At 38.8% G+C, this 60,948-nt stretch overlaps 3 protein-coding genes across 3 annotated transcripts; 1 reads left to right on the forward strand and 2 right to left on the reverse strand.

Moving 5' to 3' along the window:
• Positions 1-432: 432 nt before the first annotated feature.
• On the forward strand, positions 433-10,448 carry LOC310649160 (vomeronasal type-2 receptor 26-like; the record flags this gene model as incomplete). Its single annotated transcript, XM_083377468.1, has 5 exons — positions 433-470; positions 1,184-1,475; positions 5,721-6,578; positions 7,434-7,605; positions 9,547-10,448. The coding sequence occupies 5 exons, from the start codon at positions 433-435 to the stop codon at positions 10,446-10,448; spliced, it is 2,262 nt and encodes a 753-aa protein (XP_083233594.1).
• Positions 10,449-29,035: 18,587 nt separating this feature from the next.
• On the reverse strand, positions 29,036-43,330 carry LOC310649161 (vomeronasal type-2 receptor 26-like; the record flags this gene model as incomplete). The annotated part of the gene is made up of 6 exons (XM_083377469.1): positions 29,036-29,787; positions 32,199-32,325; positions 33,029-33,256; positions 36,365-37,228; positions 39,683-39,974; positions 43,188-43,330. 6 exons carry the CDS (start codon positions 43,328-43,330, stop codon positions 29,036-29,038), a joined length of 2,406 nt encoding a protein of 801 aa, XP_083233595.1.
• Positions 43,331-46,878: 3,548 nt separating this feature from the next.
• On the reverse strand, positions 46,879-60,695 carry LOC310649162 (vomeronasal type-2 receptor 26-like; the record flags this gene model as incomplete). The annotated part of the gene is made up of 6 exons (XM_083377470.1): positions 46,879-47,780; positions 49,171-49,297; positions 50,983-51,210; positions 56,526-57,368; positions 58,191-58,482; positions 60,553-60,695. The coding sequence occupies 6 exons, from the start codon at positions 60,693-60,695 to the stop codon at positions 46,879-46,881; spliced, it is 2,535 nt and encodes an 844-aa protein (XP_083233596.1).
• Positions 60,696-60,948: the final 253 nt, after the last annotated feature.

Genomic DNA, 60,948 nt, shown 5'->3' on the forward strand with positions numbered 1-60,948 from the left:
TTATTTATGAAGTTAGGCAAAAGTCATATGTTTGTCAGAGAGATATCTGTTTTTCTTCTTTGTTAACCATAGTCTGGAAATAGCTTTGATTACTCGTTTGCTTCTTTCCCTCTCTCTCTTTGGTTTCTTACAAGATAACAGAATTGCCTGGACTAGTAATACTTCTGCTTCAAAACAGACAAATATTTTAAAATGAAAAAGAAAACCCCATTTGACTAGTTTGACTTTTCTCATTCTGCTGTTGTTCTCTTTTCATACTAGCTTCGTGCTATAGTCACTCAAAAAAATCAGACCTTGACAACCAAGCTTAAGCTTTCTTCCTCACTTGCATCCATTTTGCTCATACCAGAGAAAAACCTCTTTATCCCTTCTAAAGCCACAACCCTCACTCAATTGGAATTCAGCCTAACCAGTGTCATTTTTATGGAATCGATGGCCTCCACAGTAACTCCACAGCCCCAGGGAGTTAGGTGAGCCTTGCAGAAGCTGATCCAAAATCCAGCAGTACATTGCCTTCTTAAGAGCCAGCAAACAAGATTCGCCAAAGCAACAAGACTCAATTGGGCTCCACAACATAAAAGAGTACTTAATTTCACCTTATCACATGGACCTAAAATCAGAAAAATTTTATCCTTTGGTATGATCTGTCCCCAGCTCCAAAACATTGGTTGAGGAAACAAAGGAACACAGACCAGCTGTCTATGTAGTCTTTTTTTAAAAAAAAATCAGAAAACCTTCTCTGTGTGTATTTTTTCTATTTGTGATACTTGGGCAGAAAGTTCTTCCCCTTTAACACATACAGTATACTGTAGTTCCAGCATAATAGGGCTTTTTTGTCATAGAACGCTAAGAACGGAGTTCCGGCACCTTTTTAGGATGGAACCTTGTAAGATAGGCAAGGTGGGTTGTATGACATGTGTGAGTTCCGGCACCTTTTTCTTTTACAAAAAAAGCACTGATAATAACAATGTCTTTTGAAGTTTGCATTTCCCCTCTCACCTTGAAAAATACCTTTCTTATTTATAGAATAGTAAAACATTTTACTGTTTGCTCTATCTGAAATTCTATATATATAATCAATAACTTTATGTACTAAGAATTAGGACAATTTGAAGACAGAAGGCAGCTCCCATTTCTTTAATTGCTAATATTTGGAATTTCTTTCCTTCCTTTTTCTTTACAGAGTTGTTACAAAGAATTATCAGCTTGTGCTAGCCTTGGTATTTGCAGTAACTGAGATCAATGAAAATCAACATTTCTTGCCTAATATCTCCTTGGGTTTCTACATCTCAGAGAGCTATTTCAGTGCCAGGAGATACTATCACATTGCCCTAGATTTTTTCTCAGCAACGTATACACTAATACCAAATTATAAATGCAATAATCAGAGCAGTCTGATTGCAGTTATCGGGGGTCTGGGCACAGATACTTCCCGGCATTTGGCTGCCATTTTGAACATCTATAAGTTATCTCAGGTATAAAGAGAAAGTAGAATGTCAAGTTTTTAGATTTATCGCCATGTTTTTATTTTACTTTCCTGTCAGAGAGTGAACTGAATAAAAGTTTCTTCATAGAAATGTTTAAAAACACTCATATTTAACAACAATAATAATCAGCATCTGTTCTGTGAAAATATATTTTATTTTTAATACTATCAAACATCTGTCTAACCCAAGTCCTTGGGAAGGATTCAGTATGTGGATAAAAATTCCAATCCTATCTAAGCATCTGACTGATTGTGACGAACCATACTAATTTTTGTTAGTTGCGAAGTCGTGTCTGACCCATTGCGACCCTATGGACAATGTTCCTCCAGGCCTTCCTGTCCTCTACCATCTTCTGGAGTCCATTTAAGCTCAAGCCTACTGCTTCAGTGACTCCATCCAGCCACCTCATTCTCTGTCGTCCCCTTCTTCTCTTGCCCTCAATCTTTCCCAGCATTAGGCTCTTCTCCAGTGAGTCCTTCCTTCTCATTAGGTGGCCAAAGTATTTGAGTTTTAGCTTCAGGATCTGGCCTTCTAAAGAGCAGTCAGGGTTGATCTCCTCTAGGACTGACTGGTTTGATCGCCTTGCAGTCCAAGGGACTCGCAGGAGTCTTCTCCAGCACCATAGTTCAAAGGCTTCAATTCTTTGGCGCTCAGCCTTTCTTATGGTCCAGCTTTCACTGCCATACATTGCAACTGGGAAGACTATAACCTTGACTATACGCACTTTTGTTGACAGGGTGATGTCTCTGCTTTTGCACTCTCCTTCTTCACTCGCAACAAGAGGCTCTTTAGTTCCTCTTCACTTTCTGCCATTAGAGTGGTATCATCTGCATATCTTAGGTTGTTGATGTTTCTTCCGGCAATCTTAATTCCAACTTTTGATTCATCTAGCCCTGCCTTTCTCATGATGTGCTCTGCATATAAGTTAAATAGGCAAGGTGACAGTATATAGCCTTGCCGGACTCCTTTCCCAATTTTGAACCAATCAGTGGTTCCATGTCCAGTTCTCACTGTTGCTTCTTGGTCCGCATATAGGTTTCTCAACCATAATAATAGTCCAATTAATTATTATACTTCTTTTCTTTTTTTTTTAGTGGTAAGTTCAAAGCCTGCAGTTGATGTGTCCCTTATCCACCTTCATTATTCAGCTTTTGTGGAATTCAATCTCTTCACCTCTTCATAGGGAAACCATGAATTAAATTACTGAAAAGTTTTCCAATTTAATAAGTTGATAGATAAATTGGATTCAAAAGTGAAAGTAGTAAAGTTTCTGAAAGTTATACTTATATTCTTTCCATTTCCATTGTTGTTTTTGTTTGAAATTGGTTGCCAAGTCTAAAATATATAAGCAACACAAAAATGTAACAGAACCTGATAGATATTTACTCAAAGCAATGTAGTACAAGTACATATTTAAATACTCACAAAGCATACAAATTTAAATACCTATTTAAATAATTTCATACAGTATTTCTTTTTTAAGAAATTTAATTACAGATTACAATTAGAAAAATAAAAACTAATACAAATCAACAAAAATATAAGAATGAAAAGGAAAAATAATTTTTTAATAAAAATTATAAAGAGGTAATTTCCCCTTTCATTACAATAAGTATAAACAATTTTAGTAACTTATCAGTTTCTTAAAATATGACAAATTTTCTCTTTTACCCATATTTCATCTCCTAAGTATAAACAAAAACTTAAAATCTCATCATTCATCCCTAATCAGCAAAGGTTTATTAAAGGCTACAAGAGATAACATCCCATCTATTTTAAACTTGATCAAACAAGCAAACTCTATATTCCTTCTGTATTTTCAACATCTTGGTTTTTATTCCCTTCAAATAATATCCTCAAAGTTTGTTTCTTTTCATTTTTTCTTTGTCTCATCTCAGAAAAACCTTCAAACTTTTAACATATTTCTTTTGTACATTTGATAAAAAAGTTATCCAAATCAGCCATCTAGTTTCTTTTATTTGCATGCCCCTTTTAAATATTAAGATGTGAACCAATTTCATTTACGTATCCAGTATATCATCTTTTTTCATATCAGTCTTGTAATTTGCCATGCTTAAATCCTCATTGAAATCAATTTCATTCTTATCCAATATAGCAGGGCTTTTCAACCTTATCACAGATTGTACCACTTTTAGGACATGACAATATTTGAGTACCACCAGTGCTTAGCAAGGCGTCAAAAACTTGATGACTAAAAAGGGGGGGTTGGGTTTTAGTGATTAGATTCATTTGTTGTTATAGAAATGGCTAATTTATAATATTAAGGAAAAGTAAAAAGTTGAGGTTCAATGTTAATGCTTCCTTCTACTGCAACAGAGGAAGTCTGTTCTTTTCTCTTCTCCCCCTCACTTTCCCCCTCTTTTCCTCCCCACTGTGTCCTACTATTTCCTTATGTATTTTTCTATTTTATTCTATAATCTAATAAAATATTACAAACTGTAGGAAAAAAAGTTTTAAAAGTACCAGTTTTAATTTCTTTGGTGGTTGTTCCTTTGCTGAATCACTTTCCCTTTGCACTGACAAATGTATGATGAATTTATCCATGTTTATTAATATGCACCACTGCCAGTTAGCTCAGGGGTCTTCAAACTTGGCACTTTTAAGACTTGTGGATTTCAACTCCCAGAATTCCTCAGCCATCATGGCTGGATGAGGAATTCTGGGAATTGAAATCCACAGGTCTTAAAGTTGCTAAGTTTATAAACCCCTGAGTTAGCTGGTCGGCCCTTCTTAGCTCTCCTTCCACAGTATAGTAAGAATGCACCCCCACCCATCCTTTCCCTGTACCCTTAAAGACACAGGAATCAAGTGCAAAGCAATAAAGAAACACAAACTCCGTTGTTTTTTTTCTCTTTAAGCTGCCTCAGGTGTCACATGTCACAATGTTGCAATCATAACTGAAAGGCTCCAGCAATTGCGAAAAGCTTTAGCTTTAAATTAAGCCTGTTTACCTTCAAAGAAAACTTTCTAAAAGCCATAGACAGACTCAGTTAAAGAGGGTAAAACTAATTACATTTGTTTAAAGGGATTAAAACTTTCCTGTTGTCTTTTCTTTCCCTCCCCCACCCAAACACCTCCTCTCCCCCCCATTTTCTTCAGTTCACCTCCAGCTCTGAGCTGCTTATGGAAGCACCAATCAGGTGGAACCCTGTTGGCTCCTGGGGCTTCTGCTGAGCCCAGACAGTCCTGCAGCTGCCTCTCCCTCAGGCTTGGCTCACTTCGGCTCATTCCCCTCCCCTGCTACACTTGGCTAGCAGTTGTGTACCACCTGCCATGTGGCAAAGTACTACAGGTGGTACGTGTACCACCAGTTGAAAAGCTGTGCAATATAGCATGTTCCTCTACTGTAACATATTTTGTATATCATTGATCTATGATATTAGATATATTTAAAATTAATTTGAGTCTTTTGTTCACAAATCTCCATAAACATATCCATTATATAGTAGCATGTAATTTTTTCCCATTTAATTGTTATATTTAGGGCTTTTTTGTTCTGATTCCCTCTTATGTCTGACATTCAAAGTCCCATCTTATGTACTTTTCCCCAAAACAAAAACTATCACATTTTCCCAAAAGCAAGGGTTCTTATAATTAATTTCAAATTCTTATTTTAAATGCATCTGGATATCTACTCAGGTTTTGATTTTCCAAAAGCAACACTCTAAATACCATTGTGATGTGAATGTGATAAAAACTACACATTCCAGAGGTTCTTAATATTTCAAAAGAAATAAAAAAAATAATTCCAAAGGTGATTAAGAAATGATGTTCAGCTGAGCTTTTTGTCTATAAAGACCGCATTATTACTGTGAATTTAGACATAATCCTTTGACTTCCAGTCACTTATGGGCAATCTCACAAGCTCTCCTTTTTCCAGAGATTTTGCTGGACATAATCCAGCATCCTAGCTTGCTGTAGCCTCACTAAAATCTCACTATTGTGATTCTCACATTGTAGATATGCTTAATTACTTTTATTATATATTAATTATATGTGTGAGTAAGTCAATTGTGAAAACTTAACAAATGTCTTTCAAAATCTTTTGGGTATTGGAATAAGATCTTAAATTATTTTGCAACTTTTACTCAGAAGGAAACAGAGATAATTTAAAAACAAATCTTAACATTTCAAAATGCAACAATATAGATATATCACCTGACTTTCCAGTTTGTTTGTAGAACAATGATTTCACTTTTTTCCTCAATCCAGTTCAGCTATGGTGATTTTGCTCCCATGATGAGGGATCAGTCCCATTTTGTTTCTCTATACCAGCTGGTGCCTAATGAAATTCATCAGTACAAGGGAATTGTCCAGTTACTTCTGCATTTCAGATGGAAATGGATATGCCTAATGATCTTCAATGATGATGGTGGTGAACTTTTTTTGAAGAACATGCTTCCAATACTTTTTCAAAATGGCATCTGTCCTGCCTTCATTGCAAGAATTTCTGTATTAGTTTTTTTTGAGGATTATGCAAATGCACAGATAAAATGGCACAAAATATTACTAGATGTTATAAAGAGTGAGGCTAATGTTATTTTTGTCCATGGAGAAACTAGGACCATGTTATCATTGATGATCGTGCTGAATTCAAGACATACTGATGATGAGAAATTATTTGGTAAAGTATGGATTATGGCAGCGCAGTTGGATTTTGCAGCACTGGTCTTACATAAGGATTTGGATCTAGAAATCTTCCATGGTGCTTTAGCCTTTACACCTCACACCCATGAGATTCCAGGATTCCAGCCTTTTCTTCGGAGCCTAAATCCCTTTCTAGCTAAGAGAGATGGCTTCATTCAGACATTTTGGGAACAGGCATTTGGTTGTTCCTTTCCAAATGCCAATATTCAGGAGAACATTGACAACAGCTGCACTGGGGAAGAGAGGCTGGAAAACTTACCTGGGCCTTTCTTTGAAATGAGTATGACTGGCCACAGTTACAGTATTTACAATGCAGTCTATGCTTTGGCAAATTCTATACGCATCATTGATTCAAGCATTTCAGCCTTCAGAAGAACATTTGCCAGAAGGGAAATAGAAAATGGAATTCTGCAGCCTTGGCAGGTAATAGCTGTTAAAAAACTATGACAAGGTCTAAATTAAGAAATCATTACAGGTCATTATCAAAAGCCATTACTCAAATGAGTTTTTAAAGATTGCATATTAGTAAAGATATACAGTGTATCCTGTCTTAATATTATGAAGAACATATTGGCATGCAATTCCTCCACAATAATCTTCAGTGTCATTCACAGTTATTTTTATCTTGAACGTTTGTACAAATAATGATATTTTTTATTGCACTTTGAAGCTCTAACTTGAAAAATTAATATGCAGAAGATACATTCAGATGTCCCAAACTTTCCAAACTTCCTTTTTCTAATCATCCAATAGACATGTCCATATTGTCATCAGAACTTGGATTTTTATCTATGTATTATTGGATTGATATTCGTATCTTGTTTTATTTATTTATTTATTTATTTTATTTTATTTGTTTGTTTTTATATACTGCCCTTCTCCCGAAGGACTCGGGGCGGTGTACAGAGCAAGGTAAGTATACAGTAAAACAATAGTAAAAACAAATGAAACCCCAAAATCTATCAGGCCAGGCCGGCTTGCTGGAATAGGTAGGTTTTTAAGTCCCGCCGGAAGGTGCGAAGGTCGGGGGCCATCCGGATTTCGGCAGGCAAGCAGTTCCAGAGGGTTGGTGCACCCACTGAGAATGCCCTCCCCCTGGGCATTTAACTATTTTAACTAGTTTTAACTTTAAATAGTTTTAACTATTATGGAGCAGGGAGGTTTGCAACATTTAAGTAAGCATGCCTAGAATTATGCTGTAACTGAGCCATAACTAAAAAATCAGCTCTCTAAATCGAAATTATTGTTCTAAACTAGTCATGAATTTTGTTCTCCTAGCTCCATCAACAACTAAAGGACTTTTCATTTAACAACACAGTTGGAGAAATCATTCACTTGAATGAGCATGGAGAATTTACTGTTGGGTTTGATATTACAAATGTCATAACTTTTCCTAATAAATCCTTTGCTAGAATAAAAGTTGGAAAAATGAATCCCTGGACAGGTCAAGGTACAGAATTCAGTGTCAATGAGGATTCTATAATCTGGCCTAGAAATTTTAATCAGGTGGGAGTTTCTTACCATTTCTAGGATAAAATATTCATTTATAAAAGATTTTCAACTGCTTCTAAAAGTGACATTATTATTATACAATTCTTTGCATGTTTATCAGCTAACTAATCCTAACTAATGAATGGAACATCATAGGGATGAAATAAAACCTATAGCAGCCATATAAATAATGAATCCATTGGCAATTTAAATTAATCTTGATTATCTAAAAATAACTCACTAAGTGTATTACAAATTACTATGTGTACAGCATCTTGGGTATATAAACTAATGGAAATCACATCAGAATGTCCCCACAGATTCTATTGTTCTGAAATCCAAGAAAAAAAATATTCAGAAAAGTGGTGTGTTCATAGGATGAGAGATCATATTTATTGTCAACGCTGCTAACATCAGATGTTCTTGCTTTGACAACAGATGGAAATGCAGCCATTTTCTCTATTGCCTTTAGAATTAGTTGATGCTGGGAGGGGGAATATGGATGAGAGTCCAGCTAGTCATAACAATAATAACTTAGTCATGGGAACCCAAGGACATTGGGCCCAGAGCTGATGGTGTTATGGCGGGCTGGAGGGCTGGGGAGAAAGCCCACGCTTCAAGCTAATTGGGGAATGTGATTTATGACTCTTTATTGGAGGAAGGAATTGCACTTTGTTACTTTGCATCCAGGGGAGGGGAATTTAGTTTTTGGTTTCAACTACGTAGTGCCGATACTTTGTTTCTCGAATAAAAGTTTCTTTAAGGTAAACAATGCCTCGAAGTTCTTTTGAAGAGTTTCATCTGTTGGAACCATGACATTTATTATATTTGAAACCAAAGATTCTGAAAATGATTTGCTTCTTGGTAGTATTACCCTCATTCTATTCAAACAGGTAACACCTGTTTCTCTCTGCAATTGTATCTGCCCTCCTGGTTATCATAAGAAAAAAAAGGAAGGGAAGCCATTTTGCTGCTATGATTGTGTTCAATGTCCAGAAGGAAAGGCTTCTCCCCAAGCAGGTATAATATTTATAAACCATGGTTTTATTAAGCCTTTTCTGTAGATCAGTTCTAATAAAAGAAATGACATAAAAGTGGCAGTTTCCTTCACCCTTACAATTTCTGTTTATGCTTACATAAGTAAAAATAATACCTGGTCATTCATTAAGAATTATCACATTCTAATGTTCTGAAGATAATTCCCTTCAGTAAATTTTGCTGCGATCTCTTAGAATTCTTATCTTAATCCTTTATTTCCCAGTTAATGGCATCACCAGGTATCTAAGTATTTTTCAGATACTCCCATTCCTCCAAACTCTGTGGGCAAACTACTACTGGGAACAACATTTAGGGGGAAAGCGGGGCAGTAATCTATTTGTTATGAGATTAGCTCACAGGGATAACCATACTAGTTTGGATTCTGATCCTTTAAAGCAGGGGTTTCAAACTGCTCGGCCACAGACTGGTTGCATCATGCAGAGATCACACCCACCCCAGCTCTGGCAATGTGAAAAAAGTCAAGTTACGTCACAAGACATCACGTGACACTGCAAATTTGACACCTATGCTTTAAAGAAGGGCTGCCAAACTGACAGCCCCGTGGGCCGGATGCATCATGGCAAAACTGCGCCCCCTCCCCATTGCCAGCAATGGAAATACATTGTGACATGTCACATGACATTGCAAATTTGACACCCCTGCTTTAAAGAATATCAAGTATATATCTTGGCATACAAAGCTTACTCACATATGGCTTGATAATATCAAAACTGATACAAAGATAACATCCAACAACTGAAAGAAGCTGTGCTTGACAGGGTAGCACTTGCCTATAAGTTGCCAAAAGTCAGACATGATTGAATGGTTAGAACATTTACAGTTCAACTTTTCTTTCCTTTAGACATGGATTCTTGCAACATCTGTCAAGAAGATCATTATCCAAACAAGAAACAAAATCAATGCATTCCTAAAATGTTTTCCTTCTTATCTTATAAGGAACCCTTGGGAATGGGGTTAGCCATTTCTGCATATTTCTTTTTTTTCATCACAGTTTGGATATTATGGATTTTTATAAAGTATCACAACACTCCTATTGTCAAAGCCAACAACAGGAGCCTCACTTACACCCTCCTTGTTTTCCTTCTCCTCTGCTTCCTGTCTTCATCGCTCTTCATTGGCCAACCTCAAAAGTTGACTTGTCTTTTCCGCCAAATGACTTTTGGAATCATTTTTTCGGTGGCTGTTTCATGCGTGCTGGCAAAAAATGTTACTGTGATTGTTGCTTTCCTGGCCACCCAACCAGGATCTGGAATGAGAAAATGGATGGGAAAAAAACTAGCCAATGCTATAATTCTTTTCTGTTCTTCTATCCAAGCAGGTATATGTCTTATTTGGTTGGCTACAACTCCCCCTTTTCCTGATTTGGATATGCATTCAATGGCTGAAAAAATTGTGTTAGAGTGTAATGAAGGCTCAACTGCCATGTTCTATTGTGTCCTAGGGTACATGGGCTTCTTGGCTTTTGTGAGCTTCCTTGTGGCTTTCTTTGCCAGGAAGTTACCTCACAGTTTCAATGAAGCCAAGTTCATCACCTTCAGCATGTTGGCCTTTTGCAGCGTTTGGTTATCCTTTATTCCTACATACTTGAGCACTAAGGGAAAATACATGGTGGTGGTGGAAATCTTCTCTATGTTGGCTTCCACCGCTGGACTGCTGGCTTGCATCTTTTTCCCGAAATGCTACATTATTTTGTTGAGGCCAGAACTAAACAAAAGAGATGAAATAATAAAACGAAAAAGATAAAACAAGCTACTTGTGGGCTTTCCTTAATTATAGGTAAAACATAACTTAAAACATAACACACTGCAACATTGCCTGAGAACATGACCTGGAACGTTGTGGTTACGTCAGATTATTCTATTTTACTCTTTCTCTGCTGGTCCCATGGGCATTTTACCAAGCCAGCAAATATCCTCAGTTGCAATATTTTATTGAATGATTGATTCATCTAACTGACATATGATCTATGTTAGATGAGGTTTATTAGTATAAATTTGATAAATAAATAATATAAGCCAGTCATCTCACCAAAAGTAACTGGGTGACAGACAACAACCAGATAAAACAGCAATGTAAAAAGTACAGATAAAATGGTAAAAACATATTGATAAATATCAATATTTATGTAAGTTTATGTTTATGTAAAATATTATGGTGCACTTAAAAGTAAAAAATAAAGGCTAGAATACAAGCAAAATGAAGTCAGTTTGATATTTCTCAGGAAAATTTAGTGTTGCTATGAGTAATGGATTTGAGAATTTATTTAGATCTAACATTTTGTAATGAAGTAATCTAATTGGGTTTTAAATTGTGTACAGGGTTAATTTAATATTTTTTAATATGGTTTTAACTTTTGTATGTTGGATTTTTTAATTCCCTGTAAACCGCCCTGAGTCCTCAGGGAAAGGGCGGTATACAAATGCAACTAAATAAATAAATAAATAATTTGTCTTTCCCAGCCTAAGATATTGATAATAATCTGTTTATTTGGATGATGTACATCCAAAGAAATTTTATTACAAATGTGGATTGATTGAAATACAATTTTATGCATCCTTTGAAAACACACATTAATGCAGATTAATGGCAAAACAAGAGTCAAGAAATAAACAATACAGTGTTGTAACATAATCTATGGGATGAAAAGGGTATTACTGCTGCAGCTTTTCCCTTGGCAACTGTCCCACTCTGTCCTAACTAAATTGAAAGCACAAAATACCATCTGCTCTGTGAGTGACCTCTCCCAGTTCCCGTAAGAGCCTTGCGGAATGGGGGAGTTTCCGGTGATGTTGCTGCAAGATTGGTGCTGGGAAATGAATCTCCCTTTCCCAAGCCCGATTTCTACCAGCTGGGAAGTCCAAAAGGACTGAAAGTCGCTCTGTAGAGGCTTCCCAGTTGCAATGTATGGCAGTGAAAGTTGGACCATAAGAAAGGCTGAGCGCCAAAGAATTGAGGCCTTTGAACTATGGTGCTGGAGAAGACTCCTGCGAGTCCCTTGGACTGCAAGGCGATCAAACCGGTAAGTCCTAGAGGAGATAAACCCTGACTGCTCTTTAGAAGGCCAGATCCTGAAGCTAAAACTCAAATACTTTGGCCACCTAATGAGAAGGAAGGACTCACTGGAGAAGAGCCTAATGCTGGGAAAGATCGAGGGCAATAGAAGAAGGGGACGACAGAGAATGAGGTGGCTGGATGGAGTCACTGAAGCTGTAGGCGTGAGCTTAAATGGACTCCAGAAGATGGTAGAGGACAGGAAGGCCTGGAGGAACATTGTCCATAGGGTCGCGATGGGTCGGACACGACTTCGCAGCTAACAACAACAACAGAGGCTACTGCCCAAAGGGTGAAACTTTGCAGATCTCGGGCCAGCAGTAGCTGGCCTGTTTGATCCAAAAGGAGCCCTCAAGACCAGCAGGAAGAAAGGCTGACCACACTCATGCAGTCTGCCAGAGTCAGCTGATCATCAGAGACAAGAAATTTCAAAGCAGAAGGCAAACAGCCAATTTGGGTGAGACTACTTTCCTTATCTCTCTACAAGTGAAAATACTGGTTCTAGGAAGCAGCATTTAACAGCATAATCCCTCAGCTTCAGGGAGGGGGGGATTTTTCTTTTTCTTACCCCTACCTCCTGAACGATAAGTGGCAGTTTAAGTTTTGGGAAAATTAAAATTGACTTATAACAACATTGTGAATATGACTGAGGCATAAAAGGATAATTGGGAAGACTTTTGGCTTTATAAATCTTTTTGTTTGTTTGTTTCTTGTTTGGGAGCCATCAGATCTGTAACTTTTTAAACTTTCCCAAAGTATGGTGGGAATGGACACCTAATGACATCTAGTGGCAAAACTGAGAACTACAGCAGTTTTTGCTTTGTCTCTCTTGTTGTTATCTTATTGAGTTGAGTTGGAGTAAAACTTGGCTGTATGCCCACACATTGCTTATAGTTTGGTATCCTTGGATTTTAAAGTCCTGAAGAGTGTGGCTGGAAAAGAAAGACTCTTTTTGGATTGCCCTGTCTTACAGGATGGATTATAATTATAAATAAAAATTGTGTTTGAAGTCATCGGACTTCCCTGAATTACAAATACAGCATGATCTGGAATTTTTACAAGCTGTTTTGAAAGAGTGAATAACAAGAAATCCCTCCAAACAGGATACTTTGGATTATAAACAGATGATCACAGATAACCAACAAAGAATTCAAAAAATAGAAGACAAATCATCTGAGGTTGACCAGAAATTAGAAGCTTTAAAAGATGAAAATCAGAGGTTGATCCAAATGAAGAACTAGAAGACTCAATAGCTGGGATTGAGATGGAAAGATCCTCATACTTTTTAAGATTTCAAAATATAATGGAAGATAAGGAAGAGGATCTCTTAGGCTTTGACAACCGAATTATTGGCAGATGCATTAGGAACTGGGAAACAGCAAATGGAAGGAGAACTAGACCAGATATATCAAGTCAACTCAAATTATGCTAGAAGAAATACCTAAATTCCCTAGGGAAGTACATGTCAGATTTCTTAAAAAGTCTACAAGAGATGAGATTTTGAGAAGAGTAAGAGATGAACCTTTGAAATACAAAGGAAAAGAAATTGTAGTTCTCAAACAAATCCTTAAGAGAATAAGAGTATCCCAAAGTGAATGTATGTGGATTGAGAACTACCAGAAGTACAGGCAGGATTTTGAAGAGGCAGAGGAACTAGAGATCAAATTGCCAACATATGCTGGATCATGGAGAAAGCTAGAGAGTTCCAGAAAAACATCTACTTCTGCTTCATTGACTATGCTAAAGCCTTTGATTGTGTGGATCACAACAAACTGTGGCAAGTTCTTAAAGAGATGGGAGTACCAGACCATCTTATTTGTCTCTTGAGAAACCGGGCCAAGAAGCAACAGTGAGAACTGTACACGGAACCACCGATTGATTAAAAATTGGGAAAGGAGTCCGGCAAGGCTGTATACTGTCGCCCTGCCTATTTAACTTATATGCAGAGCACATCATGAGAAAGGCAGGGCTAGATGAATCAAAAGTTGGAATTAAGATTGCCGGGAGAAATATCAACAACCTAAGATATGCAGATGAAACCACTCTAATGGCAGAAAGTGAAGAAGAACTAAAGAGCCTCTTGTTGCGGGTGAAGAAGGAGAGTGCAAAAGTTGGGTTGAAACTTAACATTAAGAAAACCAAGATCATGGCAACCGGCCCTCTCAATTCCTGACAAATAGATGGGGAAGAAATGGAGGTAGTGACAGATTTTATTTTCCTGGGCTCCACGATCACCGCAGATGGGGACTGTAGCCAAGAAATTAAAAGACCCTTGCTCCTGGGGAGGAAAGCAATGGCAAATCTAGACAGCACACTAAAAAGCAGAGATATCACCCTGTCAACAAAAGTGCTTATAGTCAAGGTTATGGTCTTCCCAGTTGCAATGTATGGGAATGAAAGTTGGACCATAAGAAAGGCTGAGCGCCAAAGAATTGAGGCCTTTGAACTATGGTGCTGGAGAAGACTCCTGCAAGTTCCTTGGACTGCAAGGAGTTCAAACCAGTCAGTCCTAGAGGAGATCAACCCTGACTGCTCTTTAGAAGGCCAGATCATGAAGCTAAAACTCAAATCCTTTGGCCACCTAATGAGAAGGAACGACTCACTGGAGAAGAGCCTAATGCTGGGAAAGATTGAGGGCAACAGAAGAAGGGGACGACAGAGAATGAGGTGGCTGTATGGAGTCACTGAAGCAGTAGGCGTGAGCTTAAATGGACTCCAGAAGATGGTAGAAAACAGGAAGGCCTGGAGGAACATTGTCCATGGGGTCGTGATGGGTCAGACACAACTTAGATTTTTGAGAATCTAAAAATGGGTAAAATATTATTCTCGTCAAGAGGGTCTTTATTTTACTTTATTGTTCAATCATTAAATCATTTCTAACTCTCTCTCTTCCAATGAAACCATTCCACCAGGATTACTGCCAGTATTTTATTTCTCATTTTCTTTAAGATTTTTTGCCTTCAGTTTTTCAAAACCTCAGCCTATTTTTAGTGCCTTCACATAATATATCTAATATATTATAATATATCTAATATAACCAGGGGGATGGGACAGGGATACCGATCCCCACAGTAATTGGGAATGGCAGCAGATGGAGGAGCAGAGGGCCATATCATATTCTGAGATCGCGCCCACGCTATCTTCTTGCTGTGGCGCGCTCTGACCCTCTGGCTCTTGCTTGCTGCCCTGGGGAAGAGGGAGGTCTGACTCCTGAGCTCAGGCTAATCTATTTTAATGCCAGGTCTGTTGTGAATAAAGCTCCCCTCATCCATGACTTGATCGAGGAGGAAGACGCAGACCTGGCATGCATCACGGAAACCTGGCTGGGCCCAGAGGGAGGGGTCCCTCTGACTGATTTATCTCCTCCAGGTTTCCGTGTGCTACATCAACCTCGAGCTCAGGGTAGGGGAGGTGGCATGGCGGTCCTTATCAGAGAGACCCTCCATCCGTGGGAGGCCACTGCCCCTCAGATAGACGGATGTGAATCCCTCCTCTTAAGATGGGGTCCTGGTGGTCAGTTGGGCCTACTTCTGGTATACCTCTCTCCAAGCTGCACAGCAACGGTTCTACCCAAGCTACCTGATGCCATCTCAGGATTGGCGGTCGAATTTCCAAAGCTTATGGTACTGGGAGACTTTATTTATTTATTTATTTAATTTATATACCGCCCTTCTCTCAAGAGACTCAGGGCGGTTAACAGGGCAATACATAAAAATCAGATACAAAAATTAAGATTATTAAAACATGATTAAACAGTGCCCATAAATACAAATTTAAAATTAAAATCATAATAAAAATCCCACCCCATCCCATCAGGCCAGGCCCGCTTCTTTAAAGAGATGGGTTTTAAGGTCGCGCCGGAAGGAGCGGAGATCGGGCGCCATCCGGAGCTCTACCGGAAGATGGTTCCATAAATCCGGTGCACCCACAGAGAACGCTCTCCCCCTGGGGGTCACCAGTCGGCATTCTTTGACCGGCGGCACCCTGAGGAGGCCCTCTCTGTGGGAGCGTACTGGGCGGAGGGAAGTTGACGCCGGCTACAGGTGCTCCCCAAGGTATTCTGGACCCATGCCATGGAGGGCTTTGTAGGTCATTACCAACACCTTGAACCTCACCCGGAAGACAACCGGCAACCAATGCAGCTCACAGAGCAAAGGTGTGACACAGGAGTATCGGGAAACCCCCGATACAACTCTCGCGGCTGCATTCTGTACCAGCTGGAGCCTCCGAGTGGTCTTCAAGGGTAGCCCCATGTAGAGAGCGTTGCAGTAATCAAGACGAGAGGTCACGAGCGCGTGAGTGACCGTGCACAAGGCATCCCGGTCTAGATAGGGCCGCAACTGGCGCACCAGGCGAACCTGGGCGAACGCCCCCCTAGTTACAGCTACAATATGGTCTTCTAAAGAGAGCTGTGAATCTAGGAGGACTCCCAAGTTGCGAGCCCTATCTACAGGAGGTAATGACTCAACCCCCATAATGAGGGGTGGGATATCCTGAATATCCCGAGATGCCGGTACGCACAGCCACTCCGTCTTGTCAGGGTTGAGATGAAGCCTGTTCCTCCCCATCCAGACCCGGACCGCCTCCAGGCACCGGGACATCACGTCGAGGGCATCACTGGGGTGGTTTGGGGTCGAAATGAAAAGTTGGGTATCATCAGCATACTGATGATACCCAACTCCAAAACCACGAATGATCTCACCCAGTGGTTTCATGTAGATGTTGAACAGAAGGGGCGAGAGGACCGACCCATGAGGGACTCCACAAACGAGAGGCCTCGTGGTCGACCTCTGCCCCCCTGCCAACACCGACTGCGAGCGTCCCAGGAGATAGGAGGAGAACCACTGGAGAACTGTGCCTCCCACTCCTAACCCCCTGAGACGTCGCAGCAGGATACCATGGTCGATGGTATCAAAAGCCGCTGAGAGGTCTAATAGGACTAGAACAGAGGAGTATCCTCTGTCCCGAGCCCTCCAGAGATCATTCACCAGCGCGACCAATGCCGTCTCCGTGCTGTACCCGGGCCTGAAGCCCGATTGGTACGGGTCTAGATAATCCGCTTCATCCAGGACCAGAGGGAGCTGGTGCGCCACCACACTCTCAATAACCTTCGCAAGGAAGCCAAGGTTGGAGACCGGACGAAAGTTGTTCAAAACAGCCGGGTCCAAGGCAGGCTTCTTGAGGAGAGGTCTCACCACCGCCTCTTTCAAGGCGGCGGGAAAACTACCCTCGCTCAAAGAAGCAGATATAACCGCCTGGACCCAGCCTCGTGTCCCCTCCCGGGCTGCATAAACCAGCCAGGAAGGGCACGGGTCCAATAAACATGTGGTGGAGCTCAGCTTCCCCGTGATCCTGTCCACTTCCTTCGGAGTCACAGGATCGAACTCCTCCCAGGTGACATTGACAAGATCACTCGTGTCCTGATCGTCCGATACTGCCCAGTCGGAGTCCAAACCGGTCCGAATCCGAGCGATTTTGTCCGACAGATGTTGACTAAATTCCTCGGCACACCCCTGCAAGGGATCCCCACTAACCTCCTGGTTAAGGAGGGAGCGGGTCACCCTAAACAGGGGGGCGGGCGATTATCTGCGGATGCGATGAGGGCAGCGAAGTAGTTAGATCTCGCTACCCTCATCGCAGCGAGATAAGACCTAATATGGGTTCTTAGTCGCAATCGGTCGGATTCAGATCGGCTGGACCTCCAAACGCTCTCTAGGCCCCGTCTCCGACGCTTCATCTCCCGGAGCTCCGCAGAAAACCAAGGAGCCCATTGGGATCTGCCCCGGGTCAGGGGCCGCAAGGGTACAACTCGGTCAAGTGCCTCCGTGGCCGTCCTTTCCCAGGCTTCCACTAAGGCATCCGCCGAGCTGTGAGCTGGGGAGGCAGGTGGGGCCTCCAGCGCTGCCTGAAACATCTCAGGGTCCATTAAGCGCCTGGGGCGGAACCATCTAGTTGGCTCAACAACCCCACGGTGGGGAGTGGCAAAACGGAAGACCAGCCGCAGGAGATGATGATCAGTCCATGACAGGGGCATAACAATTGGAGAGCCCCCACCAAGATCATCTAACCACCGACCAGATAAGAAAACCAAGTCAAGGGTGTGGCCTCCCTCATGAGTCGGTCCATGAATTACCTGCGTCAGGTCCATGGCCGTCATGGAAGCCATGAACTCCCGAGCTAACTCAGATGCTCCTCCCAGGGATGGTAGATTGAAGTCTCCCAAAACCATAAGTTTAGGAAACTCAATCACCAGCCCTGAGAGGATATCGAGAAGCTCAGGCAGGGCTGCTGCTACGCGACTAGGCGAAAGGTACGCGAGCAGCAAGCCCAACTGCGCCCTAGGACCAAACCTCAATAAGAGAGATTCACACCCGACTATCTGAGGAACGGTGGCCTCCTGCAGACATAAGGTCTCCCTCATAACTACAGCCACTCCCCCACCCCTACCCTGAGTCCGAGGCCGGTGTAGCACCCGGAAGCCTGGTGGGCAAAGATCAACCAGGGGGATACCACCCTCTGGGCCCAACCAGGTTTCCTTAATGCAGGCCAGGTCCGCTTGCTCACCCTCGACTAGATCCCGGATGAGGGGAGCCTTATTAGCAACGGACCTGGCATTTAGGTACACCAGTCGGAGCTCAGGTGGCTGCACATCCCCGCTCCCAGAACCTTGGGTCGAAGGCAGAGGGTCGGAGCGCCTCACCGCTTGTAAATAGCGGAGAGGCCCTCCCGGAGGTCGATACGGCCCTCTGATCTTACACCTGCAGCCATTCCCTATCATCGTGGGAATCGGCAATCCCACGACCCGCTCCAGAGCTCCAGAGATGACCGACCCCGGCTCCCCCTCAACGCGATCTATCCTAGGCCTGGTCTGAGCAGCAGTTGGCGGATTACCCCCCCTCTCTGACCAACCACAACCCTCCCCCCTCCCTAACCCTACAAAAAATTTGGCTAAAAAAGTAATCAGGGGCCTCTTGTTAAATTTATATCTTAGGCCCCTGTTTCTGCCCGGCCATCTCTCAGGGTCCCAACAGTCAGACCCGTCATCAAGAGGTGAATTAAAAGGTAAGGCGGGTCGCTCCCAGGATGGGGGGGCACCCCTGAGAGCGAGTAAAAACGTGCTGGAGTACCTCAAGACTATGGTAAATTGGGTAATACAGCAAAACAGACCCAGATCGAATAAATAAAATGGGAGGATCTTAAAAATGGAAGGAAAGCATCCAGACTGCAAACCCAGCTCTTCTGCCACTAGAGCTGGGTAACTCCGGGACAATCCCCGTTCTCTCACAACGGTCAGAACCGGAGAGCAGCCTGAGATATATAGCCGGGGAAAGAGATGCCGCCTAGAGCTCTCACCTCTAAGATGGAGCAGATGGAAACTATTAACTCTTAATCACTCTCTCACAGTGGTTATACACCCGGCGCCTTCCACAGCCCAGGGGGAAAGGAGCAAGGGAGGACCATAGGGGAAACCAGTCAGCGAGATGAATTAGGGTAAAAACCCATAAAGTCACAGAGTGGGGCTCAAGGATATGGTCCAGTGAACTATAATAGTCCATGCCTCCAGATGTCCAGGCATAAGAGTCCATACTCCACCCAGCCATAGTCACCGTGCCAGGACGGTCGCGGCGCTCCAATTCCCTCACCGCCAGCCGTCTCAGACGGCAACCAGGGCCGTCTCCACCACTCCAGCTTAAAACGCTGACGCTGCTCCAAGCCGTAGTTCATAATAGCGGTTGTAACCCAACCAGCATCCGGCTCCTGAGCAACTGGAAAGTTCTCCTTGAAGTCGCCGGCTCCGTCAAGTTATTCCGGGCTCAAACAAACAGCTGATCGACGCCGCGGGGCACAGTCAGCTGGTCGGCGCCAAGAAATCCAGCACAGGGCTCAGTCCAGTCTTCCGGGCCCACACGGTTCTCCCAAACTTCCTCCGAGCAGCCGGGGCCCTCCAAAAAGCCGACAAGCAGCTGGTCGGCACCGCGGAGCACAATCAGCTGGTCGGCGCCGAAAAGCACAGTATGGAACTCAGCCAGGTCTTCCGGGCCTGCACAGCTCTTCCAAAGTCCTCAGAACAGCCGGGACCCTCCGAAAAGACGACAAACAGCCGCGGGGCGCAGTCAGCTGGTCGGCGCCGAGAAATCCAGCACAGGGCTCAGTCAGGTCTTCCGGGCCCACACGGCTCTCCCAAACTTCCTCCGAGCAGCCGGGGCCCTCCGAAAAGCCGACAAACAGCTGGTCAGCGAGTTTAATCTACCTTCCCTGGGCAGTGCATCAGAAGTGGCCCTAGAGTTCATGGCCTCCATGACGGCCATGGACCTTACTCAAATTACTCAGGACCCAACTCACGAGGGAGGAAACATGCCGGATCTAATTTTTGTCTCTGGGCAGTGGCTAAATGGTCTGTGTGGGGTTACTCCAACATCACAACCCCTTTCATGGACAGACCACTACCTCCTGCGGTTGGGCCTCCGTCACGTCACCCCCCGATGTCAGGAGGCGGAACCGACCAGGTGGTTCCGCCCCAGGCGCCTGATTGACCCAGATAAATTCCAGATGGCGCTTGGACCGATTCCCACCTCCCTCTCCCACAACCCGGTCGAGTCCTTAGTTAATGCCTGGAAACAGGCTGCTTCGGAGGCGCTCGACCGCGTTGTCCCTTTGCGGCCTCTGACCCGGCGCAAGTCCCGACTCGCTCCTTGGTTCTCCAAGGACCTGCGGGAGATGAAGCGCCAGAGAAGGGGCCTAGAGAGCATTTGGAGAGCCAGTCGGTCTGAGTCTGACCGAACACAGTTAAGATCCTTTTCTAGATCCTATCTTGTGGCAATGAGGGTGGCAAAGCACGCCTACTTCACCACCCTCATTGCGTCCGCAGATAATCGCCCGGCCGCCCTATTTAGAGTGGTCCGCTCCCTTTTAAGTCAAGAGACGGGAGAGGACCCCCTACATGGACGGGCTGAGGAATTTAGTAAATATCTGGTGGACAAAATTGCTCAGATTCGGACTGGTCTGGACTCTGACTGGGCAGTATCTAACGAGAGGAAAACGATGAAGTTGGCCAAGTACATTTGGGAAGAGTTCGATCCTGTGACTCCGGATGAAGTGGACAAGATCATGGGGAAACTAAGTGCCGCCACATGTTTGTTGGACCCGTGTCCCTCCTGGCTAGTCTATGCTTCTCGGGAGGTTACACGAGGCTGGCTCCTAGCAGTTATCAATGCCTCACTGAGTGAAGGGTACTTCCCTGCTGCCTTGAAAGAGGCGGTGGTAAGGCCCCTCCTCAAGAAACCGGCACTGGACCCAGCTGTTTTAAACAACTTCCGTCCTGTCTCCAACCTTCGCTTCCTTGCGAAGGTCGTTGAGAGCGTGGTGGCACGACAGCTCCCTTTGAACCTGGAGGAAGCTGAATATCTAGATCCGTACCAATCGGGTTTCAGACCAGGGCACAGCACGGAGACGGCATTGGTCGCGCTGGTGAATGATCTCTGGCGGGCCCGAGATAGAGGTTATTCTTCTGTCCTGGTCCTATTAGATCTATCAGCGGCTTTTGATACCATCGACCATGGTATCTTACTGCGTCGTCTTGAGGGGCTGGGAGTGGGAGGCACCGTTCTGCGTTGGTTCTCCTCCTACCTCTCGGATCGTTCGCAGACGGTGTTGGCAGGAGGGCAGAGGTCAAGCCCTAGGCCTCTTAATTGTGGAGTGCCTCAGGGTTCGGTGCTCTCGTCCCTCCTGTTCAACATCTATATGAAGCCGCTGGGAGAGATCATCCGTAGCTTCGGGGTGAAATATCATCAATATGCTGATGATACCCAGCTATTCATCTCCACCCCGAACCAACCCAGTGATGCCCTTGATGTGATGTCCCGTTGTCTGGAAGCGGTACAGATTTGGATGGGAGAAAACAGGCTTCGACTCAACCCGGCCAAGACTGAGTGGCTGTACATACCGTCATCTCGTTTAGTCCAAGAGGTTCCATCTCTGACTATAGGAGGAGAGATGTTACCTCCCATTGATAAAGCACGCAATCTGGGCGTCCTCCTAGATTCACGACTCAGTTTTGAAGATCACATTGGAACCGTGGCTAGGGGGGCATTTGCACAGATTCATCTTATATACCAATTGCGCCCCCTTTTGGACCGAGATGCCCTACGTACAGTCACCCACGTACTCGTTACCTCCCGTATTGATTACTGTAATGCTCTCTACATGGGGCTGCCCTTGAAGACCACCCAGAGGCTTCAGCTGGTGCAGAATGCAGCTGCACGGGTTGTGATGGGAGCTCCCCGATACTCCCATATTACACCCCTCCTGCGTGAGCTGCATTGGCTACCAGTTGCCCTCCGGGTGAGATTTAAGGTGCTGGTACTTACCTTTAAAGCCCTACATGGCTTAGGTCCGGGATACTTGCAGGACCATCTGCTGCCGGGAACAAATTCCCATCGTCCAGTACGCTCACACAGAGAAGGCCTCCTCAGGGTACCGTCAGCTAGGCAATGTCGGCTGGCGACCCCCAGGGGGAGGGCCTTCTCTGTGGGAGCACCAACCCTATGGAATCAGCTCCCCCTGAGCTTCGGATAGCCCAAAACCTCCAATCCTTTCGCCGCGGCCTCAAAACACACCTGTTCCACCAAGCTGACCTAGACTGACAGGCATTTTAATTAATTTATATTTAGTATTTTTAATTCATTTTAAAATTCTCTAATTTTTATCGCACTGATGTTCTCAATTTCATTTTATCTTGATTTATGTACTTATTATATGTTTTATTGTTAGCCACCCTGAGTCCTTCGAGAGATAGGGCGGGATATAAATCCCATCAATAAATAAATAAATAAATAATATATTGAAGTTTTGTTTTTGTTATTACTGCTTCAAGTAAACGCTTGGTTTTTCTTTAACTAGTACTAAAATACTTTATGTGCTTCGAGATGTTCTAAACAATATTCTACAGCTCTACAATTCAAAGGCATCTTTTTATATTACCTAATCCATTCTCATAGACTTTTACAACTCTATATACAACGGTGGACAGACACAGTCTCAAAATTGTGTACTATTGTGAGTACAGTCTTTATCCCCATGAGATTCGGAACCTAGGAAGATTAGGTTTGTTTTTACTTCTGACTCTAAGATTAGATTGACTATGCCTGCTTTTTAATATTTTCCAGGACTAATTTGCATTCTCTCACCTTCAGTGCTCTAAGTGCTCTATACGTCCAGCCACCAAAGTGATATCAGCATAAGTCATAAGTGACATCATCAGCATAGGATTGATTTGATTCTGCTAAACTTGAGGAAGTTTACAAGATCCTCCAGAATGTAAATTTATTTATTTATTTATTTATTTATTTATTTATTTATTTATTTATTTATTTATTTATTTATTCGGTTTATATACCACCCTACTCCCAAAGGACTCAGGGTGGTTTACAAGGCAAAATTTAAAAACAATACAATATAAAATTAAAATAAAATTAAATGCCACCACCATTTTAAGGAAGTTGGCTGAGAAGACAGTGGCATTGTAACTCCAGAGGTTCATGGAGGAAACAAATTATCTGGATCCTTTTCAATCTTGTTTCAGGCCAGGGGCATTTCAGGGCCAAACGCACTGAAGAATTCTCCGAGGAGGAAGAACCTGAAATCAACCAACTCTAAAAACAGCCCAACACGCAACACCAAAACAGCCAGCAGCGAGGGGACAATTACAAGGCAGTTCTCTTACCGAAATGTAAGGGGTGCGGCAGCACTGCCGCACCCATTTTAGCACCAACTGCAGATTTCGATCAGTCACGTGAAGAGATTGTGGAAGGACAGGCCACATTGCAGTTGTTTGCAGAGCCCACCAGAGAGACCAGCACCCAAACACCAGTTGGAGGAACCGACTAGGAGAGGTACTGGGGCCCAGGGTCCAGTTAGTGTGGTTTTTTTCAGAAGCCCTAGAAGCATATGCTGCACCGGGTCTCGACACCCCCTCAAACCCAAATTTAAGCTCATGATAGAGCTACAAGGAGTTCCATGCAAGATGGAATTGGACTCTGGCTCTGCAGTTTCAATTATTTCTCAAGACACTTTTAACTTCGTGTGTAGACGCAGTAACAATTGGGCCAAATTAAGACCCTCAGATATAATCCTAATGGATTTTCAAAATGCTCACATTAAAGTTATGGGAGAAGCCACTTTGTTGGTAAAGTTTAAAAGGTTCTTGGGGCACCTGGATGTAATAATAGTAGGGGACCAGAGAACGAGACTCATTGGACTCAATTGGTTTGATGCCTTAGGTATTCATATTACTGCATAAACCAGACACAAACTGCAGACCTCATGTCAGTATGCAAGGAATATGTGGATGTTTTTGATTCAACCCTAGGCACATACAGTACACAGGCCTGCCTATCTCATTTAAGTTAGATCCCAATGTAGTTCCAATCAGGGTTAAACATCGTAGGGTCCCCTTTGCCTTAGAACATAAAATTGATTCCGAAATTGATAAGCTCATAGAACAGGGCGTGCTACAGCCTTTTGATGGTGGGGAGTGGGAAACTCCTAGTCACCCCACTTAAAGCCAACGGGGAAATTTGCATTTGTGTTGACTATAAATGCACTCTAAATAAAGCCCTCAAGCAACATGCTTACCCGGTCCCAGTGGTCAATTATATTTTAGCCACCTTGCAAGGGGGTACTATTTTTGCTAAATTAGATTTAGCACAGGCCTATCAGCAATTGCCGGTTGATGAGGCCACAGCTGTGGCTCAAACGATCATGACTCACAGGGGGGCTTTCAAAGTTAAACGCTTACAGTTTGGAGTCAGTGTTGCACCAGGTATTTTTCAGGGAATCATGGAGCGTACACTCAAGGGTATTCATGGTGTCTGCCCTTAGTTTGAAGATGTTCTTATTGCAGGGGAATCCCCAGAAGTGTTGGCCAGTATGCTCAGGGCTGTCTTGCAGAGGCTTCGTGAAGCAGGCTTCAAATTACAAAAGAACAAGAGTAGTATTGGGGTTTCTTCAACAGAATTCCTGGGTTTCCGAATTGATGCTAACGGCATACACCCTGCTGATTCTAAAGTGAAGGCCATTAAAATGGCTCCCAGGCCCAAATCAAAAAAAGAGCTGCAAGCATACTTCTATCACACATTTCTACCTCATAAGGCAATAATAGCAGAGCCCCTCTACAGGCTTCTAGATAAGAAAGCTAACATGGAAATGGACTAACTTACAGGAAAAAAGTTTCCAGGACTTAAAAGCACTATTGTCAGAAAAGTCCACTGTAACTCACTACAAAGAGTCTAAACCTGTATGTCTTGCATGTGATGCATCTCCCTATGGGGTGGGGGCAGTTTTAAGTCACATAGAAAAAAATGGGAAACAGGTTCCTATAGCATTTTACTCAAGGACTTTGTCCTCTGCTGAGCGCAACTATGCTCAGATTGACAAAGAGGCCCTAGCCATTGTTGCTGGAATAAAAAAATTCCATGACTATTTATATGGCAGGGATTTCATGGTCTACACTGACCACAAACCTCTGTTGGGACTTTTTACAACAGACAAATAAACCCCCCACATACTATCTCCAAGAATGTTGAGATGGTCTATTTTCCTATCTGCATACAATTTTAAATTAATTCACAAACCAGGCAAGGAAATGGGACACGCTGATGGCCTCAGCAGACTACCACTGCCACTAATGGATCCAGATCTGGCTCCAGCTGCTAGAATATTGTCCATACAGGACATACCTGAGTTTCTCCTCCATGCAGGGGACATTGCTGCTGAAACTGCCACAGATAAAATACTTAGTAGAGTGTTGACATGGGTATACACAGGCTGGTTGGATAAAAGTCCAGGCTCAGAATTTCAGAGCTATTTTGTCAGGAGGCATGAGTTATCTGCCCATAAAGGGGGCATTTTATGGTGAAACAAAGTCACAATTCCCACTTCCCTAAGAGACAGGGTTTTACAATCATTACATGAAGGCCATCTAGGCATTGTCAGAATGAAAGCTTTAGCTAGGAGCTACCTCTGGTGGCCTAGCCTTGATAAGGACATTGAAGCTCAAGTCCATGGTTGTTATACATGCCAGTAATCTAGGCCTTAAATGCCACAAGCTCCAGTTCACAGGTGGGAGGAAATGCACACTCCCTGATCTAGGGTTCATATGAACTACGCTGGGCCCTTTCAGGGACAGCTCTTCCTTATAGTAGTGGATAGCCACTCAAAATGGCTGGAAGTAATTCCAGTTCCTAACATGACTACTGCTAGGACCATCCAGGTGCTGAGAAAATTCTTTGCCACACATGGGTTGCCAGATGTCTTAGTTTCAGACAATGGGGCCCAATTCACTGCTGCTGAATTTCAGGCCTTCCTTAGAGCTAATCTCATCAGACATGCAACATCTGCGCCTTTTCATCCATCTTCTAATGGTCAAGCTGAACGCATAGTGAGGACAACGAAGGAGGCACTCAAGCGCATTGTCACAGGTGACTGGCATCACAGATTGGCAGATTTTTTACTCTGCCAGCATTCTACGCCCTGCATTGCCACAGGAAAAATCCCTGCAGAAGTACATTGGGGGGAGGCGTTTGATTACTAAACTGGACAGGTTGCATCCAGATAGAGTGGTAGCAGAAGCCTCTTGACCAAAACCCCCGAGGGGGCTGCAGATGGGTGACTGGGTTTGGGCCAGGAACTATGGTCATGGGAATCTGTGGGTTCCTGGTCAAATTACCAAGGAATCCGGACCCCTATCTTATGAAGTGGGGTTGGAGGAAGGGCGAGTTGTCAGACGACACATTGATCAGCTCAGGAAACAGTTTCCAGAACAGCCACTAAGCGAGGACTGCATCATAAGTCCCTCCCAAGGTCCTCAAACATGCGGCCAAGCCAGCCCTCACATGGACTTTTCCTTCATAACTGAGTTGGAACCAGAGGGAGAACTGGGGAGCTCTGGAGTGCAACATGGACCCCCTGAAGGAGCAAACCAACCAAACTTCAGCAACCGCTGTGCCTACTCTGCCAAACAGTCTGACTCTGCAGTGGGCCAACCTGGAGAGGCCAGCCAGAGTGCATTGAATCCCCTTGACTCAGGAGCACAAAGGGACACAAGCCTACCTAGCCCACTGGGTAAGATGGTAGACCACAAGGTGATGGGAACTCTGAGACATTCCTCTAGGGCACACAAGCCTCCTTCATATCTTGCAGATTATGTTGTAAAATAAAGAGCTATATATTATTGTAATTCCTGTTGCCACTACACTACAGAAACTAGAGCTATTATATAAGTGTCTAAAAGTGCCATTTTTGAAGCATATTCATTAAGACGTTGTTTAATAACATTGTAACCTACATTGGTTTTTTTACTTTTATTATTATTACCACTTTTATTTTAGAGTGTTTGGATAATGAGTCTTGACAATTGTTGAGACTAATTGGTGTTATTATGGTCTGGTCTAAGAGGGGAGGGGGTGTTATGTACTGGGCTCTTAAAGAATACCACGTGGGTTGCTGGAGCAGCTAACGGCTCTCCAGCAACCCAGACTACAAGTCTCCTGTGCTGCAAATGGCTATCTCCAGGGTTGATTCAAACCTATTGGCTGCCGCCTAGGGGCTAGACTATATATTGTGGCTAGTTGCAGCCTTTTCCCCAGTACAGTTTCTGCACGAAATAAACTATGAGTTACCTTGTACTCAGCTTCGTGTCTTCATTCCTGAGCCAAAGAAACCACTATTTAACAGGTGGCAAACTTTGTTCTAGTTCACTTCTTCTTCTAAGCCACTCCCAATCAGTATTGATAGGAGCAATTCATGCCCTCTTTTTTGTGGGGTACAGCAGGTCTCAGTACTTTCTCTGCTTCTTTTAACATCTGCATGAAACCACTGGGTGAAAGTGAAAGTAAAAGCTTCAGATACAGGTAATTCCCCCAGATAAAAGTGTTTATTTACTGAGATTTCACAAAAATGAGATTATTCAGAAAGGGTACTTACATTAGAAATTCAAAATTGCAATCAAAAACAGGCCTCTGTAGCCTCTGTAGCCATGTGACTTGGATTCAGTCTTAGCTGCTGCGGTAGCCATTTTAACTCTGTGACTTCCCTGGGCCTGTTCAGGCCTACGAGAAGCTGGAAATGGTGGTGGGGGTTTTGCGTGTCCTGGTCACATGGCCAATCAAAATCTGGTGATTTTTGCAGTCAGCACCAACCATTTGTTTTTGTTTTTCTGGAGCTGTCTAGAAGATCTGCTGCTTGCTGGGCTTGAGGACTACTGTAGAGAGCTAGAATTACTTCTGTAAGTATTTTAAAATATTCTTTTTTGTTACTCTATAGTACTGTGCTGTTTTATTTATAATCACTTTGGGAACTGCTCTGCTTTTTATTGTGTTTGTCAGTACTTAGCAAGATTGTTTGTTTGCATTAGCCTGAAACTTATAGCATATGGCTGCTGCTGCCTCCTCTCCCTAGTACAAACCCACTAGATATTCTGCCTGATCAGGGGCAGTGTGTGTGTGTGTGTGTGTGTGTGTGTATGTATTTAAGGATTTAGATTTAAATTGCTTACAGAAGTTGTGGGTGTTCCCTCACTGTAGGCTTTTAAGAAGAGACTGGATAGGCATTTATCAGAAATGAATTGCAGAACTGTACTCTCTTGTGAGAGCAGTGGGTTAGACTAGATGACCTCAAGGTTATGTTGTAAGCCAACAGTTCTGCAAACTCCACCCCCATCTTCCTCTGCATGCCTGCCTGGAGATGCTAAAGCTAATTACTTTAGAGGGAGCTGCAATCATAGAGTTCTCCACCCGCCTCTGAAGCAGCTTGAGCTGCCTAGCAACAAATGCTGCCTGCTTGGGAGGCAATTTTCAGTACTGTAGTTATTGAAACTGGAAACAGCTGTTTGGCAGCTGGAAACAGCCTGCAGCAGCCTGGAAAAAGTCTCTAAGTTCAGGCAGCCATCAGAGGAAATAGTAAGTCAAATCTTCGTTCATTTAATGACCCATTTGATTCAATTAATGAGTTTGATTTTAAAATGTTGTAATATTGAGTCTGATTCATTTGATGATTATGAGCCCAACAGGCAGGCTCTAATAGAGTCATACCTCAGGGAATATCTGTATTACTTCAAGAGTTCACCAAGTCATTCTTACCATAATTTCAAATTATACTATCCTTCCCAGAACCTCAGCTAAGGATTATGCTGTTAGAAATAGCTAAAAAAGGTAGTGGCTTCTGTAATTGAATATTTGACTAAGTTAATATTATTCTAGATTATTATAAATTGAAATTTCTGTTTAAGTATTTCTCTTTATCAACTGTTCCTTGATGTTCAATTCAGGTTTTAGGATAATTATGTAACACTTAGGGAAAAAGATACAGCTTAATAATCCAGCACCAGATGCCAAGATAGAGAAGATCTCCACAGCGACCATATATTCTCCATTAATGCCCTGATATGAAGGAATGAAGGACAGCCAAACACTGCAGAAGACCAGCATGCTGAAAGTGATGAACTTAGCTTCATTGAAACTATCTGGCAACTTCCTGGCTAGGAAAGCCACAGTGAAGCTGACAACAGCCAAAAATCCTAAGTAGCCCAGGACATAATAAAACATACCAAGTGATCCTTCATTGCATTGCACTAGAATTGCTCCAGGGAGGGAATACATATCAAACTCTGGGAAAGGAGGAGCTGTACACAGCCATACAGCACAAATACTAGTCTGAATGAAGGAGCAACCAAATAGGATGAGAGCGGTCAATCTTCTCCCAACCCATTTCCTCATCCTAGATCCTGGCTTGGTGGCCATAAAAGCTACAACTACAGTTATTGTTTTTGCTAATATACAAGAAACAGCCACTGTGAAGATGATACCAAAAGTAATTTGTCGTAAATAGCAAGTCACTCTTTGTGGCTGGCCAATAAATAACAAGGAGCAGAGAAAACAAAGCAATAAGGAGATGAGCAGACAGTAGGTGAGGTTCCTGTTGTTGGCTTTGACAATGGGAGTGTTCTGGTTCTTGATGAAAACTCCTAGTATCAGAACTGTGAGCAGAACAAAAGAGAGAGTCAAAAATGCTAAAGTAATCCCCAAAGGATGCAGAAAAGAGAGAAAATGTAGTCTCTTGGTAATACATTGATTTTTCTTCTCATTTGGAAATTGATCTTCTGGGCACTGAAAACAGTTGTCCATGTCTGAAAATAAATATAAGTGGAATATAATGTAATGAACTGAATGGCCTTTTCTGCTAGATTTTACATAGAAACTTTATTTCAAATACAAATAAAAATTGAAAAGAACAGAAATTAACTGTGAAATGGTAGAATATTAAGCCTAGCTGATTCTCTCTTCATTTTGTCTTCATATTACCCTGAAGTCAAGAAGCTAATTCTGTGATCTATTGCTTTAGAAGTATATACATTTAACTGTATAGAACTGAGCTAATGAGAAACTTATATCTTCTTCACCTCTACCTGTAGAGTGGAGTGACATCAAACAACAACAACAACAACAACAACAATAATATAATAATAATAATAATAATAATAATAATAATAATAATAATAATTAATAATAATAATAATAATAATAATAATAATAATAATAATAATAATAATAACTGAATAATATGCCCAACGTAAATAACATTAAGAGTCTTGGGTATCCTTCAATCTGACAACATCAAGCACACTGAAGTCAAGAAAAGGTTAGAGGTGAATACATCAAGAAAGTGAAGATGATCTTAAAGTCCAAACTCAATGGAGGAAATACCATGAAGGCAATCAACACCTGGGCAATTCTAGTCATTAGATACACAACTGGAATAGTGGACTGGACTCAAGCAGAACTAAAAGCAATGGATAGGAAGACCATAAAAATAATGACCATCAATCATGCCCTTCATCCATGCAGTGACATTGACAGACTCTATCTACCAAGGGAAATAGGTGGCCATAGAATGCTGCAAGTACATCAGATGGCTGAAGAAGAAAAAATGGCTTTGGAAGAATATCTGAAGGACAATGATGAAAATGCACTGAAATAGTATATCAGGAAGGCTTACTGACTACTGGAGAGACAAGAAAGACCAAATGAAGAATAGAATAGAGGCATGGGAAAGCAAAACACTACATGGCCAGTACATTAAAAAAATAGCTGGGAAAGCAGATAATAACAACACCTGGCAATGGCTAAGAGCAGGAAAGTTGAAGAAAGAGACCGAGGGACTAATTCTATCTGCACAAGACCAAGCCTTAACAATTGTTGATATGAAAGACAAAAAAGTCTGGACATTGACATGGCAGTGCCTGGAGACAGCAGAATAGACAAGAAAGAACTGGAGAAGATAACAAAATACAAAGACCTACAAATAGTAATAGAAAGACTGTGGCAAAGGCAAGCAAGGGTAGTACCAATAGTAATAGGCGCCTTGGGTGCAATCCTAAAACAACTGGAGCACCACTTGAACACCATTGGCATTGACAAATTTGCCATTAGTCAATTACAAAAGACGGCCTTACTAGGAACTGCTACCATCCAGCAATGATATCTGTAATACCTTCAAATATCCACATCTGCCTATCCCAGGTCCTTGGTAAGGACTCGATAGGTAGACAAAAATGCCACAGTCTGGCTGGCTGTGCGATGATCAGTGATGATGATGATGATGATGATGATGATGTTATTGGAAGGGATGTTGGAGGTCATCTAGTCCAACCTCCTGCTCAGGTATGTTCTGTATTCTAAGCTTATTGCAATCCAATTACAGTATGTAATAATTTATTGCATTGACCCAAATTCTAAATCAAAGATAAAGATTCATGCTTAAAATATCAAACTTCCTTTCACAACATAATGCATTCTATATACAGTATTCTCAAAGGAGTCATGCACTTTATGTATTTTGATATGACAAATGTCTTTGACAAATGCTGTAAATTTTCTACAAAGAAAGAAGTAATCAACTTGGTACTGAAACTTTTAACTGTTAAATAGCTCTTTCTAATTGATATATTATAGAAAGAGGAAGATAGCTGTCCTATGTAAATATTAGTAAATGCCATTAGGTATAAAGTCAACAAATTTTTACATTGGCACTGTAGGTTTCTACTGGAAGAAGAAAATCTTAATTTCTGTCACTGAACTGAAATTATCTGGTCAGCTATTTCTTTTTGTCTTGGGGTGTCTGTCTGTCTATTATCTATCTATCTCCATCTATCTCATCTATCATCTATTGGTACTTACCTACCTAACTGCTGATGGATGATGGTGACTTGTTTCCACATATTCTGATAAACATTTCTTTTTTGTAAATGCTGGTGATTGAATATATGTTTTAATGGTTGGTATAAATTGTTTAACATAAAAGGTTATTGTATTGACTTTAGTACCAGACCTTTTTTACGATCAGTGTCCACTGAATTTGTAATTCATAATTGATTATTATGTCTCCTACCCTTCTGGTTTGAAATCTTCCCATCTGGACAGGGAACACAATTGTAGCAGCAGAATGGTTCTCCTTCTTTCTTTTTTTGTCTGTAACCTGGATGGCATTTCTCATTACACAGAGCAACAGGAAGGATCTATTCATATGGCAAAGAAATAAATAAACATGTCATTGAAAACATAGTCTACTTGCTACAGAATAATTTATTTTAATCTGGGGAGCATTTTGTAACTGAGTTGAAAAGTATCTAGGTGAAATTTGAAAAATCACCATTAGTTCAATGACTACAGCTCCCTAATCAGATAAGTAAATAACAGGTAATCGTCCCAGGATTTCTCCAGTCCTCAAATCCCCAAAATATGGAATCTTAAACTAGAGATTTAACTATTAAAAAACAAAGGAAAACTTTCCAAGTTCTCCTTTAACTGAATTCTGACCACTCTATATAAATGAATGATGTAACCCTTAGTCTACACAGTAAATATAACAAATCATCTTTGGCTATCTAAAGATTGAATATCCTTGTCCAAAAGAATCTGATTTTATATTGTATGTCAAAAAAGTGAGAAAGGAATACCTTCTAAAACAATTTCATGTTGTCTGAAAGGGGATATTTTTAAACAAATCAAGAGAATTTTTTTTCTTTTTTCCTCTTCCATGCCACTCTATAGCTGACTTTAATTTAGTTAAAGGCTATTTGTTCTAAATGATAGCTTATTATATACAGTATTCACTAATTTACCTCTAAAGTCTACTGAGTAGAAATCTTTTATGAATTACAAAGACTGGGGCACTTTCCCATTTAGCTCTCCATATCTGAAATTCTATTTGTACTTTACCTGATTAAATGAACTATGCCATATGATGGTCTCTTCATGAACAGTTAATTGATAACCACTTAAAGCTTGTGGATCCAGGTATCCAACTTTCATACGAAGAAAGGATTTGTTTGGGAAAGTGATCCAGTTGATAACATCAAATCCAGCTACCAATTCACTATTCTCATCAAAAGATATGGTGTCTCCAGCACTATTGTTAAATGAGATGGTCCTCAGAAAATAGTGAAGCTAAAGTGAACAGTTTTAAAACATTGTAACTAGAGAAAAAAATGTCTCTTGGTTAATGCCATTTATATAATTTACAAAATGGAGAAGCAGGATGTATGCTCAACCCTTCATTTCAATAAGTACTTTTTCTCAATACAATATTGTTAAATATATATTAAATATTAATTAAGAATATAAAACAGTTACCTATTTGAATAGACATTATTTTATCTAAACCATTTCAGTTTATGTGACTAGTCACTAAAAGGATTTGAGAAACTGACAAGAAAAACATGAGTGTAATAAGACCTTAATTTTCCTAGATTTCAATAATTTTCAGTAATTTCACCCAATATTTGTTCATTGGCATCTATAGAAAAAGAGCAAGGGATACAAATGACAAAATGTTCATGATGTCCTAATGTAAATTTCTTCTCTTAAATATGTGTATGTAACATCATGATGCAAATATAAAAGGGTGGCAAATTTGTCACATCACAAGAGCTGTTCCAATATTTTGGCACTAGTTTGGTCTAGTAGTTTAGGCACCACACTAGAAACTGAATTCTAAATCTACATTAGGAATGAAAGCTGTCTGGGTGGTTTTGAGTGAGCTTATTCTCTCACAGCCCAACTCACTAAGAGGGCTGTTGTTCTGAAGAAAATAAGAGGAAGAAGTTGTAGGTACATATCATCTTGAGTTATTTATAAAAAAATAATAAAGTCGAGAACTTAAAAAGTCTTACCATTTTGGCTAGTTACAAATATTTTTTGGTTTACTACCAAGAAATCCAACAATCTATACTATTGTTATGACCAGGAACCATTTGTGAAATGTTATTGTTGTTGTTGTTGAACATCTGGGGATTTTTTTGAAAAAAAATAGGATACAATCTCACCCCATCCTAGAATACTGCAAGCAGAACATATTAATTGTTCTTGAACATCTGCTGCTGTTGTTGTTTTTTAAAAAATGAGAGATAGGATACAATCCCACCCCATCCTAAAATACTGCAAGCAGAGCAGACTTAAACAGTTTTAAAACAAGTTCAAATCTCAGATGAGAACTCAAATTTATCATTTTGAAATGGTTCACAAGATATTTATCAACCTTCCAAATAAACTTGCAACATATTATATTGCCCCTATCCAAATGAAGCCTGTTTTGGTTTGATATGAAATCTACCGAATACCTTCAGTTCTTATCTTTCCCATTACTTAAAAATAGCAGTCAGGTCATTTTGTATAGAAGTATAGAACATTCTGGGACCACTTATCTGGTTTCCATGTGATATTAAACTAATCATACAATTATTGTTTCAATAATTCAATGGTTTCAGTAATTCAGTCATTCCATTTACTTTTGCCTTTGTTTTTTAATTGTTTTCTCTAGACTAAATTTTGCATTATAAGCCTTTCAGAGACAGACTTTATTTTGTTATTGTCCATAATCAAGAACATACCATTAAATTTTAGTGACTGAGATGTCTGACCTTTTGTGAAATACAATGGTACAGATTGCACAAACTGGTGCGTGAACCCAAGACAAAAATTAAATTGTATTTCCTTTATTTCAATTATATCTAATATTAACATTTTAAATGAATTAATATAATTTTCCTATCATGTGTATAATCCTCCAGTGGAATATTATTTGACAATTTTGGGGGGAGGCTGCATCAAAGGCTTTTGGAGAGCCAAATGTGGGTCACAGACTGATGTTGCACATTTCCATTATACAGAACTTATACATTGACATTAATATACGGTAATTGAAAGGTGGGCAACCTTTGGGCTCCAGGTTTCAGAAGGTGCTCATGACAAAACTGTCCCATGACATTAATGATAAAGGATTTTGAAACAAAGAGACAGGAATTTCTTTTTGGGAGACTTGTCTTATCAATTTATAAAAATAGGAAACAAAGGAAAACAATATTTCACTTTTCATCTAATGTTCTTTGCTCAAAAATCTGGACTGTGATGGCTAGTATGCTGCCCAAAGTCGTTGAAAGTTGTGTAGCATACAACTTACTATGATTTGTAAGATATTTAAGATATTTGTAAGAGCAAGATATTTAGACTGGGTTTGATATTTTTGTTTCCAAATGGAGTCCCTCTCAAGGACCTGGGATAAGTAGATATTGTTGCTTGATGGTATTAAAGGTATTGTCCAGGATGAAGGTTATTCCATGCATTTTGCAATTGACTAATCTGACATTGTTAAAGCCAATGATGTTCAAATGAAAACCAGGAGTTAGTGATTGCACCAAAGGTGGCTGTTACTATTGATACTATTTTTGCTTAGTTTTGCTACCATTCTATTTTTATTTGCAGGCCTTTGTATTTTGTTATTTTCTCCATTTTTCTCTTCTACTGTATACTGCTGTTTCTAGATATTGCCATGTCCACTATCCACACCTTTATGCTTTCTTATCTACATTTATAGTCTGGGATGTTGTGTGGCAGATATTTGTCTGTTCAAATTCTAAAGTCCCAGAGGACTTTACCTTCTTCATTTTCTTCCAGTTTGTCTGTTTTGTGTACCACTAGTTCTTGTTTGCAAGCAAATGTATTTCTTGTAGATATCTCAATGCAGGATTGTGGCTACTTTGTCATGCCATGGTTATAGTCAGTCTCTGCTAACTCCTTGCAGCAGCTAAATTGATAGGCTACTTTGCAAATATGCTGCATACCTAGCTAAAGATCTAACAATTATGAGATAGATGGAATGTGTGTGTGTGTGTGTGTGTGTGTGTGTGTGAGAGAGAGAGAGAGAGAGAGAGAGAGAGAGAGAGAGAGAGGGGATCCTTGGTTGTTGGCTATGCTGGTTAGTATAAAATAAATGCCAAACAAGCAAACAATAGGGAGCATAACCAAAAAGATCAGACAGACAGACAGAGATGGATAAATAGAGGAGGGAAAATAAAGGGAAAGAGAAAGAGGAATATTGAATTAGTCCCAAGAATCAAAACATAGCTGTATGGGACAAAAGTATTTTATCACAGGCAAGATGAAAAGTCTGAATGTAATAAAAAAAAGTTTAGACTTCATAATAACCTCTCAGAAACAACACCTGTTACATATTGCAGTTGCTATAATAAACAAAAGAATCTACCTGGAAAGCATTACCTGCCAATGTAGCAGTTTTGGGGGATCTAACCTAGGTAGAACATAAGATTTAACCTGGGTGGAAGATAAGAACATTTTATGCAAAGCATGTGCTATGGCATGGACAGCATTGTAGATGCTGTAGCTTTGACTGGTCATAGTTATTTCAAAGAGAGTTCCAGGAAGATTTTCCAAGTTCTCCTTTCCAGTGCAAGAATTATTGCTCTCTTCACCTTCATTAGAATTAGGAAATAGGCAGTTGAATGCTTGTTCCCAGAAGATCCTGATAAACCCATCTCCTTTTGAAAAGATAGGATGAAGAGAATGCAAAAATTCTGTAAATCCCAGCACTTCTTTTGAGTGACTTGCCAAAGACAAGGCACCATGAAAAAAATGTATATCAAAATCTCGGTGAAGTGTCTCTGATGAGAAATCCCATTGGGCTGTCATAAGCCACACCTTGCCTATGGTTAGTTGTTTTGGACTTTCTAAGCTTCCATAAATGTATACTAGCCATTTCAAGCATGAAATAGCTTGAGAATCTGCATTTATAATATAGACTTTGACGCTGGCTTTGGCTAATGAAGCAGCCATAGCAACAAGGGGTTCAAATGACTCAAAATTCTCTAAAACACCAGAAAGGGTTACTGTTCTTTCAATGATTGCTGCACAGATTGCATTCTGGGAAAGCATGGGTAACAATGCCTGTAGAAAATTTTCTCCTTTATCATCATCTGGTGAAATAATTCCAATCCATTTCCATTGGAAAAAAAGGAGTAGCTGAATAAGTCCCATGTATTGATTTGTTTCACTAGGATTCATCCGATAGAAAAAAGGGAGCTGTGTTTTAACATTTATCACTGGAGCAAACACACAGCAAGCAATCTAAGGAAAAGTATATTAAAACAAGAAAAGAAGGGTAAATGATAACAGGTTATGTTGAATTATTCAAAAACAATTAACATTCTCATGTCTGTTTCATTGTTTGTAACCTTCAATTGGGTAAAACAATTTATCAGAGGACATATTTTTAATTAATGTATATCAGATAGGCTAACTTAAAGAATGCATAAACAAGATGGGACCCATAACTTCCTTGGGATAGAAATTTCACAGAGTTGTGGCTACAAAATCATCATTTTCAGTCCTCTCTGACAATGTTTTATTTATTTATTTTATTTTAATCCCATTTATATCCCGCCGTTCTCCGAAAACTCAGGGCGGCTTACAATCTAAGCACAAATCAGTGTCCTTAGCAATAGCCTTCATTCTATGTATATGTGTGCTTATTAGGGCTTTCAGCCCCCCCAAGCGGCATTATTACAAAGTCAGCTTATTGCCCCCAACAATCTGGGTCCTCATTTTACCTACCTCGGAAGGATGGAAGGCTGAGTCAACCTTGAGCCTGGTGGGATGAGAACCTGCACTAATTGCAGGCAGCCGGTGTTACTTAAGGAGGCATTAGCCCACTGCTCCACCAAGGCTCCTTGGTGTCCTACAAGAAAAGTCAATGTCCTACAAGAAAGGTCAATGGAGAAGTCATACACACACACACACACACACACACACACACAGAGAGAGAGAGAGAGAGAGAGAGAGATAATAAGTATAAAAGCATATTTAAATTACAAGAGATTTAAACAAACTAAAAAAAACACACAGGTTTAGAGCAGAGAGGCGGTAATGGCTTCTTTGTTACTATACTAGCCACCTTCAGCCAACAACTTCTCCTTTAGGGCTGTATACCCACTAACATATCCAAATTTTAAGACATTTCCTGAAGACCAGAATGCCTGGGTCAGACCTCTCCTCCTACTGCAAGATTTTCCAAAGGTGGGGAATATAACAGAAAAAGCCCTTCTCCTAGATCCCACCAGCCACAATTTCCTGGCCAATTGGGATTGCAGTAGGCCTATTCTGTCAGCAAGACTGAGGTCAGTCTATCCATTGGGGAAAGACGGCTCCTCAGATACCCTGGACCTATGCCATAAAGGACTGTAAACATAAAGACCAGCACTTTGAATTGGACCCAGAAACAGATTGGTAGCCAGTGCAGATTGCCTAACTATTGTTATATATGCCATTATATATGTTGTATTCTAGACCAATTGTAGCTTCAAAATACTTTGCAAGGGTAGCCCATGTTGCAATAATCTAAATGAGATGGTGTAAGTGACTGAAAGCAGAGCTTCACAATCCTGAAATGAGTGCAGTTGTCGCACAACCCAAAATTGTGCAAAGGTTCTCCTAGCTATGATTGTCACTTGCTCTTTGGACAAGAGTCATGAGTCTAGCAGAACTCTCAGGTTTTATACCAGGTTTGTGTGGGGTAGTGCTACCTCATCCAGAAGCAACGATGACAAATCTCTGTATGTTGAGGCTCTGCATATTCACAGTGACTCCATTTTACCAGGGTTCAGTTGGTGACTATTGCCCCCCATCCAGACCCCTACATCCTCCATGCACTACAAAAGGGCAGCCACACCAACACCAAAGATGGAGATGTAAAGCTGAGTATCATCAGTATATTGATGATATCTCATCCCATAGTATTGGATGTTCTCACCCAGTGGCTTCATGTAGATGTTAAAAAGAACAGAGAGAGTACCGAGTCCTCAGTATCCTATAAAGGAGTGGTTATGGGCTGGATCTCTTACTCCCGCTCAACAAAAATTTCCTGTGATGAAACCACATTACTGAAAAAAATATCTGTTTTACACAAGATAAGATACAGATGCATATTTCGATCCTACAATAAGCAAAATATTACTTCTGAATATACAGTCCTAATAGAAATGTTATAGGCAAGAACCACATAGTTTTAGAAAATCACCATCAAAAGAGAAATTGAGACTGCCTATTAGCAAATGTGAACATGCCCACATCATTTGTACTTGTTTAAGACTGAGAAACTATCCCTTTTCATGATTGAACTAAAGTGATTTTGTCCTAGTGTTTCTGAACTCTCTTCCTAATTTCAAAAAAGAGTAAAAACAGGAAAAGAAGAAGATTTTTTTCCAAAATCCACTTGAGAATATAACTCTATTAGGACAACTCAAGAATATATTATGGTGCAAATGTTTTCAAGCTATAAGAACTCTTCAAAGTAAATTTGGTTTTTAAAATCCACAGAAATAAATGGATGCAAAATAAATGTAGCTGGTAATATTTGCATCTTATTATCTTAGGTGGAATGTAAAACTAGACAGGAGAACAGAAAATTGGCTTCCATGAAGCTGTCCATAAATTATATTCCTGACCTATTTCTAATGTCATTGTGATTATTCCTTAAAGATAAATATAGCAGTATTGTAAACTTCATGGCTGACCTGCACATACCTGTGGAATCTTATAGATGCCTAAAACAGTAGCCATATGAAGAGAGACTTTGGCGTCAAGTCCTCCAATTACAGCTATCAAATTAGTTTGCTTCTTGCAGTTGTAATTTGGAATATTCTTCTTCTGGGCAGACAGAAGTTTCAGGGTATTCTGATAAGACATCTTTGCATTATTGTAGCTGTCATATATGTGGAATCCTATGCTGATATTTGATAATATTTTGGGATTCTCATTGATCTGCCTCACAGCAAATATTAATGAAAGGACATGTTGGTAATTTTTTAACATTACCCTAAGGGAAGATTTATATAATGTATGAAATAATTATTACATATATTTTGTATGCAGTTTACCATGTCTAAAAACAAAGTTAAAAATGTAAATATTCTTATATATACTCCATAGATATATTTTAAATATTTTTTTCACAAAAACATTTGTCTTTGTTTTGGAGGATAAATTTCAAAGTTAAGGTACTGTACATACAGTGCATTCAGAAAGTATTCAGACCCCTTTCACTTTTATCAATTTTGTTATGCTGCAGTCTGATTCTACAGTTGAGATTCATTTTTTCTCATCAATCTACCCTCAGTACCCCATAATGACAAAGTAAACAGAAGTTTAGAAATGTCTGTAAATTTATTAAAAAGACAAAAATGAAATATATTGGCATTATTCAGATCCTTCACTAAGTACTTTGTTGAAGCACCTTGGGCAGCCTTGAATCTTTTGGGGGTATGACACAACAAGCTTTGCACATCTGGATTGGGAGAATTTTTGCCATTTTTCCTTGTAAATCCTCTCAAGCTCAGTCCAGTTGGGTGGCAACCATCAGTGGACAGCCATTTTCAGGTTCCTCAAGAGATGTTCAATAGGGTTCAAGTCAGGGCTCTGACTGGGCCATTCTATGACATTCACAGAGCTGTTCCTAAGCCACTCCTGTGTTGTCTTGGCTGTGTGATTAGGATTGTTTAATGTTGGAAAGTGAACCTTTGGCCCAGTTTGAGGTCCTGAGTGCTGTGGAACAGGTTTCCATTGAGGATATCCCTTTACTTTGCTCCATTCAGCTTTCCCTCAACCCTGACCATTCTCTCAGTCCCTGCTGCCGAAAAAACACCCCACAGCATGATGCTGCCACCACCATGCTTTACTGTTGGGATGATATTAGGCAGGTGATGAACAGTGCCTGGTTTCCTCCAGACATAACATTTAGAATTGAGGCCAAATAGTCCAATCTTGGTTTCATCAGACCAGAGAATCTTGTTCCTCACAGTCTGGGAGTCTTTCAGGTGCTTTTTTGCAAACTCCAAATGAGCTTTCATGTATTTTGCACTGAAGAGAGGCTTCTGTCTAGCCACTCTGCCATAAATCCCAGATCAGTGGAGGGCTGCAATGATGGTTGTCCTTCTGGAATTTAGTCCCATCTCCACACAGGATGTCTGGAACTCAGTCAGAGTGACTATTGGGTTCTTGGTCATTTCTTTTATTAAAGCCCTTCTTCCCCAATTGCTCAGTTTGATTGGGTGACCAATTGTTGGAAGAATCCTGGTTGTGCCAAATTTCTTCCATTTGAGAATTATGGAGGCCACTGTGCTCTTAGGAGCCTTCAGTGCAGCAGAACTTTTATTGTAGCCTTCTCCAGATCTGTATCCTGCAATAATCCTGTTTCTGAGCTGTGCAGGCAGTTCCTTTGACCTCATGGCTTTTAATCTGCTACAGTGTCCATTGCCAGCTGTGAGACCTTCTATAGAATGGTGTGTGCCTTTCCAAATCATGTCTAATCAATTTAATTTACCACAGGTCAACTCCAGTCAAGGTGTAGAAACATGTCAGCAATGATCAAGAGAAATGGGAGGTACCTGAGCTAATTTTCAAGTGTTGCTGCAAAGGGTCTGAATACTTATGCTAATGTGATATTTCAGATTTTTTTCTTTTTAATAAATTTATAGACATTTTTAAACTTCTGTTTTCATTTTGTCATTATGGGATACTGAGTGTACATTAATGAGAAAAAAATGATTTTCAACAACTGTAGAATCAGGCTGGAACATAACAAAAGTGAAGGGGGTCTGAATACTTTCTGAATGCACTGTTTCTTCCCAGCCATGCTGAATAAGAAAAAGACTGTCTCAGTCATAGTATTTTCTCATTTCTCAGGTCATAGTATTTTCAAGTTATCTTGGCAGCATTGTGGAACTGAGTTGCCATTGCTTTCAGTAATTTTTCTTTGCTTAGCAGTCTTATCAACAGTAGATCCAGATTCCTATCCTAATAATAAGCAGGTCTGAAAATGCTAGTCCTCATTAGGGTCAGCTAAAGATGGATAGGTGCCTAAATATTAAAGAAAAGTCAATTTGTTTCATTTTAATTTATTTTATGTTTAGCTGATTTATTCAAAAGCAGTAAAAAGTATGGATTATAGATTAGTTAAAAATGCTAAAAGGAGTTTTAAACCTCAAAAAATTACAATATGTTCTAATTTAGCATTGCAATAAAAGAAGCAACTTGCATTGGTCTCATCTAGGTCATTTTTTTGGGGGGGGGAGTAAAATCAAGGGACAATAATATATTTCTGTTGCTACAATGGTCAAAACCTCCAAGAGTAGTAATGCCTTGCTGGTGTTTTTTTTTTTAGGCAGAATGGAAGAGATGTGGGTTAGATTTCTTTCTCACTCTCTCTTCTTTCTTTCTCACTGTATTCTCAGCTTTGGCACACTGTAAACAGATTCAGAAGTATAATCATTCCATTATTCATTTATTATTCATTTTTTCTGAGATTGTAGGCTACGTTCCCACCCAAGAGGGAGAAGCAGATTTACCCCATGAATTTTGTTTTTTGTTTTTCACACCTGGTAAGATGCTGAAGAAATTCATTATTTTTTCTAAATAAAATGAAGAGATTTTCAGGTGGCTTAACTCAGACTGTATTATATTATTGTGCGCTCTAATTCTTACTAGTGTAACATCAGTAGAAAGCATATAATCTGTGTAATGCCAATAGAACATGCAAAAGACATAGAAATTTATTCAGATCCAGATACCTTTAAACAGATTAATAGATCAGCTGAACCCTAACAAATTACAAATATTCAGTATAAATTTGAAAAGTATATAAGTTTGAACAATAAAAGATACTATGATCTATTGGGGAAAAAAGTGAACTTCAAAATATTAGAACAAAGAAAATAGAAATGCTACTGCTATTTGGCAGAAAGAAGATGTAATCAGAAAGTAGTAGTAATAAGCATATAATATGGGAAGAAGTAAAGAAAAGTGGTAAAGAAGTGATAAAGGAATAGAAAAAGCAAAACTTGGTATCATAAAATATGTTGCAGAAGAAAGTGAATTAAGATTATTTTTAAGTATTAATAACAATCATTTTCAAAAACTCTTTTTCAGGCTCTTTAATGAACTTGATTATTCAGAATAGTCTAGTGTTTGACTTGTAGACATACAGTATCTTCCTATTTCCAGTCACTGCTACCTCCAGATGAAATTTCCTTACATGAGTTCTTCTACCACCTTTGTTTCAGGATGTTCCTCAAAGTTGCTTATTTCCAACAGGCAATCAAATTGTGCAGCAATCCCTCCGATTATTATATCCCCTGGTTTGGAATACTCATATGGGAACTGGAAGGGATCACTCATAGAGCAGATGTTATCCTGTGCCTTGAAATGAGTTAGGACCAAGTGGGGCAGTTGCCAAAGGAAAAACTGCAGCAAAAATATTTTTTCCATGGCATGCATTGCTTTGAGACACTGTCCAGTGTAGTCTATTCCTCAACTCTACATATTTTGCCAGTGTTCACTCTACATTACACTGTAAATTTAAAAACTATAATAAAACCATATTTCAATCAACCCACAGTATTAATAAAATTGGATTTTTCTTTGGATTTGTCTTTGAATATAGGCAGCTATGCCAAAATACATGTCTTAGATACATTTTCTCCAAAATGCATATTTCTCTTCATTCTTTCCTTTTAAAATTTGCAATACTCTTTCAGTGTAGAACTGCATCATAAAAATCAGAGTGCAAGATTCAAGTAAGAAGCTGATTCTCAATATTCTCGATATATTAGGCTGAAAAAGACAATTTAGATTATTAGTTCATTACAAAATTTTAGATCCAAACAAATTCTGAAGGTCATTAGACACCCAATATAACAGTACTGGATTCTTCTGATAAAGTGAAATATCAGATTGGGCCCTACCTATCTTCTTGATTTTACCTGTTAGTTTCAAATACACTACAATATTTTATATAAACTTTCACATGTTGTTACTGAACGAGTTCACTGGCTTGAGAAAATGCACCTGAGTTTGGCAGAGGAAGGCTAAACTATAGCAATCTAACATAATTACAATGTTCAAAGACTTGTTAAATTATAATGTTCAAAGATTTATATTTTACAATTGGCAGCTTTTGGGGGGGGGGATAAAACTAAACTCAATAGTTTCATGTTTGTTCCTTAAAAGAAATAAAGGAATATTCTGTATTTTATAGTCTTTGATGAGAAAATTGCAACACTCCTCATATAAAGTTAATTTCTTCTTTCTTTTTAATAACTTTATTAAATTTCATGCAAAAATCAAATACCAAATAACAGCAAAGGGGGAAGAAATTTAAAAGGGGAAAGAGTTTAAAAGGAAAAAAGGGAAATAAGGGAGGAAAAGAAATAAACAAAAAACACACAAATATGATGTCTGACTTTCCTCAGTACAGATACAAACATATAGTCAGGTAATTTATTACACTAAGTTAAACAAAACATAACTAATATTTATTTCGTCAATTAACAGCATATACCATATACCTACAATTTTAAACATATCCATTAATCCAATCATTAGTTCAAAAATACTTATCATTATCAAGTAAGCAATGTAAAATAATATTTAAAAATAAACCCATTCAATTTCAGTGTCTTCATCATTTTTCAAAATCCAGTCCTTCATTAACAACTTTTATATTTGTTTCATCTCTGTACATTATATTACCTAATTTATATAATTATAAAAAATTCCATATTTTTCATTCAATTCATCATTAGAAAAAATTTGTAATCTCAATTATACATCCATCTTTACATTCTTAGATAAATCTCATTAAAAGTAAATTTCACGATAAATTTTATTCCTTAAAGCCATCTTTTTACCAATAATCAAAATTAATGTTATACCCCAGTCTTACAAGTTTAATCTTAAATCACTATCAAAAATACCCAAGAAACTTTATACCTTAAGGTAAAACAACCATTATCAATACATAAATCTCTGCTACATTCTAGTTAATCTTCTAAACTAGTGTGTGTGTGTGTGTGTGTGTGTGTGTGTGTGTGTGGTGTTAAATGAATGCTGGAGTCATTAAGCAAACTCATTGACCACTATGGGTACAGTTTTGCCAAAAAAACCCACCAGAAGTTACTGCCAATTTTCAGCAAACACATCATAAAACGTAGACAATGAACATAGAATGCTTTAAGTGTGGCCATGTTGCCAAGAGCCCAAGTTCATTCAAGTAACAAGGGAAAGGACCCTATCATTGGAACTTCAAATAGAGATTGTAAATTTTTGGTTTGGTTGTAATTTTGAACAGTTGCTAAACAACTGGTCATAAATTGAGGATTGCTTATACACAATCTTAATAAACATTACTTTATTATTATTATTATTATTATTATTATTATTATTATTATTATTATTATTATTATTACAAAATATGTTTCAACCAAAGTCATTTACTCAATACAATCAATCCAATTAAAAAATTGGGGGCAATCTTAATATAAATCTCTAGTCAACATATACCCTGAACAAAAAACTATTAAAATTAATATATAACATAAATAAGTATTCTAATTCAGTCTTATATTTTTTCTAACTTATGCTTCTTATTCCTCAGTTTCCTCCAGTACTTCATCCATAATCTTCAGGCTCAGGTTAGCCATGGATTCCCTTCTGTTTCATTTATGTTTAATATTGATCAGACAAGTACATTCATGGTACATAACTGAAGACCTTTTTGAATTAGATAGATCTGATGACATGCAGTCTTTCTTTGTTGTACATCTCATAAAATAAAATATTCCTTTCTTTCTCTCAAAATCCAGCTAGAGATTTCTTTCAAAATAGTTATATTTAGGTTTTCAGTTTTAATTGACAGTTTAATTTTAGGTTTTCAGTTTTGATCTTAAATAAAAATGATCATAAGAAAGCTTTTCCTGTACTTACTTTTTCCTTTTGATAGGAAACAGAGTCACTTAAAACACAAGATGTATTTATAAATGCCATTCTTCCTATATTTAATTTCTAATTTACTATTTATTTCTTTGAATACCACATGAATCATATCCAATTTATTATCTAGCATTTATGAAGATTCTCAATCTTCCAAGTCTTGGTTGTCTCAAAAGTGTTTTTTCAAGAGGCAACTAGACTTTCTTTAGCACTTCAGAGCTGAAGAAGCTTCTTGGATGAAAGTGAAACATCTTCAAAGAAAAACAAGTTGCCTCTTAAATTCTTACCCAGTAATTTTTTTTATTTTTTTTCAAACTTAGCTTCTAGAAATTAAGGCAACTTTTTAGTAAAAAAAATCCATCTCTAAGATGGAATATACCATGATTTATCTTTTTTCCATATTATTAAATAGCATGCACAAGTGGCCCTCTAGCACATTCTGTCAATCTGTTTGAAATAGATATGAAAGGTCCATCCAGAACCAAAATATATAATGCTTTATGTACTGAGGTGTATACCACTATGATCAAAACTCGACAGGGATCCAGGAAAACTCATAATTTGAATTCCTTTGTAGAACAAATGACTAATTAAAGTTTCTTTATGGTCCAAGTTGTCATCCATTTCAACAATTGTCTCAGGAAAAAACTTTAACCATTACTTCAAAAGTCATTCTTACTGTAATTTCAAATTATACTATCCTTCACAAAACTCAGCTAAGGATTATATTATTAGAAATACCTAAAAAGTAGTGGCTTCTATAATGGAATATTTGAATAATTTAATATTCTAGATTATTATAAATTGAAATCTCTACTTATTTGCAAATTTTTTTATTATTTACATATCTCAACTAAGGATTATGCTATTAGGAAAGCCTCAAAAATTGGAAAAAAGGTAGTGGCTTCTGTAATAATTTCATATTGTTCTCGATTATTACAAATGGAAATTTCTGCTCAAGAGTTTCTCTTTATCAGCTGTTCCTTGATGTTCAGTTCAGGTTTTAGGATAATTATGTAACACTTAGGGAAAAAGATACAGCTTAATAATCCAGCACCAGATGCCAAGATAGAGAAGATCTCCACAGCGACCATATATTCTCCATTAATGCCCTGATATGAAGGAATGAAGGACAGCCAAACACTGCAGAAGAGCAGCATGCTGAAAGTGATGAACTTAGCTTCATTGAAACTATCTGGCAACTTCCTGGCTAGGAAAGCCACAGTGAAGCTGACAACAGCCAAAAATCCTAAGTAGCCCAGGACATAATAAAACATACCAAGTGATCCTTCATTGCATTGCACTAGAATTGCTCCAGGGAGGGAATACATATCAAACTCTGGGAAAGGAGGAGCTGTACACAGCCATACAGCACAAATACTAGTCTGAATGAAGGAGCAACCAAATAGGATGAGAGCGGTCAATCTTCTCCCAACCCATTTCCTCATCCTAGATCCTGGCTTGGTGGCCATAAAAGCTACAACTACAGTTATTGTTTTTGCTAATATACAAGAAACAGCCACTGTGAAGATGATACCAAAAGTAATTTGTCGTAAATAGCAAGTCACTCTTTGTGGCTGGCCAATAAATAACAAGGAGCAGAGAAAACAAAGCAATAAGGAGATGAGCAGACAGTAGGTGAGGTTCCTGTTGTTGGCTTTGACAATGGGAGTGTTCTGGTTCTTGATGAAAACTCCTAGTATCAGAATTGTGAGCAGAACAAAAGAGAGAGTCAAAAATGCTAAAGTAATCCCCAAAGGATGCAGAAAAGAGAGAAAATGTAATCTCTTGGTAATACATTGATTTTTCTTCTCATTTGGAAATTGATCATCTGGGCACTGCAAACAGTTGTCCATGTCTGAAAATAAATATAAGTGGAATATAATGTAATGAACTGAATGGCCTTTTCTGCTAGATTTTACATAGAAACTTTATTTCAAATACAAATAAAAATTGAAAAGAACAGAAATTAACTGTGAAATGGTAGAATATTAAGCCTAGCTGATTCTCTCTTCATTTTGTCTTCATATTACCCTGAAGTCAAGAAGCTAATTCTGTGATCTACTGCTTTAGAAGTATATACATTTAACTGTATAGAACTGAGCTAGTGGGAAACTGATATCTTCTTTACCTCTACCTGTAGAGTGGAGTGACATCAAACAACAACAACAACAATAATAATAATAATAATAATAATAATAATAATAATAATAATAATAATAATAATAATAATAATAATAATAAAATATAAACTGAAGGAATCAATATGCCCAACGAAAATAACATTAAGAGTCTTGGGTATCCTTCAATCTGACAACATCAAGCACACTGAAGTCAACAAAAAGATTAGAGGTGAATACATCAAGAAAGTGACAAAGATCTTAAAGTCCAAAGTCAATCAACACCTGGGCAATTCTAGTCATTAGATACACAGCTGGAATAGTGGACTGGACTCAAGCAGAACTAAAATATAAATATAAGCAGTTTTATAATGCAATGAACCGGTTGGCCTTTTCTGCCAGGTTTTACATAGAAACCTTTGACAAGAAACAGAAATTAAGTGTGATGTCGCAGACTATTAAATATAGCTGATTTTGTCTTAATTCTATTTGGGACATTTTACTCTGAAGTCAAGAGTCAATTTCTGTGATCTGCTACTTTGCAAGTAGCAACATTTCTAAGAACGTTGTGTATTTGTTTTATAGAACTGACTTAATTTCACATATATTACTTTGAATGATTGTTCTTCACACCTAACACCTAATAAGCATTTTGTGTTCTAAAGCCACTGTAGATTTTCATTACTATCATTAATGATTTCTAATTACATTTTGTAACAATCTGTCTGTCTGTCTATCTGTCTGTCTATATCTATCTATCTATCTATCTATCTATCTATCTATCTATCTATCTATCTATCTATCTATTTATCATCTATTTCATTTATCCTCTCTTTCTCACTGTCCCCCTAACCCTAACCCAAAAAGAATATATCTACCTATCAAACCTCCAAGTGACAGTGATGCCTTGTTCTGGGGATATATCAAAATACTCTATAAATATTTTGGGTTTGGTTTTTTTTTGCAGATTCCAGAGAATGAAGACATGCTTTAGATATTGTTAGTGTGAGTTTTTTTAACATTTGAGGGTTTTTTATTGATCTTAGTACCAGTAAATAAATTGTTTTCTTTTTCCCAACTGTGTCTATTCAATTTTTAATCCATAATATTGATTATTATGTTTCCTACCTTTCTGGTCTGAAATTTTTCCTTCTGAACAAGGAACACAATCGTAGCAGCAAAATGCTTCTCCTTCTTTCTTTTTTCGTCTGTAACCCGGATGGCATTTTTCATTACACAGAGCAATGGGCAGGATCTATCAACAGGGCAAAGAGATAAATAAGCTTGTCCCCACACTAAATATTATAAGTTATTATTATGGTTTCTCACACAGTCAGCCAGATGTACAGTTTGGATTTAACATTTTCATTCACCTATCAAGTCTTTCTGAATGATCTGGGATAGGCAGATATTGATGATTAATGTGTTAAAGGTATCATCACAGAATGTAAGTTGTTCGAAGTAAAGCTGCCTTTTGCAATTGACGTTGATTTTGTCAATGCTGGTGGTGTTCCAGTTGATTTGGTATTGTACATAAAACATCTGTTACAATTAGTGCTATCTTTGCTTTCTTTTGGCAGAGTTGTTCTATTCCTATTTGCTGGTCTTTGTATTTTTTTATCTTCTCCAGTTCTTTAGACTTTTTTGTCTTTTTTATCAACAATTGTTAAGTGTGGGGTGTTTTGTGGGAGGTACCTGTCTGTTTGAATTCTAAAGTTCCAGAACAATGTAGTTTCTTCATTTTTCTATGACTTTCTTTATTTTATAGCCCCACTAGTTCTCACTTGCAGGCCAATGGTACTTCTTCCAATGCACCATTACTGCTACTTTTTCATGTCATTGCTTGTAGTCAGTCTGTGCAAGCTTGCGGCAAATAACTAGGTGGTCCACTGTTTCTTCATCTTCTTTCTAGAAATGGCTTTTGCTGTCTGTGACTGTCTTTTCAATTCTGGCTTTGTATGCATTTGTTATTAAGGCTTGATCTTGTGCAGCCTTTGGTGGTGTGGTGGTTAGAATGCAGTACTGCAGGCTACTTCTGCTGACTGCTGGCTGCCAGCAATTTGGCAGTTCAAGACTTACCAGCTCAAGGTTGATTCAGCCTTCCATCCTTCCAAGGTCGGTAAAATGAGGACCCAGATTATTGAGGGCAATAAACTGGCTCTGTAAACCACTTAGAGAGGGCTGTAAAGCACTATGAAGCAGTATATAAGACTAACTGCTATTGCTATTGCTTTGATTTGTGCTTTTGATTCTTCAATTTTCCTTCAATTGTCAATCTTTGTCAATTTGTTTTGCCTGCTGGATTAGAATATTATCACTTTATAAAGAGCCTTTGGGTATCAACAAGTTGAACACCCAAATGAATCTGATTTGATATTGTATGTAAAAGAAAGTGATACAGTAAAAGAGTACATTCTATAAATTCTAAAACAATATTATGTTGTTGGGATCAAAAATAACCCAAATAAAAATAATGGTGAATATTTTGTAGATGACCAGACTGACCCTGAGGGAAGGGTCAAACGCAGCATCAGTCATGAGTCCCTTCACTTCCACAAGAGATCTAAATCCAGCCCACCATGAATTACTTCTACTATTACCTCCCACTAATTTCCCTTGGCCACTAGTACTTCAGATTCTTGTAGAGATCTTAAATTACAATAAAACTTTATACCCAAATCTTTGTATCTGGATCTCCTGATTTTCGTGGCGTATAACATATTTTTTCCTTATTGCCTCCTCCTTGCTTGTTTATAGTTCACTTAGAGTTAAAGGCTAGTTTTTTTCTAAATAAATAAATAATAGCAGTAGTATGTTAGTATAAGAAAATACTCACTGATTTACTTCTAAGATCTACTGGTTATAAATCATTTATGAATTACAAAGACAAGGCACTTTCCCATTTAGCATTGCATATTTGAAATTCTGTTTGTACTTCACCTGATTAAATGAACTGTGCCATGTGATGGCCTCCTCATGAATAGTTAATTGATGATCACTTAAAGCTTGTGGATCCAGCCATCCAACTTTCACACGAAGAAGAGATTTGTTTGGGAAAGTGACCCAGTTGATAACATCAAATCCAGCTACTAATTCACCATTTTCATCAAAAGATATGATATCTTCAGCACTATGGTTAAATGACATGGTCTTCAGAAAATGGTGAAGCTAAAATGAAAGAGAAAAAAACTTTAAAACATTAAATCTTCTATTTTGGATTATGTTATTAATATAGTCTACAAAAAAGAAGCAATACATGTCCTGAAACCTTTATTTTAATAAATAGTTGCTTTCACTATTGTTAAATTATTATCTTAATATGTGAAATAAAAATGATTAAAAATTAATAATACAAAAAGCTATATTATATTTTGAAACTCAAATCTTTTGGCCACCTAATGAGAAGGAAGGACTCACTAGAGAAGAGCCTAATGCTGGGAAAGGTTGAGGGCAAGAGAAGAAGGGGACGATAGAGAATGAGGTGGCTGGATGGAGTCACTGAAGCAGTAGGTGTGAGCCTTAATGGACTCCAGAAGATGGTAGAGGACAGGAAGGCCTAGAGGAACGTTGACCATGGGGTAGTGATGGGTCAGACATGACTTTGCAACTAACAACAAATATTATATTAATACACATCAGTCTAATCTGATTAAGTTCATGTGGTAGGTACATAGAAGGATTTGGGAAGTTGATGAAAAGCCTCAGAGTTTAATAATACCCTCATTTTCATATCCCCAATAATTGGTTATTGGCATCCACAAAAATAGGCCAAGGGCTACAAATCAAGCATGATACAAGTATAAAGGCATTAGTATGGCTACTTATGTATTTCTTTATAATTGCTAGTTAGAAATCCAACAATCCATACTTTTGTTATAACCACCAGCCATCTGAGATTTTGAGTTAAAATACAATTATTATCTCTAATATATTCCACTTAATATTATTGGTAAATTAGTTTTCAAGTGTTTTTGGACCTTGGTCTTTGAAAAATATAAGGGAAAGAATACAATCCCACTTCATTCCAGAATAGTGCATGAAGAACAGATTAAATTAAATTTCAATCTCAAATGAGAACTCAGGTTTACCATTTTGAGATGGTTCATTGGATATTTATCAATTTTCCAAATAATCTTGAAACACATTATATTACCTCTGTCCATATGAAGCCTGGTTATGTTTGAAATGAAATCTACTGAATATCTTCAATTTTGATCTTTTACATTACTAAAAAAAAGTGGCAGTCAAGTCATTTCGTATAGGAAAACTGAATATGAGAACATCCCTGGGACCAGTTCTCTGGTTTCCATGTGTTATTAAACTAAGCATACAACTATGGTTTGAACAACTGAAATCAGATAAAGATATGTATAGAAATGAAATTCATTTATTCCCATTTTCTGTTGCATTTATTTTCCCAATCCCTTTTTGTTTTCCCTGGAATTAATCATGCACTGTAACCCCTGTGTAAAAGTAAAGCCAAACTTCTCTTCCAAATCAATATAAATTAGACTTACAGCTTTTTGCACTGATATTGCATATTTTTCTCATAACTTGTTTTCTTAAATGTAGGAGCAGGAAGGATTCAACATTTGCTCATGGCACAACTGACCCATGACAACAGTGACAGTCACTCCACAGTGACAACAGCCTTGGTGGAGCAGTGGGCTAATGCCTCCTTAAGTAACACCAGCTGCCTGCAATTAGTGCAGGTTCGCATCCCACCAGGCTCAAGGTTGACTCAGCCTTCCATCCTTCTGAGGTAGGTAAAATGAGGACCCAGATTGTTGGGGGCAATAAGCTGACTTTGTAAAAATGCCACTTGGGGCGAAAGCCCTAATAAGCAGGTATATACATAGAATGAAGGCTATTGCTAAGCACATTGTGCTTTAGATTGTAAGCCGCCCTGAGTCTTCAGAGAAGGGCGGGATATAAATGGGATTAAAAAAAATGTTTGAAACATGTTTTTGTACAACCTTCTTTCAGAAGCTCAAAAAAGAGATATGCTACAGTAAGTCCCATGTTGACTTCTGTCATCAATTCATATAAATAGAAAACAAAGGAAAGGAATACTTTATCTTTCATCAGGAGACAAAGATTTAATGTCCCTTGTCCAAAGTCTCTGAGAGCATACAAAACATATATGTTAGCTAGATGTTTACTGTAGATGAATTTAGGCATTTTGTCTTTCTCTTAAGTCTTTCCCAAGAACCTGGGAAAGGCAGATGTTGTTTTTCATATTGTCAAAGGTACTGTCTCAGGATGTAAGCTACCTTTTAAAATTGAATGAGGGTCATTTTATCAATGTTGATAAGTGTTCAAGAGGTGTTTCAAAATGTTTTGAGATTGCACCACTGTGCCTATTACTATTGATACTATATTTTCTTTCTTTTGCCAGTCATAATACTTTTATTTACAGTATTTGTATTTTGTAGGTTTCTCTAATTCTTTCTCTTCTATTTTGCTGTTTACAGATATTGCAGAATGTACTATTTGGATTTTTGCCTTTCTTATTAACAGTTAAGTATCAGGTGATATGAAGCTAGTGCTTATCTGTTTAAATTCTTGATTTCCTATTATTTAGTGTGTTTTATAGTACCACCATTTCTTGCTTGCAGGCAAATTGCATTACATACAAATATTCCAGTGGACCATTGTTGCTACTTTGTTATATGTTTTTAGTCAGCTTATGTGATGTTCATTATTATGGCTGTTTACAAAGTCAGTCAGGTGTTTAGAGAGAGTTTGGCATTTTTATTCACCTACTGTATTGTGTTTTTCCCGAGGCCTAGATATAGGCAGATAGTATAAAATATCTTGCCACAGCATGTAGGTTGTTCCAAGTAAAGTGCCTTTTTTATTGACTTATGGTTCTTGATCTTGTTCTTGTTATTATTATTATTAGTAGTAGTAGTAGTAGTAGTAGTAGTAGTAGTAAGCCCATCACAGTAGTAATGGGGGATTTTAACTACCCTGACATCAACTGGGAGACAAACTCTGCACCAAGTGGAAGATCAAACAGATTCCTGACAAACCTAGCAGACAACTTGGCACCCAAAAAGTAGAGAAGAGAACTAGGGGATTAGCCATTTTGGATTTAATTCTCACTAACAGAGATGAAATGATAGGAGTTGAAGCCACAGGAACCTTGGGAGGAAGTGATCATGCAATATTGGAATTCAACATTATGGAAGCACAAGCAATAGAATACAGTCAAACTAGACTCTTGGACTTTAAGAGAGCTAATTTCAAAAAACTCAGAGAGAGCTTGGTAAGGATTCCATGGATGAGAATCCTCAAGGGGAAAACAACTGAAGAAGCCTGGGAAATTTTGAAAAGTGAGATAATAAAAGCCCATTCTAGCACAATACCAACAAAGAGGAAAAATAACAGCTCTCAAAAAAAAACCCAGCATGGCTGCATATAGAACTCTAATAAATTGAAAGATAGAAAGGACAAGTATAGAAAGTGGAAAGAGGGACACATAAGTCAGAATATCAGCAAATAGCCTGAGCCTGCAAAGATGAAGTGAGGAAGACTAAGGCCATAAAAAAAACAGATTAGAAGCACAGGTTAAGATAGGTAAGAAAATGGTAAGTGAGCACCTGTCTAGCCTAGACAAGTTCAAATCACCAGGACCAGATGGATTACAACCCAAGGTTCTCAAAGAACTGGCAGATGCGATCTCAGAACCACTGAACTATATTTTTCAAAGATCCTGCAGCACTGGGGAACTACCAGAGGACTGGAAAAGAGCTGATGTAGTCCCATCTTCAAAAAAAGGGAAAAAATTGATTCAGGAAATTACAGACCTATCAGCCTGATCTCAATACCTGGGAAGATTCTGGAAAAGATAATCAAACAAGGAATCAGCGAGCACCTAGAGGCAAACAAAGTCATTACTAAAAGTCAACATGGGTTTGTCAAAAACAGATCATGCCAAACAAATCTTATTATATTCTTTGACCAAGTGACAAAATTAGTGGACCAGAGGAATGCTGTAGATATAATTTACTTGGACTTCAGCAAGACATTTGATAAAGTAGATCACAAACTACTACTTAATAAGATAGAAAAATGTGGGTTAGACAGCATCACCACTAGATGGATTCGTAGCTGGCTGACCGGCCGAACTCAGCGTACTCTTCAACATCTTCATCAATGATTTGGACGAGGGGATAGATGGGGAACTCATTAAATTTGCAGATGACACCAAGCTGGCAGGAATAGCCAACACTCAGGAAGACAGGTTAAGATACAGGTGGATCTGGACAGACTTGAACACTAGGCGCTATCTAACAAAATGAAATTCAATGGTGAAAAAAGTAAGGTTCTACATTTAGGCAAGAAAAACCAAATGCACAGGTATAGTATAGGGAGTACCTTGCTCAATAGTAGTAACTGTGAGAGGGATCTCGGAATCCTAGTGGACAATCACTTAAATATGAGCCAGCAGTGTGCTGCAGCTGCCAAAAAAGCCAATACAATGCTAGGTTGCATTAACAGAGGAATAGAATCAAGATCACATGAAGTATTAATACCACTTTGCAATGCCTTGGAAAGGCCACACTTGGAATACTGCATCCAGTTTTGGTCACCATGATGTAAAAAAGATGTTGAGAATCTGGAAAGAGTACAGAGAAGAGCAACAAAGATGATTAGGGGAGGAACAGCTGCTGGAACTGGGTATGTCTAGTTTAATGAAGAGAAGGACGAGGGGGGACATGATAGCAGTGTTCTAATATCTCAGGGGCTGCCACAAAGAAGAGGGAGTCAAGCTATTTTCCAAACCACCTGAGGGCAGGACAAGAAGCAACAGACAGAAACTAATCAAGGAGAGAATCAACCTAGAACTAAGGAGAAACTTCCTGACAGTTAGAACAATTAACCAGTGGAACAAACTGCCTCCAGGAGCGGTGAATGCTCCAACACTGGAAGTTTTTAAGAAAAGACTGGACAGACATTTGTTTGAAATGGTATAGGGTTTCCTGCCTGAGCAGGGGGTTGGGCTAGATAACCTTCAAGGTCCCTTCCAACTTTATTATTGTTGTTGTTGATGATGATGATACTATTTAATATTAAATAGTATTTAATATTTTTAATATTAAAGATTGCACATGCTTATACTAAGTTCTATGAGGGATAGACAGACAGACAGACAGACAGACAGACAGACAGACAGACAGACAGACAGACAGACAGACAGATAGATAGATAGATAGATAGATAGATAGATAGATAGATAGATGATAAATTACAATAAGAGAAAAAGAAATATTGGATTAGTCCAATAAACTAGAATATAGTTTCATTGCTTCTATGTGGCCTGTGATGCCTGGGAAAGAAAGCTATTTCATCACAGACAAGAAACAAAGTTTGAAAACAGAATATTGTAAAGAAATATAGACTTTTTGATAAACAATACCTATTGCTTTCAGAAGAAATATATATTAGATAAACAATTGCATTTTGAAAAGCATTACCTGCCAATGTAATAGATCTGTGGGATCTAAGCTATGAGTGGAAGATAAGAACATCTTATGCAAAGCATGTGCTATGGCATGGACTGCATTGTAGATGCTGTAGCTTTGACTGGTCATAGTTATTTCAAAGAGAGTTCCAGGAAGATTTTCCAAGTTCTCCTTTCCAGTGCAAGAATTATTGCTCTCTTCTCCTTCATTAGACTTAGGAAATAGGCAGTTGAATGCTTGTTCCCAAAAGATCCTGATAAACCCATCTGGTTTTGACCAGGTTGGTTGTAGAGAACGCAAAAATTCTGTAAATCCCAGCACTTCTTTTGAGTGACTTGCCAAAGACAAGGCACCATGAAAAAAATGTATATCAAAATCTCGGTGAAGTGTCTCCGATGAGAAATCCCATTGGGCTGTCATAAGCCACACCTTGCCTATGGTTAGTTGTTTTGGACTTTCTAAGCTTCCATAAATGTATACTAGCCATTTCAAGCATGAAATAGCTTGAGAATCTGCATTTATAATATAGACTTTGACGCTGGCTTTGGCTAATGAAGCAGCCATAGCAACAAGGGGTTCAAATGACTCAAAATTCTCTAAAACACCAGAAAGGGTTAGTGTTCTTTCAATGATTGCTGGACAGATTGCATTCTGGGAAAGCATGGGTAACATTGTCTGCACAAATTTTTCTCCTTTATCATCATCTGGTGAAACAATTCCAATCCATTTCCATTGGAAAAAAAGGAGTAGCTGAATAAGTCCCACGTATTGATTTCTTTCACTAGGGATCATCCGGTAGAAAAAAGGGAGTTGTGCTTTAACATTCATCACTGGAGCAAACACACAGCAAGCAATCTAAGCAAAAGCCAAAGAAACAAAAAGTTATTAAAAGAAAGAAAGACAGGTAGAATTATAATAAATAGCCATAAATTATAAGATAAAAGAAGATAATATTTATTGCCATTTTTTACTGCGGGCACAACGGCACACATAAAAAATGAAATTTAGTTGCTCGCTCTCAAAGTGAAACACATACATGACACACACCTAAAATTTACTATATACAACATATGTATAGACCCACACCCCTACATATACATAACAATAAAATATTAAATATTAATATTTATCATTATTATCACAATTATTTCCTGTGAGGTAAACACATATCTGAAGAAAATTGCCCTTTTTTGAACTAAAGGATTGATTTTAACATTCCGAAGCATAATTTTTCTCTATAAAGGGCATAGGTTTAGTTCTCAAAAACTGTCCTGATAAAAGATTTTGAGGCAAGAACTAATACTTTTTGGAAAACCACCATCTCCCTCTTTTTCCAGAAAAGAGTAGAAAAGAAGAAAAGAATGGGAATCTTTTCCAAAATCCATATGAGGATGCAATTCTATTAAAACAGCTCGAGATTACATAATGCATTTCAAGGTTTAAGAATTCTTCAAAGCTAAATTGTTGTTAAAAACTTTAGAAATGAAATGGGTGAGAAATAAATTTGGCTGATCATATCTGCATCTAATACTTTTTGGTGAAATGTGAAGCTAGAAAGGAGATTTCTTGACCATAACCAGAATACCTTTATTCAGTTCACACAGAAATTTGTTTTCAGTTTGTATTAACTGGACAAGCAGCATTGCACTGTAAACTTCATGGCTGACCTGCACATACCTGTGGGAACTTATAAATGCTTAAAACAGTAGCCATATGAAGAGAGACTTTGGCATCAAGTCCTCCAATGACAGCTATCAAATTATTTTGCTTCTTGCAGTTGTAATTTGGAATAGTCTTCCTCTGGGCAGACAGAAGTTTCAGTGTGTTCTGATAAGACATCTTTGCATTATGGTAGCTGTCATATATGTGGAACCCTATGCTGATATTTGGTAATATTTTGAGATTCTCATTGATCTGCTTCACAGCAAATATTAACGAAAGAACATGCTGGTAATTCTTTAATATTGCCCTAAGAGAAAATTTATACAACATCTGAAATAACTACCACATTATTTTGAATGCATATTACTGCATCTAAAAAGAAAGTTAAACATTTGAAAAGTCACAAATAAATAGGCTTATATAGATATGAATTTTCATAAACATACTTTAAGTACTGTTTGACAAATAACCTAACTTTTGTTTTTGTGACTCAGTTTTAAGTTATATATACTTCCATGCCATGTTCAATAAAAAAGCCTCTCTAAAGTTAAGCTTGACTTACAGTGTTTTCAAGGACACAAATGTAGCTTTCTTGGAAATAATCTTCCATTGCCACCAGTGATTTTTCTCTACTTACAGTGTAATCAACTATCTAATCTGGGAGTCCTATCAATTCCTAATAATAAGCAAGCCTGAAAATGCTTAGTCATTAGTATCAGTTAATGGATAGGTGCCATTAATATTGACTGTAAAATCAAAAGTTAAGCCTTAATTTATTTGACATATAGATGTTTTATTCAATAGCAATGAAAAGTATGGATTATAGATTGTTTGAAAGTGCAAAGAAAAGCTTTAAAATCCAACCAATAATAGCGCTTTGGGTATTGCAACCTCAAAAGCAACCTAATAACCTAACCTAACCAAATAAAATCAAGGGCAGAAATATATTTATATTGCTCCAGTAATCAAAACTTTCAAGAGAAGTAATTCCTTGTTGGGTTTTTCTATGCATAATGGAAGAGATGTACATAAGATGTCTCTCCTCTCCTCTCCTCTCCTCTCCTCTCCTCTCCTCTCCTCTCCTCTCTTCTTTTTCTCCCCCATCTCTCTCTCCTCTCTTTTTCACTGTCTGCTCCCAGCTATGGCACACTGAAAACATATTCAAAAGTAGGATGTATCCAATATTCATTTTTTTCTGAGATTATAGGCTGGTTTCCAACCCAAAGGGAAAAGAAGATGTACCTTGTGAATTTTGTTCCCCCCTTCCCAAAAACAGAAGGTGAAGTAATTAATTGATTCTTCCTTATTAAAATGAATGAGTTTAAAATGGATTAGTGAGGCTGTATTGTATTACTCTGCACTGTAACTGATATCTGTGGAATATCAGTGGAAAGCATGTGATCTATGTCAGGGCTTTTCAACCAGTGGTACGGGTACCACCTGTGGTACATTGGCACCTGGCAGGTGGTACACAACCATCCTAGAAAAGTGGTAGCGGGGGAGGGAAATGAGCTGAACCAGTAGCAGCACTGCACAAGCCTGAGCAAGAGATGGCTGGAGCTGCAGGGCTGTCAGGGCTCAGCGGAAGCACCAGGATCAGCGCTTCTTCGCTGGTGTCAGGGCTCAGCAGAAGCGCCAGGATCGGCTGTGGCTTGGGGGACACTTTTTTCAGTGCCATTGTAACTTTGAACAGTCACTAAGTGAACTGTTGTAAGTCAAGGACTACCTGTACTTCATCACTTTTTTCCTTTTGTTTTTTTTTTTTGGTTATCAAGTTTTTGACACCTTGCTAGGTGACTGGTGGTACTCAGATGTTGCCATATCCTAAAAGTGGTACAATGGGTGAAAAAGTTGAAAAGCCCTGATCTATGTAATGCCAATAGAACATGTAAAAATGTAGATATTTTTACAGACATTTATACAGTCACAGGTACCTTTAAACAGATCAACAGATTTGCTTGACCCTAACAAATTATAAAAATTCAATATAAATTGAAATATGTATACATTTGAACAATAATATATAACACTATGATCCTTTTAAAAAAGGAAAATGATTTAAAAGAGCTCAAAAATGAACATAGAAATGCTACTTTTCTTTGGGAGGAAGAAGATGAAATCTGAAAGAAATAATAACAACTACTACATTGGAGGAAATGGTAGGATAAGAACTATAAGAACTATCAAGGGACAGAAAAAGAAAAACTTGACACGATATAGAAATAGAATGTAGAAACAGTGAATTAAAATTTATTTCTCTAAGTCTAATAATAACAAGCATTTCAAAAACTTTTTTCAAGCTTTTTTTTAAAACTACATCACATTTAGAATACTTCCTATTTCCAGTCACTGCTACCTCCAGATGAAATTTCCTTACATGAGTTCTTCTACCACCTTTGTTTCAGGATGTTCCTCAAAGTTGCTTATTTCCAACAGGCAATCAAATTGTGCAGCAATCCCTCCTATTATTATATCCCCTGGTTTGGAATACTCATATGGGAACTGGAAGGGATCACTCATAGAGCAGATGTTATCCTGTGCCTTGAAATGAGTTAGGACCAAGTGGGGCAGTTGCCAAAGGAAAAACTGCAGCAAAAATAGCCTTTCCATGGCATGCATTGCTTTGAGACACTATCCAGTGCAGTCTATTCTTCAACTCTACATATTTTGCCAGTGTCCACTCTATATTATACTGTAAATTTAAAAAGGATAACAAAATAATATTTCAATCAACCCACAATTTTAAAAAAATTGGATTCTTTTGAATACATGC

The sequence above is a fragment of the Vipera ursinii genome (genome assembly GCF_947247035.1).
Source record: "Vipera ursinii genome assembly, chromosome: Z".
NCBI classification, from domain to species: Eukaryota; Metazoa; Chordata; class Lepidosauria; order Squamata; family Viperidae; genus Vipera; species Vipera ursinii.